Genomic DNA, 60,948 nt, shown 5'->3' with positions numbered 1-60,948 from the left:
CTAACAGCAATCCCAGTGATAGTGAAGTCAACAAATTTAATTTCAATGTGTTAATAATGATTTGTTGTAACATTAGGCATCGCTGCCGTATCACCGGATTTCTGTTAGCGCTAAACTGTTTCTGTGCGGTCAGTACAGGACGAAAGTGCTGTTTTTTGTTCACCAATTTTCGACAAAGTCTCATTGGTTGCTATTGTCATAAAGGACGTTGAACAATACATTTTCTATGTTCTTGAAAGCGGTCGGCGTCTCCGGAAAGCGAAGGATCAAAACAGAGAGGGGGGGGGGGGGGAGGTGGCAGAAACTCGTTATTGTTGTTCATGGACCTAAACATGACCTACGAATTTCAGATTCCACTAGTATAAATTTGGCAAAGCAGATATAGTCTCTTTTTGCACTTGGCATTTCTCCACTTCTGGCTTGCCCTAACTCCGACACACGCCTTTCCTAGATCATCAGAAGGTTGGTCATTCCCCCAGTCTGAAAACAAAGAAAAGAGAATAGAAAATCATGTACCAAAATTATGATCGTCAAACGCAATTAAATAATTTGTGCTTATTTCACAGCGTTTGCTGGTCTGGCCTAATTAGCAAACCTTTGAATTGATATGCTAATTATTGGCAAGAAATAATACAGTTATCGTTGAATGAACTTAATTTGGAGCTGCCGAGTTTTCGATATATTGCTATCTATCAAGATCGCAGTTTCAAAAAAATGAATCTTTCGACCAAAACCCAACTATGAAACAGAGGCAAATGAATCATAATCATATATATATATTGTGTGAAAGAAATGGATGAAGAGAGCAATGGTAGGCGTGGCTAAAATCAAGGTTCCCCAGAGCTATCTGCCATTTGGAAAAATTGGTGGTGCCGAATAAAAAATGTCTCTGCCGGGAATCGAACCCGGGCCCCCAGCTTTGAACGCCGGTGCCTTAACCACTAGACCACAGAGACGGGTTAGTGGCTAGGGCGACCCCGATCCGATTGACCGACGGATAGGCAGATTTTCGAATTTAGAGGAATAAAAGCTATAATGGAAGCCGCTTGCTACTTGTCAAATAGTATCGTCTAATATCCAAGAACCACAAAACGATGAAACCGGCTACCTTTAGGCTGAAAAGGGCTCTAAAAATAGGTAATTTAGGTTATATCCTCTTTTAGCTCTACAAAATAATGGTTTAAGAGTACTAATATTAGGAAAACTAATTGCCTGCCCTGAAAAACATATGAATAGACGCGAAAACCAGAGAAAAAGACTACAAAATAAAGAAGTTGTGGGCAAATGATTTTGGGCGGTTTGGGCGCCCATTTTGGATTTGGCCGGGCACACCTTTTTCTTGGACCCAAGCAAAAATATTGTCATTTCGTGTTGAGATAAGGTAAAAGGAACACAAAAAAAACTGTTGCTACAGTAAAACCAAACATCACCCCTTTATAGCCCACTCCTATTCATATATACATTTATATATACATGTATATATATATATATATATATATATATATATATATATATATATATATATATATATATATATATATATATTATATATATATATATATATTGCGATGCCAAGTGTACGTTTACACAATGCTCTTGGGATGAGATTATGTTACATATGGACATGAGGCTCAACTCAAAAGAATATATTCAACTTGATAATAAATCATTTATGCACACTAATTTGTGATTACAAATCGAACTAGAATGTCGTATCATCTTATATTTTTCAGACTGCCTCAGACGAAGTCTAAGGCTAAGAATATGGTTTCCCCGCGTCATCCTTTGAGTTGACACTCATCTCAACATCATTACATAACATTTACCACTAGTATAATCAATTGGAGTATATATTCATGACGGGCTCTATACAGCTCTCTCTCGAGAACGATGTCCAAGTATGAACAGAAAGAAAATGCATAATTATTACACTCTTAACAATTTGTCCTTTCCTCCATTTTCATACTTACTGCGGTAAGAGACATTGTGGTTGCGGGTGGTTTCACATACAAATCCCGGCATGTCTTCCGTGCGATTGCTGCATTTTATCCAGTACCATCTCCCTCGCACGGAAGGGAAAACACAATTCCGGAGAAACTTTTGCTCTGTATCACTCTCTGGTACCAATAGAGAGGGTCGATGCGACGCCCCTACCACTGTTGGCATGGTTTGGAGATCCAGGCTATCACAGTAAGACACCGAGTCCGTCCAGTTGCGTATCGTGTCATTCTCAACTTTGTAGCACTTTCCAATTACCAGGCTCCCAATCCAGCCATCTGGGCAGTTTGCTGTAATATGAAAAGGTATCAAAAGACCAGGGCTCCGTAGCACAAAGATTAGCGATCAATCGCTAAATGAACTTTTTTTTTTGGGGGGGGCAAAATCCCGAAGGGGGCACAATATTTTTGACAGCGTGAGATACCGAAGCGATCGAGCGGGAGAGGGCGTGGGACCCCCCCCCCCCCCCGGTAAGGACTTTGTGTAAAAATGGAGTTTAAAAGTTACGTTTCTAAGAGAATTCAAAAATAAATTTCTTGAGAATTAAACATAGAATTCACTACGAAAGACTATACTCAGAGTTTATGAGAACCTATGAAATCTACGCGCAAAACGATCGCTTAATTCGGAATGTGGTTTTCGTGTCTGATCAATTAAATTACGTAATACGCTTATATTGACTCAAAATACCAGAAATAACATTTTTCATGCAACATCCTTTCAGAAATATTTATTTATGTACATTTACATACACGGACGACGCGAGAGAGCACAATTATCATTAGTTTCAAGGAGTGTATTAAGCAGAAGAAGCGTAACAACAGAAACAAAATACATAATGAATGTCTTTTTAAATTCAAAATGTCATGCTGTTCTGACGTGGCAGACGACGATAAGCGCTTAAATACCCATTCTATTTAAATCATTTCTGACCTCAGCATTGGAGAGAGTCCCTGATTATCAAAAAATAGGCAAAATGTTTCATATATAATTATTGTCTAACAATTTAAACTTTTCTGAAAATTTAAAACATTACTCGATTTATGTGTTTCCTTTGGCATGTTTTGTATGGCTGGGAAGCACTTTTGGATGACCCCTTCAAAATCTTTTTTCTTTACATACTTTCTGGGGAAAATGTGACCATAACTAGGAAATGATGAATATCAAATTCCTGGAAATATTCATTTGTAAATAATCATGAACTAACAAACTACGGCAGTTCATAATGTACATTATGTAACATTATTTAGAAGAAAACAATTACATTCCAACAGCGGATGTGGTTGACGGTACACCATGTGTAGTTTTCGAAAAAAAAAGTGAATAGAGGAAGAAGTGAAATTGATAGGAGGAAGTAGACAGTTGATAGTCGAGTAATTTTTTGTTCAAATGAGCGTAGTCCTGATAAAGACAGTAAACCAGAAAAGGTTGAAGAAAACGCTTGATTAGTTGATAGATGAGTACTCCTGCTCTGCACTCCATTCGCCGAATCAAGCTAGCATCTTCTCATTTATCCAATAAGCAACTACTCAATCCTCTATAACTCTTAAACTTTTCGGTTTTACAGGTATTTTCAGATTCCATATATGTTGCTCGAGTAACTAGCGTTCACGCGCGTTGGTGATATCGGGGGGGGGGGGGGTCATGAAAGGACTTGTCGGACGTTTTATCCGAAAAGTCCCATTTCATCCGACAGTTACCATAGTAACAGTACCTCTCAGCCAATCAACATCTGAGAAAGATGTCAGATCTGACAACTTGTCGGATGAAAATGTTGATGAAACACTCCCCAGGTCCGGGGAGCGTTTCATGAAAGGACTTGTAGGACGTTTTATCCGACAGTTACTATGGTAACAATGCCTGGTAACAATGCTTCTCAACCAATCAGAACACAGGAAAGTTGTCAGATCTTACAACTTGTCGGACGAAAATATTGATGAAACACCACCCCGGTCTGAGCGTTTCTGGGCGACCGCGCGTTTGTTAGCCGACACAGCCAGCATGCAAATTTGCCATTCGGTTTTAGTCTGAAATGTATTCATTATACTAATATGCCTCCATTCCACAGAACGGAGACCATTGAAAGACCACTGAAAGACTTAAAATTGGTGAGGTCTTACAGCGGTCTTCAAGATCAATTAAATTTGTCGTCTCTGTGGAATGGCTCAGAAAGACCCCTCAAAGAACTCTGAAAGACTGTTGGATATTTCTTGTCGTACTGGTCTTAGACTAGTCCTCTTGAGATCTTTCAATGGTCTTTCAGAGATCTTTTATGCAATAAGTGATCTTTCAGAATTATTTCCATGGACTCTGCCTGGTCTTTCAATGGTCTTTCAATGATCTTTCAATGATCTCTCATGAGTCTTACAGTGATCTCCGCAAAAATCTTGAGAGACTGCTGAAAGATCAATGAAAGACTATGAAGACCTTTGAAAGTTCATCGAAAGACCGCTGAAAGACTGCTGAAAGACCACTGAAAGACAGTTTTCCTGTAAGACCGTTGTAAGACTGTTTTGAATCGTTTCAAAAAGTTTTGGAGCCCATGAAGACCACGAAGACCACTGAAAGATTGGTCAGGACTCGTGTAAGACCTCAAAGACCATTAATTGTAGGTTCATTGAGAGACCTCTGAAAGATCAACCAAAATTCATGGTCTTTCAGCGGTCTTGTTCTCTGTGGAATGGGGGTTTATCACACTGTAATAAGATGGAAAAGGGGCTTATCAAAGGTATGTTTCACAGAGGGACATGTTCGTCAAAAGACGCAAGGCTTACTATGATGTGTAATTGCCCCGTCAGGGGCGAATTTTTTTTCATTTTTGACAAAAGAAATGACAATTCTTAGGCAGAAAAGTGCCTTCATCGTTTACTTTTGTCCTTAAATAATATAATTTTTCTACTTTTAGGGGGGCACATGGGTGGGGGGGGGGCCAAATCTCGTTTTGCCCCCCAAAATTTTCTTTTGGGGGCAAGTGCCCCCCCGCTTCCGGCGCCCTTGGAACTGACCAATTAATATCAACGTTACACGTGCATTAGGTTTAAAATTCTGACCAGGGACCAATCAGAGCGGTTTTTTCATATTTGCAATTCATCGCAATCCTTTGTGTCACGGAGCCATGAAGAAATGAGTGAGGAGCAACAAATATTCAAATCAGAAGCTGATAAACAAAGTAACCGCTGACTTATGACTTATGTGTTAGCACGATCATACGAGATGTATGTCGTATTAGCTTTCATATCAGCTGGCAAGGCTCTATTTTTGGTCCACTACTATTCGTTATGCTGAGTTGCTGACGACTCCAATATTTCTTTTTTCCCTTAACCCCAAGAAGACGGGGGCTGATTCCCCCCCCCCCCCCCCCCGACATTTTTCGTGATAAATCCGCCGCGCGAAATTTTTTTACCGCGTCGCTCACTGACTTCTTACATCTAAGTCTCGCGCAACTTTTGGGACCAAAATTGCGACCCCCGGTAGGTAGTCTTGAAATTACATGCATGCAGACACAAAATTGCTCAAAGAACGTAAATTTGTGTACAAATCCAATGCAAATAGCGTTTTTTAGCCAAAATTCATAAATGTATCATTATTTTTCCTTTACTGATTGAAATCAATTAATTTCATCTTATTTATGGTTAAACTAAAGTCCCCGAAAAATTCCATTGAAAAACAATAAAAAAACAGTAAGTAAAAAAACAGAGAAATACATAAGAAATTTACAAAACAATAAAATGCACAAAAGATCGATATGATTTGGAATTTTGTTTTTGATACATTTGATCAGATTCATATAAAGTGTCCGTGTACCAAAAAACAAAAAATAGCATTTTAGGGGCATTATTTAGTTTATTAGAGCAAAAGTTTGATTTAACGCATAAACTAGCATAATTAATTAGCAATGACATCTTTCGCAGAATTTGATCTTGTAGTCTTGTAGATTATTCCATGGGTAACGCGTGTGCCAAGTTTCGTCGCGATCGCGCGATCGATGGCCGAGATCATAAGGGGAGTCTTTTTAGGCATCGAAATAGCCAAGTCTATTTAGGGTTCAGGATCCACACCATGTATTTGCTGCCACCATTAATCATGAACTGGAAAAGGTTCCCAATAAAAAATTATATTTTGAAGATTTATTGATTGATATGGTTGCAATCTCGGAAAAAAAATCGTGTCTGCTTTAGATACAAATGAACAACCAGATATTTTATTTGATACCATGTTCACTAAAAATGTCAATAAGAAGGTCCGCCGAACAATTTCACCCACCAAGAGCTAGAACCATCCTTCTGAATGAAAAAAGTGCGCAATCATTTTAGTTTCAGTAATGGGTTAAAGAAAATTCTTATCCAAAAAACTCCATCGTCTCTACCTAAGCCGCTTCCTCGTCTCCCCTCACCCCCCCCCCCTTTCTCTCTCTCTGTTATCTCCACTATTTTCCTCTCCTCTCACCTTCTCTCTTTCATATAAATGTGCAGTTTTCTATTGTTGTTGTTTGTTCTGGTTTTCTTGTTTTGTTTTCTGTATCGGTTTTGTTTGTTTCTTGATTCTGTCTTGTCTTGCAACATGTCTTGTGCTCAGTATTGTGTACACTGTCTTTTTTATTCGTTCTGTCTTTTTTACTACTCTATACTGGATTTCTGTATGCACTTTCTGAATCTTAATTATGTTCAATATTTTGTACATGTATATACGAAGGATATGATAAATTGTCATAATTGCATTTTTTTGTAAACTAGGGGTGTCACACATTGTCACGACTGTTTTAATTTTTCGAACAATATTTATGAATAAATGCTTAAAAATCGACCCATTACCATTTTTATTATTCTATTGAACCTTGTTGATTACAATTCTGATTTCATGTATATGTAAATCAATTATTCACGATCGTATTAATTTTTCGCACAATGTTTTTGCCTAAATGCTTTAAAACTTGATCCATTAGCATTTTAATTAGTCTATTGGACCTTGTTAATTATAATTTGAATTTAATATTTTAATACTATTTCCAGTTAGTTCCTTATTTTCATTTATGTTATTTATATTTGGCTTAATGTGTACTTTGTTACTTGCTTGACTTTGTAATAAAAATAAAGAATAAATTCAACCAGTCAATCAATTGATAATGTTCCCTCATTACTTCCATGATTTCTGCTGAACATAAGTTGTAATCAGAGTGATCACATGACCGCCACTAGCCAATGGCGACATTTTCTTTTGCCATTTGCAGGTAAGCTATATTATAGGATTAGATTTGTTTTGTTTTATCAGGTGAATGACGAGATACATGTATGTAATATGTTACCCGTCATTGTTGCGTTGAATATTTTATTTAATTTATTACTGGGGGGTGAGCTGATACTATTAATAAAAAAACTTGCGAAACTGTTAATTCATTTTAAAATTTTGGCGCTTAAAGTGGAGATTGACAGAGGTATTTAACATTTTACACGCTGATGTTGTAATCTTGCACATCCGTAAAATTAAATCCAACAATTATAATAATTATTTTCCTCCCTTCCTTCAAAGTTGATAAGCTGATAAAAGCCAATAGTTCTTGGGTAACATCTATACAATAATCATATAATTTTGGCTCCGAAGAAGATTCTGCTAGGATCGAAAGCTTAGGCCCCTTTTGACTCTCTAATATAAGTATCAATGGTGCAATGTGGAAATGTTCAATTAAAGAAAATAACAAGAAAACAACTGTCATTATTATCCCCAAAAAATTAATTCAACGTGAAAATGTTTAAAGAAAAAAAAACTTAGTAATGTGAACCAACCATTTGCGCTCAGCAAAGAACAATCTGTCTCGTCGTCCAGTTCGACTGCCACGTCGGATTCTGACAGCGAAAGCTCAGACGAATAGCTGGTCCCAAAGGGTTCGCTGTTACTTGTCCTAACTGGCGTAGCTGAAGTATTCGTCCCGATAAGGGTGGATATTGCAGATAGGGTTTGCCTTGGAGTGCTTGCTATTGTTTCCGGCTGAATGGCTGGAGTCACCACAGATGTCGTTCTTTTCCTCATCTCGTCCTCGCATCGTTTTCCAATGTACCCAGCCCGACAGTGACAATGATATCCCGTCATAGACTCCTCGCACCAGCCGTTCTCACAAGGACTACTCAAGCAGGCTGTCAATCGGGAAAGTGCAAACATCAGCATGATTAGTATAATGAAAACAATTATAATTCTATAGCAAATCGAATTCAATTGATTATCTATATTTATTTTAGTTTTTAGACATGTAATAAAATATAGTCTCACTTGCCCCAGGGGCCTAAGTACGATCTTTAAAGAGATGTACTGGTTTGTTTACAAACAAAAGGAAAATAAAGAAAAAATGGGGTCCGGTAGGAAAGAATTGCTTGTATGCTCGTTGCAGCCGATCAGGGAAGCCGTGCTAAAGCCGGGGTAATGGTATGCAGCGCTAGTTAGAAACATTTGTAGTAAGCGCTATATAAATGTTGCATATTATTATTATTATCAATATCCATGGGGGTGCTACGTAGGGCCTACGGTGTAACAACATCCCTAGCACCCCAATACAGGGGTTTGTTTATTTGTTTCATTAAATCATAAAAGACACAATATAATATACAAGGTGACTTACAAAACAACAACAATAAATGAATATGATAGGGTTAGATAGCCCATTTCAGAGCCATGGCTTGTCCCCTGTATTAAAAACGCCATCCATCGTCCTCCAACTAGTGCATTATAGATGAACTCGCTTTAGAATTGGGAACAATAGCCAAACAGCCCTCCTTGATAGAAATTCAGAGGGCCTTTCGATTGATGATACTGCATCTCGAGTAAATCACAGGAAAGACAAGTACAATAGCCTTGCATGCCGCCAACCATTAATGTGATTAATTAATTAGGGAAGCTAGGTTTTGCTTTGAATCAAATCGTCATTTGCCCACATTTACCTCAATAAGGGAGAGCGTATAGTACAACAACCTAGAATTCTTAAAGGAAAAGTCCACCTCAACAAAACGTGGATTTGAATAAAAAGAGAAAAATCCAACAAGCATAACACTGAAAATTTCATCAAAATCGGATTTTCAATAAAAAGGTATGATATTTTAAACTTTTACTTAATTTCGCAAATCGTGATCAGTATGCAAATGAGGAAACTGATGATGTCATCCACTCACTATTTCTTTTGTATTTTATTATATGGAACATGAAATATTCTCATTTACTTTTCGTTGTCAAGCAAAAAAAATTAATTCTTCCCTGAACATGTGGAATTAGCATTGTGTAATATCATATAGTTTAGTCAAGTTGGTCCTCATTGTCAAATCTGTAAAAAATGAAATATTGTATAATTCAAACAATAAAAAACAAAAGAAATAGTGAGGGACATCATCGACTGTCCAATTTGCATGTCACTAGTTGTGCATATCACTGTTTTGTGAAGAGTAAGCGAAAAATGATAATGTAATAACTTTCTTATTTTGTATCCGATTTTAATGAAATATTCAGCGTTATGCTAGTTCGATTTTTGTCTATTTATTCAAATTGACATTTTTCTGGGGTGGATTTGATCTTTTTAAGTCAGTACTGACAGTCGACGGCAGAAAAATGCTCATGAACGACCCCCCCCCCCTCCCCTCCCTGGTTGAGTCCTGGTGTTTGTTAAAAAAAACAAGCCTGGCTGCAGGGATGCATGAAACGTACAACATATATTTTCAATATCATTTATCACCCCCCCCCCGACATTTTTTACGATAAATCTGTAACGCAAAAAAAGTTTTATGACTTTATTTTCTTTTCAGATCAAATATGCGACTCGGGGATACACGTTTCCGAAATAACGAAAAAAAATCTAAGTGCATGCAGACCTAAAGTTGTTCAAAAATGTGATAACGTGTACAAATACTATACAAATAGTACCTTAGCCCCCCCCCCCCCCCACCAAAAACAAAATCAATTTATTTCATCTTGTTCATGGTCATAATAAGGTTCCGAAGATTTCAATGAAAAAACAAAACATTTGGAAAACAAAGAAATATGTTAAGAAATTTTAAAACAAAAAATACATAACAAAATTATTTTGATATTGATTTTTTTGTTAAATACATTTAATCACAATAATGAGAAAGTTATGAGCATTTGAATATTGCGATCACTTATGCTATGGAGATTAATCCATTGGCAATGCGACAGAGATGTGTGATGTCACATGTGAACAACATTCCCTGTCATGGACTATAAAATAACCCCAATTTTTTTTGTTTTCTTATGGTGATACAAATTCTTTATCCAAAATTTATTCTTTGAAAATTTGGATTACATGCCCTCCTATAGACACAATACATGATCTACTAATAGATGTGATAAAAGAGTTTAAGTGAAATGTTTAGAAAAGTAATGGGAAAGTTGATCACATGTGAGATCACACATCTTTGTCTCATCGCCCTCTAGAGGATCAACATTATGATAATGATCTAAACTTCAAAATCAAATGTTCATAACTTTTTTATAATTTACTCATTTTTTCTCAATTTTTCGTTGCTCTTGTTTCTTTTGTTTTATGTTACTTTTCACACACGTTATCTTGTTTCAAAGGTTTCCTTTTCCTTTAAAGGTAAATGCTAGTTTTGGTAACGATATCAAAATGAGTTCGTAAAGAATCCAATGAAATGACTACCAAAGTGTCTGTTTGTATGAATAAGATGTATGTGCCAAAGAATTGTGGAAGAAATTGTGTAATTGCTGAGAAATCAGCAAATAAGCACACGATTCGGGAAGAGCGTCGGGCCCGACATTCAAAGCAATAATTATACACCGTCCCACGTGCGCTTATCTGTGTTGGGGATCTTCAGTCTGAACATTTTTCAGCGTAGATTTCAAGATTTCACAAAGTTCAGTTTATGTAACTGTACCAGATCTAGATCCTCGATAATATACTGACAATTAAGCCTCGTTTACAGACTTTCTCGTGAAATTAGTATTTACTGCAAATACTGGAATTTCTCTTTAAGCTGCTTGGGGGTGGGTCTTTAATCACCTATATCTACATCGCTGAGCGAAACGCGCTATTGAAATGGATGTTTCAATCCTGATTGAATCACTCACCTGGAAACTGACAAACTCGACGTCCTGTTCGTATTCCCAGTTTGCTCTTTCCCCTGCATTCTGCATCCTCGGCTCTGGAAGCTGGGATCAACTTGGGGATGGTCTGGACCATGCGACCGTTCTTGTATTGTTTCTCCGTGCATTGATCAAACATCGGAAGTGTGTAGTTGAGATCGTATCCATCCGTGCAACAGACAGTTCCCTGGGAACATTCTTCAATTGATTGCGAAGACGTTGTAGACCCTGGAGCATAAATGGTTCAGGATTAAATAAGTACTTTGTTTAAGCTATTTCGTAAATGCAATTTCGCGGACAAGATTGTGATGATATTAGCCGTTAACCTATAGTGGGGTCTCTTGGCGTGATTATTCTTGAGATACCTGCTATTTGGGCTGCTATCTCATTCAAAGACCAAGTCCACCCCAGAAAAATGCTGATTTGAATAAATAGAGAAAATCAAACTAGCATAATGCTGAAAAATTCATCAAAATCGGATGTAAAATAAGAAAGTTATGACATTTTAAAGTTTCGCTTGTTTTAAACAAAACAGTGATATGCACAACTTGGCCGCATACATTCGTAATTCCGAAGCTTCGTAATTCCGAAGGTTCGGTTATTCCGAAGGTTCGTATTTCGAAGGTTCGTATTTCCGAAGGTTCGTAATTCCGAAGGTTCGTCAATCCGAAAACGAAATAAGGTTCGTAATTCCGAAGGTTCGTTAATCCGAAAACAAAATAAGGTTCGTAATTCCGAAGGTTCGTTAATCCGAAAACAAAATAAGGTTCGTAATTCCGAAGGTTCGTTAATCCGAAAACGAAATAAGGTTCGTAATTCCGAAGGTTCGTTAATCCGAAAACGAAATAAGGTTCGTTAATCCGAAAACGAAATAAGGTTCGTTAATCCGAAAATTAAATAAGGTTCGTATTTCCGAAAATAAAAAATAATTCATTTTGGTAACAAAAACGATGTTGTCATTACAAGATTACACGATATTATGCAATGATAGTAATAACGATCGATGATACATGCGTGTGTTGGGGCCAAAGCATGTATTTCATTAAGAATGGCGCCCTGATCAAGCATAGGCTAATTTCGATTTTATCTGAGCAATTGCTGCCTATAAGCAAATGGTTTAATTAAAGATGCAGGGGATCAAGTGTGTTGGAAGCGTGCGAGCAACCTCTAGATAATAGGATTTGTATTGGAGGGGATGTCATTTTAAATAACAGCTTCTGCTGGTAATAAAAATAAAAATAATACTAATAATGATCCTTGTGAAATGTTGAAAGCGCGAATCGCAAGATGAAACTAGTAGACATTTCATGTAACAAGACGTGAAGTGAGCATTCGGAGCATTTTTTGTAATCGTGAGAAAGATGTGTATCTTTCTAAAGAATTAATGCGAGGGCGAGCTGTAATTTGTTTATATACTGACCTGGGGCCCGTTGCATGAAACTTTTTACCTGAGAAAACTCAGGTTGTTTTTACAGGAGTTTTTGCCCTGTACTAAAGTCATTGGCGGAAATCAGACTAACCTTAGTTTTCAGTTTTTACCAGAGTTTTCTCAGGTAAAAAGTTTTATGCAACAGGCTTCAGAAAGTAATCTTTTAAGGACTGCATTTAGTGACTCATGAATAGAATATATATCTCACGAACTAAATAATGAGAGCGCGAACCGCAAGCTTAAAATTTGTGATATTCCAACCTGAACATTGGACATTTCATACTTCTTTTTTGTAACCAGGAATAGAATGAGTTCCTCAATAAACAATACTTGATGCGAGCGAGAAACGTGAGCCAAATTTTTCCGATTTTCCAACCTGAAAACTGGACATTCTAAGCATTCTTGTAAAAAAAAATAATAATAGCTGGGAGAATAGTTTTCAGAACTGAAGTGGCTTCCCTGGGTAAATGATATCTATATCAATATTATCGTTCTAGGCCCACATGAAATTTCCAAAAGTTTGAGCACGTGATTCGCTCGCAACATCTCACAAGGATGCCCTTTTAACAGTATTGACCAAAAAGGTGAATTTTACATCTTCAGATTTGACTTTTTCCCCCAAACCGCTTGCTCTCTACGCTCGCAGAAATGAAACGTAAATATATAACTTTAGTGATCACTTAAAAAATTGTGCTTAATTTAGTTACTACAAAACACACAACCTCTTTACACAGATGATAATCTAATGGTGAAAATATCCGTTTGCACCAAATTGCCCCTATTGGCCCCTTTTTTTTGCTTTGCCCCCCCCCCCCAAAAAAAAATACGTTCCGCCGCCATTGGCTAAAACACGCATCGTCTTCATGGCTAACTGCAAAAAGTTCTTAAAATGTCCCCTTTAGATCAGGTCAGAGCTTATATATTTAAAAATTCTCTTCGCGCTTCTTGCTAGCAGTTATTGTCTAATTTTAGTTACATAGGCATCTCGCTTTGAAGATCACAAACATATTGCCCATCATATTAACAAAAATATATAGCTCGCGCTCGCATTATTTAAAAAGGGTTTATCATGTTATTACATATTTACTTTATTTTATAAGGATAAAGCTAATTATTGACTGTTAGGACTACCCTTTCAAAGAAACAAACAAATATCAACTTTAAACTGCCGATCAAGGAAAATATGGCTTAAAAAAATTGCCCCCCCCCCCTCTATTTGACGAAAGTTGGATCCACCGGGAGGGAGGCAGGGGCATCAAAAATGGAATAAAAAACAGGGGAATTAATATTTTCCAAAATGGGAAAGTTCCTTTTTCAAAAATAAATATGCCGTTTTTCATGATTTTTTCGAAATAAAATACTCTTTTTAAAGTATACAAGTTAAGTTAAGTTTTCAGGCTGGAATATTGAAAAATTTCAGCTTGCGCTTCGCACTCTCATTCGATTGGTGAAATATTCATCCTAAAGAGGTCACTAAATGCTTTCTGTAACAGGTTCCTTTTCTGGTCAGTATGTTTAAGCTCGCGTTTTGCGCTCGTGTTAATTCTTTAGTTAGATGCACATCTTTTTTAATGACAGCAGAAATCTGCTCGGATTTTTAAAAACTAATTTTCATTTTTTATTGAAATAACCTAAGGTTTAGCTTGTGATTCACGCTCGCAACACCTCGCAATAATGCCATTTTAAGAATAATTGACCACAAAAAAACGTTATACAACTTCATCTTTGAATTTGTTTGACCAAGCCGCTCGCTCATTATACTCTCTCCCGAAAAATAAAGCCTAAATATACATTTTGCCATAATAAGAAGTCACTTCAAAAAAGTTTTTCTCTTCTTAATCACTATCAAACACACATGACTTCAACCAGATGAAGTGCCCATTTCGTTCGTTCGGCCGCCCTTGCCTTCCCATCCTCATATGATAATTGAACGGCAACAGTGTCCCCCGCCCCCTCCCTTGCCTCTGCCTCTGCTTTCCCGTTTTCATTTTTCGGATTAACGAACCTTATTTTGTTTTCGGATTAACGAACCTTATTTCGTTTTCGGATTAACGAACCTTCGGAAAAACGAACCTTATTTCGTTTTCGGATTAACGAACCTTCGGAAAAACGAACCTTATTTCGTTTTCGGATCAACGAACCTTCGGAATAACGAACCTTTTTTCGTTTTCGGATTAACGAACCTTCGGAACAACGAACCTTATTTCGTTTTCGGATTAACGAACCTTCGGAACAACGAACCTTATTTCGTTTTCGGATTATCGAACCTTCGGAATAACGAATCGTCGGAATTACGCCACAAATGTTCGGATTAACGAACCCTTTTTCGTTTTCGGATTAACGAACATCGAGGTATAGGCAATTTACGTGTTTCGGAATAACGAACCTTCGGAATAAAGAACCTTCGGAATTACGAAGCTTCGGAATTACGAAGTGTAACCCATCCTGGCTGGTAAGCGAATGAGGAGACGATGACGTCATCCACTCACTATTCCTTTTTTTAATTATATGATCTTCTCATTGTCAAGTGATGAAATATTTAATTCCCCCCTGAACATGTGGAATTAGCAGTGCTTAATGCTATATGTTTCAGTCAAGTTTGTCCTTATTGTCCAATCAATGAAATATTACTCACCTAGTTGTGCATATCATAAGAAAGTTATGACATTTTAAAGTTTCGCTTGTTTTAAACAAAACAGTGATATGCACAACTAGGTGAGTAATATTTCATATTTTACATCCGATTTTGATGAAATTTCCAGTGCTATGCTTGTTGGATTTTTCTCTTTTTATTCAAATCGCCTTTTTGGGGGTGGGCTTGTCCTTTAAAGAATAACAACAGTGCCATTCATGTTTGATCAAATGATAGCCAGTGCATTACAATATGGACCTTCTACTCTGACGAGTAGGTCATGCATGGTTAAAAGCGGACATGAATGCAATAGGTGGATAACTGGGCGAGGAGCCTTGGCCTTCAAATCCGCTTTTGTTCAGCTTTTTCGAACGGGTGAAAATGCTACCCCGTAAGTGGAGTATGGATTCAAGAAAAGAGGAAGTTTTTCTCAAATGCCTTTCATGGCAAAAGACAACCAAAAAGTCTTGGTCGAAAATGGGTAAATCAAATTAGCAGTTAAGTCGTTGACTCTGGACAACGATATATTTGACATTTTTGTCAGCTCCACAATTTAGGGAAGGATGTTGTTTTGGTTCTAAGTACCAATTTTCGACAAAGTCTTCCCAGATGTTCTCTGTCAATGACGCTCTTTTTCTATTCACTTAGTTCTTGAACAATCCATACGTCGTGAAGCAAAAATTGCATAAGAACAAATGAGGAGGAAGACTTCAGGTTGGTCTATTTCCTGGATCAGCAGATGGCATCTTTTTACACGGTTTTCCCCTCTACAACTCCTCATGTTTTGGATAGTAAGCAAACCCGTTTTTTGGTAAATAAAGAGGCTTCAATAGGAGGAAGTTATAATTTGTAAACAAATTTTCGGCATTACCCCTATGTATTAAGATCGCATGCTCGATCTTTAATGAAAATCATAAGTCAGAAAAAATTGGAACCAGTGGGATTCGAACCTGCCATCTACTGCTTTCCGGGCAGCGACTTAACAACCAGGCTATTCTGGTTCACGGCTAAATCACGATGAACTGGAATTCAAATACCCTCGATCCTCTTCTTTCTGACTTATTAATATGCATAATATGCAAATGCAGTCCGCCGTGGACAATAGATAGTAAATAAAGAGGCTTTAATAGGAGTAAGTTATAATTTGTAAACAAATTTTCGGCATTACTCCTATGTATTAAGATCGCATGCTCGATCTTTAATGAAAATCATAAGTCAGAAAAAATTGGAACTACTGGTTCTGTTGTCACTGTTGCTGTCACCAGTGCTACAAAATTTTCCGTGAAAATCATAGCAATTAGATTCAAAACGCAAACATTTCTCCCCTCCTAACATATTAATACATCAGACACGCTTACACACACTATTGCGCCCACGCGCACCCGACCGCACACGCACACACAAAACCTCACACGCAGAATCACTAAACTGATATGTAAAGCAACCTATTGTCATTTCTTATCAATATTAATATATTACCTTGTTTTTAAATCAAAGTCGATAGCTGAAATATAATACAGAAACCATTTTCCTTACAGGCTTAATCAGTTTGAATTACATATCAGCCCATTTTCAAATTTGCAAATTTGGTTTCGCATATTCGACATGTTGGAAGCAATTAAGATCGACATGACTACTAAAATCGAGGGTAAACTGCACATGAGAAAATTTATTTACCGTATATCAGCAGAAGGACCAGGACTGTAAGCAAACCATCAAGCCCCTGTTAGAGTTTAAAGAAAGAGAAATGGAATCGACATGAAGGCAAACATTTCAACTTAAAAAATCACTTCATAATGAAAATGAATTGCGTTGTGGGATTTAGGGATATTGGTGCTTAAAAGAATGAAAAATAATCCTGTGTAAACATGTCCAAGAGGATAATAATAATAATAGTAATGATGATAATAATAATAATGGTGGCTATTATAGCGCACAGGTCCACCTTACGGTGCTCATGGCGCTTCAAGAAAAATAAACACAACACACAAACAACAATAGAAAACGAGAAAGAATAGCTGAAATATAATGTAATGAACATACATGTGGTATTGATTTCTATTAATAGCGTGCAAATAATACTTGGTGACAATTGGTGGTGGTAATGTCTATATGAAAAATGATAAACAATATGCGTCATAATATTCCTTTAAAGCAATTTACAGATTTTTATCCCGTTCGTCGGATTTTGGCATGCCCAAATCGAGTATGCCAAATCTCCTTGGAGAGTAGGCCCTATCCCAAGAATATGCATTAGAATATTGAACACTGCACAGCCAATTTAGCCAAGAAATCCGAATCTACTCGTTAATATGGACAAAATATACAATATTGTAAATTAAGTATCGAGAAATAATCCTTCAACCCGGAGACATATATCTGAAGAGATGGTTTAAATATGATAATTGCCATATCATTATGAAGGGTTTTTTTTAAGTGGAACTTAGAGCACAAAACATTATTTATAAGTGTAAACATTTTCAATGCAGAAAATGCATTTATTATACAATCAATAATTATCAAACAATAATGTCTTGATAATGTAACGTAACCATATATAACCGTGGAGCGTTGTGGCCCAGTGGATTAGTCTTCGGACTTTCAAACAGAGGGTCGTGGGTTCGAATCCCAGCCGTGGCGTAATTTCATTCAGCAAGAAACTGATCCTCAATGCGCTGCACTCAACCCAGGAGAGGTAAATGGGTACCGGTAGGAAATAATTCCTTAAAAAGCTGTGTACGCTATGAACGCCTAGCTTAGCCGAAAAATATAGGAGCGCATTGAGCACCTAACAAGGTGGATATGAGCGCATTATAAATACCCTATATTATTATTATATTCATGACAACAAATTGAAAAACATAACTCCGTTGGTGGGAAGTAGGCCTATACTCTTTCAACTTACCATTTTTTTTAGGTTGATCCGTACCTGAAGGTAGTCCTCTGACAAGTGGCAATTTTCAACCGTTTGATGATAGATGAGTATAACTTGATATGATACAACCTGCGGCTTAGTATGACGGGCCGTTCATGCCATAAGCCGTCATTCATTAACTCACTCGAGCATGCTGAGTGAGTGAATGATTTGTACGTATTTTACCATCACTAACTCGGGAGTAGTCAACAAATGTAGACCCACATCTGCAGTGTGTACTTCAGCTGATTCAACAAGTCTGCATAGCAGACTAGGTCTACTGAGGCTGCAGTGCTCGCTTCGCTCGCCCTTTCAGGCTGGTTTGCTTCGCAAACCAGCAGATCCCACCTCACGAGCCACTCAGAGTCTGCATAGTAGACTAACTCGGGAGAGTGAATGATTGAAGAGTTTTATCCAATCAGAGAGCTAGAATCGTTATCGAGACCCCCTTACTGAAGTGGTTGTACATCCATTCGAGTGGTTGAACATCCATTCGAGTGGATATGTACAACTACTCGAGTGAATGTACAACCACTCGAGTGAATGTACAACAACCTCAAAGAGGGGGTCTCGATAACGATTCTAGCTCTCCAATTGAATAAAACTCTTCAATCATTCACTCTCCCGACTGAGTGATGGTAAAATACTATACGCACATATCATTCACTCACTCGAGTTGAGTGAATGAATGACGGCTTATGGCATGAACGGCCTGTCATAGCGACGAGCCCCGCGTCACTCGTTCATTCCATTAATTTCATTAGTCGCAAAAAGTCCACCGTGAATTCACGGAACACAAGGGGAAAAAATCAGTCCAATTGTTCAAGCTTTTATCGGCGGCTTCCAATATCTGTGGGCATAGCAACATGGTGATTCAGTTCGCTTTTCGTCTCTCAGGCACAGGTGATGCCAAACAAATTATAAATATAATTTTTAAAAAGTTTAATAAGGAAATGAATGTATTGCTTTCAGCAAAAAAAGCGACTTTGACATATTATAACAGATAATTCAAGTTACCCTGTCTTTGCTATTTTTCACAAACACGATAAAGTTGATCATAATTGTTAATACAATATCATTTATAATTACATTCGCACAGTTCTGAAACATTGTAGTAATGATTAAAAACAATGGTACCTAACGAAAGATAAATAAAAAAGATTAATGCTTCGCCACAACCTTGATTTCAAAGCGGGTTTTTTTTTCTTTCCAAATCATAAACTGGTACCTAAAGAAAGATAAATAAAAAAAAGAGATAAATGCTTCGCCACAACCTTGCATGATTTCAAAGCGGGTTTATTTTTTCTTTCCAAATCATGAACTGTTTTGTCGGTTTAGAAATTATCAAAGGATGTGGCTCAGGTTTGACTTCATTCAACTTTTCGGTGAGGTATATGTACACCATCGTTCGATTTACACAGAGAAGCTCGTGTTAACACATCCCGGAGTAATTTCGATTCCACAAGTTATTTCATATTTATTAATTTATTTATGGATGGGATGGAATCCCATGAAATATGAAGATCAATCAACATTTCATGGGTTTCCATCCTTATCATCGAGAACAATGAAGTATCGATATCATCATCAGACAATTTGTGGAATTGATCATTTGTTTAATTGACCGTGGCAAAAAAAGGATTAAAAACGTCGTGCATGGAGAACATAATTATAATTTAATGAGATCATTAAAAAACACCGGCCTTGTAAAAAAAAGCCATTTTATTTTTCTTCCGAACAAGGCATATCTCGCTCGATCTCTCAATAAAATGTAATAACTCTTATTAACCAAGGATAACCACTTCATCTACTAGCTCATTTCCAAGTGGGTCTTTCATTATGTGTTATCATTACTCTTTTCCATTCTCAAAGGTCAATAGCGGGACAAATGGCAGAAGGTCCCATTTTTCAGGTCTTTGGTATGACTCGATTGGGATCGAACCCACGACCGTCCGTTATGAGGCGGTCGTCCTATACCACTAAGCCTCCGTGCGCGATTTTTGTTTTCTCTCTCGCATGTTTTCTCTCTCTCTCTCTCGTTTTTAAGTTGTGAACACATACACACCCACCCTTAGTCCAGATGGAAGTTCCCTTTCCCAAAGCTAACATAGAGGGCACATGTCTCCCAATCTCGAATCCAGCGCCAATCCACTCGAGGGAAGATGAGTTAGTTGGCACTGGATTAGAGTTTGGGAGACATGTGCCCCCAGTCTATGTCTATGTCTATAATCTAGATCAAGAAAACAGGGAATATTGCCAGCCGTACAGAAAGTGGCATATATGGTTAAAGAATATACAGATACGGAATGTCAAATAGCGTTTAAAAAGGGAAAGCTGGGGGTGCACACTTAAGAAAATGGGAACAAATCAATTCATACCTTTCTTGGTACTATTGATGTATTGGTTGCTTAATTCTAGTTTCTGTTTTGTTTCAGTTTATTTGTTCAAATACAGATAGTTGTGAACGTGTGTAGATGGATTTGTGAGTTTTGTGCGGGGAGAAGGGGGAGGGGTGTGGGTGGTGGTGAGTTTTGAAGTGAGTTTGTGTGAGTGTCTGGGGAGAGAGAGGAGGGGGGGGGGTATGGGGTAAGGTTATGAGTGTGTAGGGACGCTTATTAGGCTCATAACCTTCCTCTAATTAACCTTTAAAATCCTTTATCCTTATTTTTTCTTGTACAATTATGTGCAAAAGATCACTTCTATTCTGTTCAGGGAAAAAAGTCATATTTTACAAAGTCTGTTTTTTTTTACTTTGTCGATTGATAAGTATTTCCCTCCCTGCTTTCACATTGTTATGGAAGAGAAATATTATTTAGCAGTTAGTTAACTTCATTGCAATGATTTTATAAATTTGTTATCTCTTTGACATTGATTTATTTATGTTTCGTAAACATGTACAGAATCTTTATTTATATAAATTGTGATTGTAAACTTATTGATTTAAAAGAGGAAGAAAAGAAAATACTATTCCTAAAAAAAAGTGTCAATCAACTCGAGGAGGGAACATCGCGATTCAGTTCGCTTTTCGTCTCCCAGGCACAGGTGACGCCAAACAAATGATATATATATATAAGCAAAAGCTTAATAAGGAAATTAATGTATAAGGTCCAATGCTTTGCCACAACCTTGATTTCAAAGCGGTTCTTTTTCCTTCCCAAATCCTACACTGTTTCGTCGGTGTAGAAATTATCAAAGGACATGAAGGATATGGCTCAGGTTTGACTTCAGGTATTGAGTGCAATACTTTAGCAAACCATCGTTCGACTTACACAGAGAATCGCGTGTTAACACCATATCCCGGAGTGATTTCGATACAAAAATTTACTTCATATTTATTAATTTATTTTTTTATAGGATGAAAGATCAATCAACTTTTAATGGATTTCCATCCTTATATTCGAGAACAATGAAATTCGGATAGCATCAGACAATTTGGGGAATTGCTCGTTTCTTTAATTGAACCTGGCAAAAAAAGATTAATGACGTCGTGCATTGAGAACCTAATTATAATTTGATGGGATCATAAAAAGCACTGGCATCATTGTATTATACTTCCGAACAAGGCTTATATGTCGCTCGATCCCTCTATAAAATAATAACTCTCATTAAGGTTAACTACTTCATCTACTTGCTCATTTCCAAGCGAGTCTGCGTTGTGTTACAATCTTTTCCATTCTCAAAAGTCGCGAGCGGGACAAATGGCAGAAGGTCACATTTTTCAGGTCTTTGGTATGACTCGACTGGGGATCGAACCCACGACCGTCCGTTGATAAGGCGGCCGCTCTATACCACTAAAGCGTCCATCCCCGATTTTTTTTCTTCTGTTTCTGGCATGCTTTCTCTCTTTACCTCTCGTTTTTAAGTCGTACACACATACACACCCACCCCTAGTCCAGATTGGACCTTGGACATGGAAGTTCCTTTTCCCAAAGCTAATATAGAGGGCACAAGTCTCCCAATCTCGTCTCCAATCCAGTGCCAATCCACTCGAAGAAAGATGAGTCAATTGGCACTGGATTAGAGTTTGGGAGACATGTGCCCTCAGTCTACGTCAAGGAAAGGGAATTTTTATATACCAAGGTCTAATCTGGACTATTCCACCCCCAGATAAACCCTTTCTCCTAACCCCATATCTTTATATTCATTTCCGTTTTTTTATATCCGTCTGTGTGTCTCTCTCTATCTCCATCTCTTTTTGTCTCAATCTAACAACCTGACACACAACCACACACCTAACCTCCTTTCTTTCTCTCTGTCCATGTCCCGGACTCCCTTACTCAATGAATACCTATTATCCCCTCTCTTTCTCCCCCTCCCCTTCTCTATGTTTGCTTCTCTCCATCTCAGTCTCTCCACTAACACGCACCGATCGAATCCGCTCTCTCTCCCCCTCTCACACACTAGTCTCCTTTTCACTTTACTATTTCTCACTCACAGGTACTCTTACCAAAATCCTCCTGCAAGCATAGTCACAAACACACACACATCCCGACACGTACCCTGAACAATCTCGGATGCATTTATCATTCAGCGCCAAAGTGGGGACGCATATTAATGGTATATACACGCACAAAGAAATAATAATTTAATCCACCAAACTGGATCACTTTCGGACTTACATTCGCACGGCTCGCTAACCGGGGACATTTCCTACCGTCCTACAGTACACACACCCTGAGATTAGTTGGCCAAACGCCAACCTTTTCTTTTACAAACCATGAGTTTACAACATTAAATGGTTTGAAATGAGAAAAGGAATCGATAGGCATGGTTGTCTGGAATGGGGACGTCTCCGGATGTATTACAATCCCTGTTGTAGTACGTCCACGGTTGGTAGGTAGAAAACCTCTACAGAAATAGTCAATACAGACTCATGTCCTTTCATACCACTCCCTCACCCCCGCCCCTCTCTCCCTCTCTCGTGTCTTGATGTCTTTCATATCCCCTCCATACTGCTCCTCTATATTCCCCACTCACAAAGATCTCTTAAACAACTGTTGTATGGAGTTAACATCAATTCGAATTTGTCTTTAACTCAGATTTCACTCACATTTGTTGACAAAACAAATGGATTATATTTACACTTGTTGGTCGTGGAACATTGTTATTTTCTCATTGAATGAAATAAAATCCTTATATATCACTTTAATAACACTCTTGACAATCGGGACACTTCACCAAGCCAATTGTCTTTACTGGTTTTCATGACATTATTATAAGTAGCGTCACTTTTGTCACGGTGCACAATGAATTCTAAAACTCAGTTAATGTATTGAAAATGTCCGTCAAATGGCAATGAACAGCTGGATGGCCTTTGCCGAACATTGGCGAAACCAAACAGCAGTTTCGTTTGACAGTGTTTTACATTTCGGAGCAATATGGGAAGTATGTCGTTACCTTTGTCCAGAATCCAAGACTAAACTGCTTTTTCAAAATTTCTTGGATTTTCATTGTCAAGAATTGCCTATGTCGATAAAGTTTGTATGTTCTGCGTTTCGCAAGCGAAAACTCTCTTGTAACATTACACGAAAAAAATAAAGTCTCGCCTATAAAACCGATTTAAAACCGACTAATGGTTCGTCTAAAGTCAATTTTGCTGGTGCAACGTGGCAAAAGTTGTGAATAGTCTTAGACAATATTATCTGTCTAATATACATCTTCGTTAATAATTGATCCAAATTCTTCTTGTCAATGGAAAGCGAACGATTACATAATTTGTCGTAAAGGAATTAAAGAAAATTCTTTTTAAGAAAATGGTAGGTAACTTCAGATATGATCAATTCATAAAAGTATATCATCTTGCTCTGATACTTGGGCATTTCCCTTGTTAAATTTAAGCCTCGGAAATTAATACAAGGTGTCACTGGTTTCCAATATTTTTAGGCTTATCTGAAAAAAAAAAAAAAATTGTCGATCAGTTGAAATCAAATCAAGAGGTATGACAATCACTTTCTGAATTTTTTTTTCATAATCCTGCCATAATTTAAATCCTCCTTTAGACATTTTCAAATAGTAAGTAATAGGTGTACTACCTTCTGTATGTGCAACAACGCAACATGATCTGTAACTCGACCCTTCGATCAATGTAAAATATATGTGTCCATGATAACCTGACTGATCAGGTGACTAGTGATTAGGCATGGGTGGGAAATCACTTGGGAACGGTAGGTTCCTAGCTACACCATCTACTGGTTCAAACCTATTCATGTTATTTGGAATCATCATTCCAGATGGAGCATATCTCCCTGTTCGATCGTCAACCAGTGGCTGGAAACCAGGAGTATTGAAATTGCGGTAATCACGCGATTGTTCTGGCGTCGAGAAATGCATCATGTTTCCGTAATGAACTGGGGCTGTATGGCCAGGTGAATCAGTGTAGACGCCGAAGCCGGTCGCAGTCGACGAGTTGTTCCAAGAGGTAGGCAGTGGTAGGTGTGGAGGAACCACGGGGTTGGGGAATGTCGTCTGGGGGTAACTGAATGAACCGACTGGGATAGAGACACTCTGGTGCCCATACTCAGGTGTAGGTCGTTGATTTTGGTAGGGGATATTGTATGACCTCTCTGGTTGGCCACCGTTGGTGTCGCTGTAGTAGTTGTGCCCTGGGATGTTTTGGTGCAGGGGAACGTGGTTGCTAGTTGGCGCGGTTGCTTCCGTGTTCTGGGTGTAGGCCGGCGGATACGACTGCGAAGGATTGCCACCTACTTGGTGTCTGGAATCTTCGGAGGACATTCCCGATGCATCCCTGGTTGATTCGGTATGATTTAAACAACTGCCATGACTGTTTAGTTGTTTGTTCTTCAGTAGGTCTGGATCAAGATCTGTCACGTAGAACAAATAATGAGACTGTCATTGACAAGCTGGACATTTGACTATTATAGTTTAACTCAAACTACGGTACGAATTGTCCATGTGAAAGCTGCGACGATTCTAAAGACAAATTGCAATCATCATTACAATGATGATTCAAGATTCACGTGTGAAAAGGCCCCAAATTCGTCTGTGACAACGGGTATGTAAACAAGGTTTACAGGCACAGACGTTTGTATCCGCATTGTGCATAATAAAGAGTATAAAAATAGTGAGAGTTTGGAGTCTAGTCGTCACTCTACGCATGGTATAGATGATGAAAATGTCAGATTTGAGTCTATACTTGCAGGCCAATGTTAGCACTTGCATCAATATGGCTCTCACATTAGGTATTGTTTAAAGAAAGGTTACAATCGAAGTACAAGATGCAATGGAGACTATAATTCAAATTTGCAATTGTACATCTTGTGCGTGAGATCAAAGATCAGTTTTACAATAATTAGGCTTAATATCCGGAAAAATGTTAATCCGTGACAAAAATCGCTGTAGATTTCTATATCATCAATCGAACGTTAAATATGTTGGAGATCCATGCTGTCTAAAGTTGTAATAACAAAGAGTCATGATGATGAGTCATCATCCTCATCATCAAAACTTACCCATCACCTATTGTTATCATTGTCGCCATTATCATCGACATCATTATAATCAGCAGCAGCTGCAGCAGGACATATCATTCCAATCATTCTATTTGAATCATTACTGTCATCGTCATCATGATACTACCAACACCAGCATTATCACCACCATCGTCGTCGTCACCATAATCTCCATTATCATCAATAACACGACAACCACGTTATCATCATCGTCATCATCATCATCATCATCACCACCATTGCCATCGAGATCATCATCACATCTATCACTATCATAATACCACCAACATCATCAGCATCAACATCACCATGATCTCCTTCGTCATAACACCACTACGATCATCATGTAATCTCGATGATCGCAAACGTAAAATATAAACGGTGGACCAGATGGTACATTTGTGACATGCTACCTAAAACCAACAAGTCGCCAGGGAAGTAGTAATTTTCTCTTCAAAAACTAATAATGTCAAATTTAGCTATTCTGAAAGGTGATTCGTCTTCTTCGTGTTGACGGATTTTCAAGTTGTACAGTGGAATTAAATAAAACAACTAAATACAGGAGTTTCTTTGAAACGGTTCTTCTGCTGACTACTTGGAAGTTTCGTCGAGATTGTACAGTGAGCTTACAGTATCTCATGTTTGTGTAAACCCAAAACTTAAAAATATTTTTTTAAGCTCTCGCGAAATTTCTTCTGCATTCATTCAAGTAGCTGTGAGGGCTATTATTGATCAATTATTTATAAATCAAATTAAGGGCCTGGTCACACCGCCCGAGCGTTGTTGGAGCGGTCGTGGAGCGGAAGTGAGAGAGGGTCGAATTTCGCTCACAAAATTGGGGGAAAGATCAAAAACAAAAATTGACAACAACAAAAAAACAATCGAAATCGAAAATGGTGAACGGTAGAGAGCGGAGATGGGTTTTTTTCTCTCCGCTCCACGACCGCTCCAACAACGCTCGGGGGTGTGACCAGGCCTTAACGCTAAGGATATGTGTTTCAGATATAATAAGAATCGAATAAAACAATTACTTATTGTTGGTATGCATGGTATGGTGGCTGGTTACATTTACGTTATGTTAATGATAATAACTTACCATCTTGTGTATTAGCACAAGTGCTTGCTCGTCTTTTCTTTGCCTTATTGGGTTGGGCGGATCCGGCTTTCCGATTCGATGTCCTCACCATTGCCTTCGTTTTGATGATGGCTAAGTTATCATAAAAAAGAAAGGATGAAATATACCGCTAACATAATAAAAACATTAGTTATCATATTTAATGTATTCGTAGGTGTAAAAAATGAGGATAAAAATGTTGAATTTCGGGGAGGCAGCATAAAAACTATTCGACTTGTGGAACCTACTTTTTTATGATTGAAACCTGGTCAACCACAGCTGTTTCAAAATAACATGGCCGGGGAAGGAGAAACAGGCTTATTGAGCCCAGCCCCACCCCCAAGAAATAAATAAATAAGATACGGCCTAATGATAATAATGATAACAAAAATAAATCAATAAACAAAATAAAATGAAATAAAAAAATAGTTTAAATTAGTTAAAATGAATTATAACATTCATGAATTGAAGGGGAAAACCTTTTTTGTTTACAGGTGTATTAATGTGCCTTAACTCGACCTTCAACCAAGTAACTTTTATATTTTGCAAGTTCTTGTTAATATTTTTTCATAAAACTTTCCAGTCTAAGAGAATTTACCAAAAGTAAGTCCTTATTGATAAATTTACCTGTTTTCTTCATGTGTTGCTGAACGTTTCTCTGGTATCCAATATGAACCGCCTTTTCGTGTTGCGTCTCAATGGTCAGAAGGGCATACTCTTGGAGCATCAAATTCAGCAAATGGAACTTGCCTGCATACAGGTCGAAGTATTATGAAATTAAAGTCATATCAAGATCGAATTGCTAATTGCATGGACCTACTATTCTAGGTCCGTGGTTATTGTAATCAGCACTTCAATTAAGCGTCTTGGTGTAGCGGTTCAAACTATTGCCTTTTAAACAGAGGGTCGTGTGTTCGAATCCCACGACGGACTAGCATCCTTTGGCAAGGAGTCAATAAGATAACGACAAGTGCGTCGTGAAGTAATACATTTTTTTTAATAAACCAAAAGTTCGACAATTTCTTTGTTTAAATACAAATCAACACTCGGGAACAATCGAGCCTCCTGCCCCAGCCGTACTACGCGCACCTGCTAGCACTTTTTTCGTAAACTAGCGAGCGAGGAAATCTATTTTGGAATCTTTGAATCAGACTACAAATTTTGGATATGCAACTTCTCAGAGTCTTGTCTTTTTTTTTAATTAAAAAAATAGAATTATGAAAATTGTTCAAGGCGAGACGGAACCTGATTTTTTTATTGCCTCACACCAATTGCTGTTCAATTTTCGAATACGTTTCGCGTGTTCATGTAGTTTGACGAAATAAACCATATCGCTATTCCCATATACTATTACTAAGTTATCATTAAAAAGGCGCCACCCGCGGACAGGCGGGAACGCCAATGTACTGACCGAAACTCTTCAGAGCTCTCATTGTGAACTCGGCCATAAGTTTGCCCGTGATGAAAGACCAATTCATGAGGAACTCCGAAGCTTGGCTGTTGAACTGGGAGGGATCGATGTCCGAATCGTCATGCGTCTGATACAAGAAAAACAAGGCTATGGTCGGTTTTATTATAAGTTTTTTTTTACCATGTGTTGAATTTAACTTTATGGTAATTACCTTGTAATAGTGCTCAGTAAAGTTGCGACATACATGGAAATTTTCTCATAGTTGTAAGTCTTTGTGAAACGGTTCCAATGGCGTGAGGGTATAATTATTAGGATCCCAAAATAGCGTACATGTGGAAATGCGTGAATAGGGTATGTTTTCCAATTGAAAAAAAAATGCGTTTAGGCATTTTATAGGCCGATTTTTGATTGGCTTGCACACCCCCCCCCCCCGGAACACAGAGGTATGGCAAGCCAACAGTACAATAATTTGATGAACACTGTTTATCGATAAATATTGTTTTCGATAGAAAAAATATGTTATTAGCGCAATCAACAATGTGTTTCACATGAAAATCGTGATAGTGCTTTTCACTCGATACGCATTGTTTTTTGACCGATTTTCATCGACCTGCCGAACATTTGACCTGCCATACGCGGGAACACAACAATATAGTTGACGCCCCGGGATTATGTCGTCTTTCATAAACATAAATCAATGAAAGTATACTGTACATTATACAAATGCAAGAAATTTTGTGTCACCTTCAGAAGCCTGTCATCAATAACGCAGTCGATCCATTCAATAAACGATTCTAGGGGAGCTTGCTTCTTCATCAACGCTTCAAATTCAGCAAGCACTGAAAATAAATGTTAAATGATGACAGATAATAAATTTAATCAAATGGTGGTGTCTACTCCTCTAAACAATGTGCCAGCTCCCATTTCAACGGTTTCAGCCTGCATACATGCATTATTATTTTTGACTGAGCATGGACCTAGGCCCATGAACCGAGGGAGCTGGTTTACTTTGAAGAGTCTTTGGTACCTCATCATTGTTATTAATTCTGAAAATAAATATGAAACGCATACTGCAATCACAGTGCCGTTAAAACTATTATCCCAGTTGTGAGTCAGTCGCTCTAAGCATCTTACACCATTGTTGCATTAATAGCGGTAGTTAATAATCCATTAGTTAACTAACACCCTATAGCGCAACATTTAAACTCCAATGTGTATTTAACACCATGAAGAGGTTTGCGATCAACTCACAACACGGACTGGTATTGTTGTTAACACAATAGTTTCACAGCGTGGCATTAGCCAGAAGTGTGGACTAAGATCCTTGTTTATTCTGAACTCAAACCCCTGCAAATAGACACTACGCACATGACGCTATAATTTCATAGCGCCCTCCCAGAGGTGATATAGGAATACAATGTACGCATGAAATATCATAACACAGCGCGATAACAGATGTACAGTTTTTATCTTCGAGAAACTGAAGTCGTGTAGAATTTAAATGAGCATTTTAGGTAACACTTCGACACTTTCCACAACGTAGAGAATCTATTGTCAAAAGCCCCTCATAACAAAGGTTCCTTTGTCGATAATTGGTGACCCGAAGCAGCAGTGTCGTCCTGTACTGACCTCACAGAAACGTCGTTAGAGCTATCAATGCGCTAACAGAGGCCCTGTTACAACCGGTAATGTGGCAGCGATGCCCAATGTTACAGCAATGCATTACTTACACTTTGAAATAGATGTTATGACTTATGACTTCACAATCTGAAAGATGTGACTAGGCTTACCGTTAGCGTCCTAGGCTGATCAAACCACATATTTGCAATTTTTTATCCGGTCCGAATCTTAAGACGATGTGCTGTCCCGATCCACCAACTTTCGACAATAACCTCTAATCAGCCCGTTGTGATTTGACGGGCATTTTGATAGATTATCAACGTTGTAAAAAGCGTCTGCGAAGTGATGCTAAAATACGCTGTCAGTCACATTGGCGAAAATTACCCCAGCCCTGAGATGCGTTTCGCCAACATTTTCGTCAGATCCGACACTTTCTTGATGTTCATAGGCTAAGAAGCAGTGTTACCATGGCAAATGGAACATGTCGGGTAATAAAAACGTCCGACATCTCCTTTAATGAAACGCGTCCCTTTTCTTAACCTTTTCCTCTCCTCTCTCCTCTTTCATCCTAATCTTTCACTCCCCCTTTTCTTCATTGGTAACACCTTGAAGCAATTATATTATGTCTTTTGGCATTTTTATGATACATTTCTTTTTCATCTGTACGAATCTGTATTGTATTTGAATATTCATTTATAATGTTTACTTTATATTTTGTTATGTTTCTATTTGTACATGTAAGCAGTCACACATTTCAGTCTTTGTGATTGTATTTTAATTGTTTTATAGCAATAAATACCAATATACTAATGACAAAACATTGACCGGTGTGATATTTTTTTAGCTGGTCTGACTGTGGTATACGAACTTACTCTCCTTAGATGAAGCCTTCAGTTCTTCTGTCAACCCTGCATGATAGAATGATGTTATCGACGTGATCTCTTTTAGATCTCCCAGCATCTCCGTGATCGACTCGTGGCTTAGTAGAACAGATCGAGCAGTCTAAAAAAAGGAGAAGATTTTTTGTTTAAAATCGCACATCCACCGCCTCTCTCTGATTCTACATGTAGGGGAAGGCGGGGTAAGTTGAGCATAGGGGCAAGTTGAGCCACCAGCCCCAGACCAATAATGAATGAGTCAGACATTGTGGTGGTGTCATGTATTGATGACCCATAGCATAACCCCTAACCCCACCATATTGTTTTCAACTTTGAAACAAAAAGTAGTTTTTTAGAGGGAAAAATATGAATTTCATCCAAAAAAGTAAAAAAGAGTGTGAAATAGATAAGTGCTTTATAAACACACACGTCTTTAAATATAATAAAGACATGATAACAACAGTATGGATCTTCATTCTTGTCATAGTCTTTTATATGATGGATGCATAATAAATGTGTGGATACAAAATTATCGCACTGAGTTCGGACTGGGGTAAGTTGAGCCAAACAGCATGGGGCAAGTTGAGCCATGGTAATTCCTATGGTAATGTATCTTAAAAAACAAACAAACCATAAAAATCGATTGAAATGCTGGCTGAAAGGAGTAAATTTACATGGCTGCTCTTTTCCTTTTAAAGGATGTTAGTATTTATAGAGAATTAGCAAATGAAAAGACTTTAAACAAAAAATTGACATGCTGGTTCTCCCTTCATACATTTTGTACATAAGTTTTTGTGACTCAACTTACCCCCAGAAGGTGGCTCAAACTTACCCCATATATGGGGCAAGTTGAGCCATTTGACATCGTTTTTTTCAAAGGTCACGATGACTTTCAGTGTGGGGATAGAAAGTTATATATAGGTGGAAAATATTTCAGAAGAGTTAAATTTCAAGGCAAGGTACTTATTTCGACAAGATTATTAATCATATCAATTCTAACATGCAAAAAAGCAAAAACTGTCACAACTTACCCCGCCTTCCCCTACTGTGTCTCTTGTCACTGTATATCTATACGCGACAACTATCAGCATTTCCCCACACCCCGTGCTAGTCTGCATAGACCCTGACTAAAACTTTGATCAACAAGTGTGTCTCCACGCAAAGACTAACACATACGAGAGGGCCGTCAGTACACAAGGCATGAGTAGGCTGCAATTCAGACCCTTTACTCGAGTGAAGGGTTTGCACAGCAGACTAACTCCGTGCAGTCTCCACATTTCTTTTTTTTGTTACTAACCATTCATTTCACCTCATCTTAACTGTGTTGTTTTTCTTTCGTCCTCATTCTTTTGCTCTGTTTATTTTTACTTGCATATTCATAACCCTTTCTATTTATTTCCAGTCAACTACTCCAAATTCGAATTCTAAAGCCATCAACATGAAGGCATTACTCAAATAACTTCAATGAAAAATGAAATCCGCTAAGATGTTTAATAAGAGTCAGAGCAGTTCAAAATGAAGCACAATATGCCTAGACCGTGATCTGATAACCATAAGAAATAAATTTGTCAAATATTTTACATCTAAAATACAATTCCGTTGTTTCAAATCGTGCCATGCGAAAAAAATACGACTTTAGGTCTACCATTTAAATTTGTTATCCATCATAATTGTCATTTTGTGATGCATTACACTGCAAAATTACTCCATGGCTATTTCAATTGTCATACTCCATGACTCTACAAAGATATTTCAATTGTCATAAGGTATACACGCATAGCTGAATCAATAGTGGAAATTCATTACAGTAAACCGTTTGGTTATTTTTTTCGGAGGGGGGGGGGTTAGAGCGGGATGGGTTGCGTGGTTACCTGTGCAAGATGAATGAATGACATCTGACGTCGGAGGCTCTGAACAAACGTTCGAACAACTGTCATGAAAGAAAATACATACACACTCATTTCAATCAAACTCAAGTTTACCATGGAGTGGTTACCGCAGCACAAAGACTAAACTATGGTAAACCTATTTTGATGATCACAATCATGACAATGGAAAACATGATTATTGATTGGTTCAGTATTGAGCCTTTTACTTATTTACAGTAATTGGAAGGTTACCACAATACGGGACCGTGTCGTTCAGTCAGCATCTTTTTACGTTTCTTTGTTGACTTGAATATTATTCGGGATTGTGTTTTTGTTTGTTTTTTGGTAAAGGTTATAAATTTAGTGCTTTATGGTTTTACTTTATAAATTGTCAGTCATCAAAATGTAATATTTCTCAGACTGCCTTGTCATTTTCCTTTTCTTGGCTTCTTCTGAAATCTGGTATTACGACGTTTCGTGACTATTTTATTTTTTTACTATGATGATCATGCGGGGTTACTTTTTTGTGTGCTTAAACTTTAAACATGATGAAAATGAAACGAATTTCGAATAAATCGTCGGTCATCAAAACGATTTTTTATAAGACTTATACCTTTCATTTTCTTTTTTCTGACTTCTCCTGGGATCTGGTCTAGGGACATCTCAAGCCAGACTGGAAGTTTTCTTGCAAATAATCTGATCTCATTTTGAAGGCTGCAGGGTTATAAACCAAATGAAACAAACACAAACATTCCATTATTATGAAGCGCTGTGGATTAGTAGCAGGAATTTCAGGGGATCATAGGTTCGAATCCCAGTAGTGGCGTAATCACCTACAGCAAGAAATTGATTGTGCTGCATTACCCCCGGTGGTGGGGCACAGGGAAAACAAGGACAAATTTTATTTCGTAAAGGACACCATCTAAAACATTAAAAAAAAACGATTTATCTACCCCACTCACATGACTCATGAAACTTGATGCATGTAGGATTATTCTTACAAGTTTTTCGTTCATTAGTAGTAACATAATTATAAAATGAGAATATTTTATTTCTTACCAATAGTGCTGTTTCTTCATAGGAATTTGTAAAAGTATTGCAAAGTATACATTCGTGAGGGGGCAATTTCTTGAGTAAAAAAGGACACTTGTCGGTGCTTCAAAAAATGGGGGGGACGCAGTCGCTGCATTACCTTGATAAGATAAATTGGGAACATGTAGTTACGCTATTTAAGGCTTAAGCCACGTTTTTTTTCAAGCCCCTTAATCCAGGATTGATTTTTCCCTTAGTTACTTAGTGATCAATATTATTAAAGGCGGTGATCTCCACCTTTTTAATTTCTTCATTTTTTTAGTTATTACATAAGCCTGTACAATATTACGCACTCAATTACTTTCATAATTTCAAGGGGGGTCCACACTTTGCAAGCATTGCTATTAGTCGACATGCCATCCCCCCCCCCCCCTCCTCATTTTCATATGCTCTATTTTACACAGATTTTTCTTTAAAATGTAAATCCTTGAATTTGTATCTGATTTATATCACTTTTTATTCTTTTTAAATGGAAATCAAATAACAAATTGAGTTAAATTCGAGTTTAATAGTGCCACAAGGGGTAATTTTGCCGGAAGAAATATCCTGAAATTAATTCATACTAAAACAACAAAAACAATCTTGTAGAAAGTAATTTAATCGACTAACCTCTCGGGAATATCTTGGATGACCGTTGGGATCAGAACATCGTTGAGAACCTTAGATGGGTAAGAAATCATTCAGGTGACTTGGAAAAGATTTTATTGGAATGCTCGAATATACTGCCAAATACCACTAAGTATTTTCATTACATTTCATTTGAAATAAACATTTATTTTCCTCCAGTTACAAAATTTCTTCATTTCTGTTAACAAGAATTCATATAAAATCAATTTCCATAAAGAATATAAATATATACAACTTATGTGTACAGAAGGCGTAGGTTCCTAGAAGCACATGCTTGTGGCGGGATACGCCTGTGGACATCTACAATACACAAAATACAATACAAAGATGCAATACAAAGATAATTTAATGAATATTAAGAAAATTTGCAGTAGACAATAATGCATTATTGAGCAAAGAAAGACGAGGTGCAAGTGAGAAGTATAAACGGTTATGTTACCAGGGCACTGGGGTGCTGATGTAAATTTAAAGGTCAAGTCCACCTCAGAAAAATGTTGATTTGAGTCAATCGAGAAAAATCAGACAAGTAAAATGCTGAAGATTTCGTCAAAATCGGATGTAAAATAAGAAAGTTATGACATTTCAAAGTTTCGCTTATTTTTAACAAAATAGTTATATGAACGAGCCAGTTACATCCAAATGAGAGAGTTGATGATGTCACTCACTCACTATTTCTTTTGTTTTTTATTGTTTGAATTATACAATATTTCAATTTTTACGAATTTGAGGATTAGGACCTCCTTGCCTGAAGCACAAAATGTTAAAATAATGGAATTCCACGTGTTCAGGGAGGAATGAAACTTCATTTCACATGACAATGACGAGAAATCAAAATATTTCATATTTCAAACAATAAAAAACAAAAGAAATAGTGAGTGAATGACATCATCGACTCTCTCATTTGGATGTAGCTGGCTCGTTCATATAACTGTTTTTGTGAAATAAAGCGAAATTTTGAAATGTCATAACTTTCTTATTTTACATCCGATTTTGATGAAATTTTCAGTGTTATGCTTGTTGAATTTTTCTCTTTTTATTCAAATCAAGTTTTTGTTGGGGTGGACTTGTCCTTTAACAAGCAAAAAATGTGGGTTTGGTCCAAAGAAACTTGACAAGAAAAAAATAGCTCTATCCAAAAAATGTATGCCATGTATTTTTTCCAGTTTGTCACACCTACCAGAATTCCAGGGATGCCATCACCAATAGATAATAATAGACACCTTTCTCACTACACTGAGAGCGTTTCCATAGCTACAGGACCGCTTAACCCTAAATAGACTGGGCTATTTCGACACCTAAGAAGACGGGGGGGGCTGATTCAGCCCCCCCCCCCCCCTTATGATCTCGGCCGTCGATCGCACTATCGCGACAAACATTGGCACACGCGTTACCAATGGCATTATCTACAAAACTATAAAATAAAATTCCAAAAAATCTCATGTCTCATTAATTATGCTAATTTATGCATACAATCATAAGTTTGCTTTAATTAATAAAATAATGCCCCTGAAATGCTAATTTTTGTTTCACATACTATAGATAGGCATCTTATCAAATTGATTTTAAAAAAAATTCAAAATCACATTTATTTTCTTATGTATTCTATTGTTTTCTAAACTTCTTATGTATTTCTTTGTTTTTAGACTGTGTTTTTTATTGTTTTTCCAATGGAAATTGTCGGGGACTTTATTTTGACCATAAAAAAGATAAAATTAATTGATTCTAAGCAGTAAAAGGAAAAATAATGATACATTTATGAATTTTGGCTAAGAACACTATTTGCATTGGATTTGTACACAAATTCACGTTTTTGAGTAATTTTGGGTCTGCATGCACTTACGAAATGTTGCGTAATTTTGGAACCGCGTACCCGGGGGTCACAATTTTGGTCTCAAAAGTTGCGCGAGACTTGAAAGTAAAAAGTCAGCGAGCGACGCGGTCAAAAAATTTCAAGCGGCGGATTTATCGCGAAAAATGTCGGGGGGGGCTGAATCAGCCCCCCCCCAGTCTTTTTAGGGCTAACGTGAAGTGATTTTGAAACCCACTTTCTTGTGATCAAGTGGTAACACTTGCAATGCGAACTTCCAAACTGGTTTCCTGAATCGGTTTCCAGTAAACTAGTTTTAGAAAGCGTAACGAGAACGGCCTCATACACGCAGCTGCCCTAGGGAAATCTTTGGAGTGCTGGAGCACCCCCAAACACCCCCGTTTTACAGGGCCATGTATGTCACGGATATTGAGCGAGGTATATAGGCCTCTCAGAAAATCTGATTGGTTGCAAGTGAAGCGTTTGATTACAAGTGGACCCCGATTTGCTTCCAAGGCTGGAAGTTTATCTCAAGCTGCAATGCTAATAGGTCTTAGAAAAAGGAGGGGCTGTGGTGTAGTGGTTCTGACTTTCGCCTTGTAAACAGAGGGTCGTGTGTTCGAATCCCACCTCGGCCTGGCGTCCTTTGGCAAGGCGTTAATCCACACAATGGGTACCCGGTAGGACGTGAAAGTCATTGTAGCTTGTCCAGTACTGTGTGCGCCTCACAGACAACTGTCTGAAATACTCCCCAGGGAGTGGAGGATGTGCACACATTGTTTGCGGGAATGACTGATTGAATCCGATGACCGGGGTAATAGTATATCTGTAAAGCGCTTAGAGGGCAAACTATTCTAAAGATATATGCCCTTTTTACACAGGATTTTTCTTAACCCCGTACTATCGCTAACCCCGTACTATCCTTAACCCCGTACTATTTTTTTTCCTTTTCACACATGCCAAATTGTTATTGCTAACCCCGGATAAGGAATGCTTGCTTTTTACACACGAAACTCGCTAACCCCGGACTAGTGGTTTTTGTCGATCATTCGTAGTACAAGCCTCACTCGTACACTTTTTACACACGCTACAATTTCCTTAACCCCGTACTATAGGTGGGGCCAAATTGCCATTTAGCCCCACCTATAGTACGGGGTTAAGCTTAGCCCACTTTCGTTTTACACATGCGATCTTAACCCCGTACTATTGCTCTTAGCACCGCAATTGGTGGGATAACCCTGCTTTTTTGCAGGGCCAAATAATCCCGTACTATAGGTGGGGTTAGCCCACTTTGCAAAAACGCTGTGTAAAACGAAAGTGGGCTAAGCTTAACCCCGTACTATAGGTGGGGCTAAATTGCCATTTAGCCCCACCAATAGTACGGGGTTAAGGAAATTTTAGCCTGTCTAAAAAGGGTACAAGTTCTGATGTATTAAGCGCTATATAAAAAGCGGATTATTATCATTATTTGTCTATTATTATTGTTATTATTATCATTATTAAAAATGTGTTCTGTTTAGATTCGTGATTCAGATTCGTTTTTGATAGTGTGGTTTTATATACGGAAAGCCAACGCAGCCATAATTCGTTCCAGTACTGCACATCCTCAATCCGAGGTAGTGAACATGAGGCGTAGGCCTCCTGGCATGACTGGATACGAATTATGACTGAGTTGACTTTCCATAGAGTTGGCAGAACGTCATCCGCTTTATTCTCGAATTTGATAAAGTAGACAATTCTCGAAGCTAAAGAGTCACATACCTTGTACAGAATGGAATCGCAAAGTACTACGACGTCAATGATGACGTCATAATTCAGCAGACAGGACAGATGAGGGGGTAGGCCTTGCCAGAAATGAAGAAGAAAATTCTGAACCTGAAATTGAAAACAGAATCATTGAAAAAAATATGACAACAAAGAAAATGACCCGTTCCGAATGGTTTAAAAACCGAATACACTGTCCTCATCTCTTGACACGAGTAGTGTAAAATTGTGAAAAGAGAAAATAGGTGAATACAGGAAATCATCATCTCCGTTGAAATAAATCATTATGATTCAAACTTGACTTTTGGAAGTGTTATATCGTTCACATTTCGTTTTAGTTCCAACTTGATTTTTCAAACGCATCACTTTCACACTACTAGTACTTCAATTTCTTTACCAGCTAAAATACCCGGTATTTCCATTATGTAACTAAATTTCTTATGAACTCGATAAATTATTCGTTTATTGATCGCATTTTTTGAGAAGTATCTGTTAACATTCAAGAATATCTATGTTACAAGCTAGCTACACACAGTCACAACAGACTAAAAAAACCTGAAGTGTTCAGAAGCTCACTAAATATTACTTCATGAGGAAGTTTAGCGTTTTGATAATGTTTATGAAATTTTGAACATTCGTATTGATAAGATTATACAATTTAACTTATTATTTTGTTTCTGACCTCATCAAAATTATTTGACACGATGACATCTAGCAGTCGTTGGGAGTGAGTTCGATACATCAGTATGAATATCTCAACCTGAAAAAAGGTGATAAAAGTGATAAACTCAGCGTCTTTACGATTCCACAACGAATAAACACTTTAGAACTATTCAATGAAGCATTGATAGACATTGATTTGCTAAGGATTGGGGGCCTTGGGGTACAATGCCCCGTGACTAACAAGACTTTAACTAACCCTATTTCATTCTTTCTTTCCTTCATCCATTAATTCATCCATTCACTCATTCATTCATTCTTTCCTTCTTACTTATTTCAATATTTCATCCATCCATTCATTCATTCAATCATTCATTCGATCGTTCGTTCGTTCTTTCATTCATTCCAACCCCTTGACGAGATGGTAGCCAAACGAATAAGACATATAAATCCCCCTTAAAAAAATTATTAGGGGCCCCTTGCAAAAAGAGTTGCAACTGATCATTAATCAGAAATTATTACGTGTTCCCAGAGCAACAGAAAAAAAAGGTTTGCACCAAAAAGTACAGTTTCACCATAGAGCTATTATGGTTTCACGTTCGCCACTAGTGTTTTAACGGCATTTTTAACATAACAAATTTTAATTGTGCCTCTTAATGGGGGCACGGGCAGGCTATGCCCCCTCCCCCCCCCCCCCTCCTTTGGATCCGCCAGTGCGTGTTACCTTTTCACAAGGGACCTCTGGCGGGAGAACGAGGTTGTGAGCATCGGGGTACTCCGGAAGAAGAGTACCCGTCTTGGAGCTTAGAGAGAACTTCTTGTTGGATCCCTATAAAACAAAGAAAATCATATTATAACATAAATTCATTAGTATTATAACAGAACTGTTTTCTTTAGTGTGATGGAAGCTCACCTTTTTCATATAGACCTATGTATACATTATTTCACTCTACACCTTGGAAATGGAAAAACAAACTTCACCATGGGGATTGTTTGTGCGGGGAAGCACCTGTAGAACATGCGATGCAAAAAAAATGAATAGATAAAAAAATAAGTGTCTGTGAAAAAGTATTTCTTGGTTTGTTTTCTTTCTCAATGTTAGAAAAAAAAGAGAAGAATCATCAGAAAAAAGGAAGAGTAGTACAAGAATAAGACGAAAAAAGAAAAAAAAAGACGACGACAACGACGAGGAAGGAGGAGAAGAAAAAGAAAATGATGAAGAAGAATATGATATGAAGAAAAAGAAGAAAAGGAGATGAAGAAAAAGAAGAAAAGGAGATGAAGAAAAAGATGAAAAGGAGATGAATTAATTAAAAGGAAGAGATGAAGAATACAAAGAAGATGGGAAATAATGATGTGAAGAAAGGGTTTGAGAATGAAAAACAGATTTGGGGAAGAGAAGAAGAGGAAAGAATAGAAAGATGAAGAGAAAAGAATAGGAGAAAGAAAAAAAATGAAGGAAAGTAAGGGAAATATGATAACAAGGCGACTAAAAAAGAAAAAGATGAGGGACGTGGAAGGATGAAGGGGTGCTGAAAAAGGAATTTAAAATGTGAGAAAAGAAGAGGAAGAAAAACAACAATAAGAAAAGGAGGATGAGGAGAGGGGTTTTTTCTTACCTCCATCTTAGGCTTCTTCTCTGAAAATCTGGAATAAATTAAACAAGAAAATTATTCAAAACATAATAGTTTGATATCCTTGTAGCAGTAGCAGATTCCTACTTTAACTGCAGATGAGGTAGATTACATTCTTATCATTGATATGAATTTTTTGGTGAAAAAATATTGTCCTTTTTATAAAGGAAAAATGTGCAGAGGAAATGTTCATTCATTATGTAGTCCTGACAACATGATACGATGCATCGATGTAATGTTGGTTTCCTTTACACAACCAGTAACCATGGTTACTCATAATGTACATGTATGCTGCCTTCAACAATTAATACCATGGCAACAATGCTATCATTGGCCATGTTAGCCAATCAAAATTTATGTGGGAATTTCAAACAGCGGAAGATGCTATATTTTCTGACATGTCAATGTAACGGGGACAAGAATGTTGGCTTGTTCGAAGATGCACTTCCAAATGTTGCAGGTAGCCTTACGTGGTTACGTGCTTCATTCCCTCTCATTAGAGATATCTCAAAGTGCTTTCATTTCGGAATGTAATAAATTCATGGTATCGAAAAGTTACCATCGACTGTTAATTCGTGTACCTTTCCTTTTCAGAACGATTTACCTTGTTAGACCAGGACCAGAATACACTGAATGATAGTAGATGGAACTTCTCTTGATGCCAATCCCGTAATAGTGGTATCTGAAATGGAAATCATACAACAGTGATGTGCGTGGATGTATGTACATACCAAAGTGACTACAAGAAACCAGAGACAAGACAATGAAGGAAAAAATAAAATAAAAGGCATGGACGGAATGATTGAGCTCGGAATTCGGCAATTGTCCCTGATTCTATTTAACCGTGTGTTCGAGGTTTGGTTCCGTTAGGAGAAACTACGTCAGGCATGCGCGTAACTGCATTAGCCGAATGTTCTTTACAGATGGGTAGACAATAGATTCTTCCCCGGGGAACAGAGTACAAAAGAAAAATATGCGTTGTAATTTTGTAATTGCACGTTCCGATTATTTCAATAATGTTTTTTTTTTTCATAACACTTTTCTTCCTTCAGGCTTTCTCAGCAGGTGATTTCTTTAACTCTTCACATGACGAAGATTCAATCATGTCAGTGACAATCAAAATTCATAACAATAAAATGTATTACAATCACGTAATTGCAACTAGAAAAGACTGTCGGGTTCATAACAATGGTAAGCTTATAGAAAGAACAATATACCAGGGCATGAAAGAAAATAGGAATTAGATAAACCTGCAACTTCATGTAAACAAGATATTTCATCAGTTCATGGCGCAGTCAAATTTCCCCTACGGCGGCCGTACGGCGAGTCGAAAACAGCCGTTTCGTTCATTTATATTCAAACTACCTTTAGGTAACTGCTACAAAAATGTGAAAACGGCTATTGGAAATAAACTAAATATTTCTTACTTTGATTGGCCTCTCGTACCAAGACGCCTGGTTGTCAACTTGGGAAACTTCTGCCGAATAATCTATGGAACACACAAGTGAGAAAACCAAAGATTTTGAAAATACATATACCATAAACGCCTAAAAATGGAACTAATAATGTCAAATCATATGCATGCCTTTCAACCAGTGCTGCACTCCTTAATTCACCTTTATCTGTGAATTCATGCTAATCAAGTTGGTATAAAAAACGTTTGCTGTATAATATTCAATAAATATTCTGAATTAATTTAGAAATCGAATTTCAGAGGGAAATTAAAGCGCGTTGACTATCGATAGGGTCCGATTAGAGCTCTCACGGCATTTCAAAATTGACCATGAAAATGTTAACGACGTTGAGTGAAAGTGTATCACTCAAAAAAGAAACCATTTCGCCTTTCACTCACTCGTGCCAAAAGGGATCAATTATTACTTTTCCACAGAATTTGGTCAATACGTCTAACATTGACCAGTATTTTTGCTTAAAATCTTGTATTGAAAAGTCACGATATTGAGGGGAGCTTACGTGTTACATGTTTTGTTATTCATAAATGCAGAATTGGCATGATTAGCTCAAAGAAATCTTTATATTATGAATGTATTTTTTTCAGAATCAATAATTTATTTACATATCAGGATAATAAAAATAATTATAACCATCATCATCACCACTTTCACCATCATCAACATCATCTTCATCATCGTCGTCATCCTTCTTGTCAAGTCATATCCTCGCTCATCATCAACGTCATAATTATTAAAATCATCATCATCACAATCATTACCATCATCATCATCATGACCATCGTCATTATCATCAATATCATCACCAACATCATCATAATCATCATCACAATCATCATCATCATCACCTTCACCATCATCACCTTCACCATCATCATCATCACAGCAGCAGCAGAAGCAGCATCTTCATCGTTAAATAACGAAATGTCGTACCTTTCCGAACGTCGCAGCACTAGATGGAGAAAAGTCGTGTTTCTTGCAGAAATCCAGGTAATGTGTATAAAGAACACACCGAGGTACACAGATGCCGTCTGACCGCTCGTAATTATCCGATAACCTAAAAAAAATGTTAATGAATTAAATCAATTTCAACAAAAGAGCCTACAGTTATACACCATCATAATAATAGTGGGGTATGGTGTGTCATCCCGTAGGACTAGCGTGCCAAAATTGATTTTTTGGTTGTTTTGGCTTCAATAGGGTCCCCTTAGACCAAAAACGATGGGGGTCAAATTTTCAGACCCCTCCTTCCCTTTGTGGGGGGTCCTTTTTGGCGCCATATTCGTCTGTACAAAGCCCAATAGGATAATCCATTGTTTTCAACCTTATTTCTCACTTTTCTTCGCCAATTTTATTTTTAAGTTGTCTGAGGTGTACAAAAAGGAATATTTGATGATGTTGTGAAGTCAATATTTTTTCACTTTTGCCATACGGGGGCGGATTTTGCGAAAAATGCCCCCAAATTGTAAAATATTACCCCAAAAATGTAATTTTCCCACTTTTTGGCACTAGAATTAGGACAAAAAGATTACAAAATGAAGTGCATATGTCTTGTTGTACAGTCCAATAACAGAGGAATACATCACACGTAATTTATATGATTATTATTAATAAATTAATGTAAAAGTCACCCCCATTTCAGGATTTTATGCAGTGAAAACCTAACTACAACACTAGAGGGCGCCATAATTCATCATGATGATATTAGTGTGGTACGGTACATCATGACACACTTCCTGCAGGATTTTTGTGCCAAAATTGTTTTTTTTTTTTGGATTCACTTGGGTCCAATCTATCACGAAATGATAGGGGTCCAATTTTCCCCACCCTCACCCACTGCCTGAGGGGGGGGGGTTCACCTATATCGAGACCCACTAAAATCAGGAGTATTAGTAATTTGCGCCCGGTTAAACAATGGATTATTTTATGGAATTTTATCATCTCTAGACAGCTAAAATGCCTATATCTGAAGGCTTCAAGTTGGACGAGCATCCTACCAACCATATCCCCTACCCCCCCCCCCCCAACTGACTGGCATACAACTTTCACTATTCGGCCACTCGTTCCGGAGTACAATAACGATTAAAGTACTTCTATTCGGATTGTCAATTATGTACTTCTCGGCTAATTTCCAATTACTGATAGCCAGAAAAAACACATAAAATATAATTTTAGCCCCCCCCCCCCCACAAACACGCACATATGCACATATTCATTATTGAAATAACATGTGATGTTTAGAGAACTTCCGAACTTACATTGTTTTTCAACAGTTGTTAGTACTAATTGACCTCAGGAATAATATACTAAAAATCTACCAAAATCTGCATCAGGGAAAGTGGTTATTTTCAAGATAGTATCCAAGATGGCCACCATTCACTTAAAATTAATGAATACGACTCTCTCATTATCCACCCTAGAATCCTAATTAGTTTCATACTCCATGGTCTAGGAGTTAAAATAATTTGTTGACATAGGGTAGAGTGAATATAAGGACCCCAGGATACCTGGAAAATATAAGATGGCATCAAAAAAGCCTGCCATGTGCTAAAACTCCGCAATTTGGTTTTGATTCAATGATTTTAAGGGTGAAGTTGTAAATTCATAAAAAGTTACAAGAACAGTGAGTGGTCTGGTGGGTCCAAAAATCCATGATGGCTTCAAAAAATTTATTCTGAAATGGCTGCTAAAATTAAAGCAGACATAGCTGATTTCATATCGTCCATGGAAATGTGATTTCGATGTTTAATTTTAAACCACTGGTTTGGGTTAAGTAATATATAAGGATAAGTTACAAGGACAGTCAGTGGTCTGGTATGTCCAAAAATCAAAGATGAATTCCAAAAAATGATATTAAAATGTGAGAATTATTTTGGTGCCTACACTTATGGGATAAGTTATCATATTGATTCATGAGTTTGTAATAGCACCCACTTGATGAATTTTTTTAATCTACCATGGATTTTAGACGAAATGGAAAACTAAATATCCTTGTTATTTGTTGAATGTATTATCTAACCCTTTATACCACCATGTAGACAACCAAATTATTCCTCACATATTAATATTGTGTAAACTCTGATCATTATTGAGTTTTAGGAATCATTTTAGATGCCATTTTGAAAACTTTCTTGGATTTTTAGGCAAAATGGACAAGTGCATATCTTTGTAACTAATCGAAAGTATTATTATAATCATGAAACCATTGAGTGGACACCAAAATCCTATGTCCTTGGTGAATTTTAAATGAACGATGACCATTTTTAAGTAACAGCATTCACTTTAGACTCAGATTTCTTCACGACATCTTGGATTTTCCGACATAGACCAATGACTGTCCTTGTTATTATATGGTAATATTAATAATCTAGGTATATTTACCCAGGGAAGCCACTTCAGTTCTAAAAACTGTTCTCCCAGCGGGCCTTGCCATTATTACCCCTGCCTTAGATGGGCTGCCTAGGCGCTTTAGCATTCAAGGAATTCCTTCGCGCATTCAGGGAATTTCTACCGGGTACCCATTTACCTCACCTGGGTTGAGTGCATCACAATGTTGATAAATTTCTTGCAGAATGAAACTATGCCATGGCTGGGATTCGAACCCACGACCCTTTCAAAGTCAAAAGACCAATCCACTGGGCCACAACACTCGAACGGTTGTAACTAATTTTCTGACTTTAAAAATCATGTTCTTGATGGATATTACATGTCCACTTGTAAATAACAGTGGCTATTTCAGACTCTATTGTTTAACATACTCGACCAACGACTCTCCTTGTAACTTATTCTAATGTATTATTAGACTCACTTTTCCATGGTAGTCACACACATTCATATTCCCGGATATTGAACAAACTATATCGGTTTTTCAAGCAGCAACAGCAATTTCAAACTCCATTTTTGGAAGCCATCTTGGATTTTTTAACATACCGGACCACCGACTGTCCCGGTATGTTGAATCCAAGTTGGCCTCCAAAAGTTAAATGAATAAAGAATGGAAACGGTATTCTTGTCCCAATTATGATCGTTGAAACCATGGTCTAGACACCGATTTCATCTATCTCAGGTATATAAAAATGTGCTATGTCCATTTAAAGTATCAACAACCATTTTAAACTCCATTTTTGGAAGCCATCTTGGATTTCTGGGTCCTTGTAACTTTTCCCGATATACTTCTTCACCCTTAAAAATCTTTGAATAGAAACCAAATTAAGGTCACTTAAGTAACAAAAAAAAAATCCAGGATTTTTTTTATTTTAGCCCAAGGCAGCCATTTTGTCCCCCCCCCCCCGTGGAGGGGGGGGGGCGAGAATCAAAACAAATTAGATGTCCATACTATGAATCGGCATTGGAAATAATTGCTCTTGAAATGTGTCAGCTTTCAAATTTATTGATAAAATTACAGTGCCTAGAATTTGATTTTTTTAGGGAAGTGCTTATCATAAGTTATGGCGCCCTCTAGTGTTGTAGTAAGGTTTTCACTGCATAAAATCCTGAAATGGGGATGATTTTTACATCAATTGACCAAAAATAATGATATACATTACATGTGATATATTCCTCTGTTGTTGGATTGTATAACAAGACATATTCATTTCATTTTGTAATCCTTTTGTCCTAATTTTAGAGCCCAAAAAGGGAAAAATAATATTTTGGGGGCAATATTTTACAATTTTGGGGCATTTTTCGTAAAGTCCGCCCCGTATGGTAAAAGTTAAAAAACACTGACATCACAACATCATCAAATATTCATTCTCATACACCTCAGACAACTTTAATAATTTAATGGCAAAGAAAAGTGAGAAATAAGGTCGAAAACAATGGATTATCCTATTGGGCTTTGTACAGGCCAATATGGCGCCAAAAAGGACCCCCCACAAAGGGAAGGAGGGGTCTGAAAATTTGACCCCCATCGTTTTTGGTCTAAGGGGACCCTATTGAAGCCAAAACAACCAAAAAATCAATTTTGGCACGCTAGTCCTACGGGAGCTCTGTCAGTGACATACCGTACCACACTATAAGGCTCAATACGTTGATGCCTTTGACTATTGACAATGTTAACGGCCTTGTTTGTTTTGCCTTAATATTATGGTCATTGTCAACCTTGACATCGATCGTCATCATCGTCGTCGCTGTCGTCATCACACAGCAACAATCGTCATCATTGATGCTTTTTAAATATATTGTGAATGCCATTTCAAATATTGTCATTCCATAGCATCATCCTCACTACGATTCTCATCATCAGCATCACCAAAATCATCATCATCATCATTATCATCACCATCATCATCACCATCATCATCATCATCACCATCATCACCATCATCATCATCAACATCACCATCATCATCATCACCATCATCATCAACATCATCATCACCATCATCATTATCACCATCATCATCACCATCATCATCATCGTGCACCATCATCATCACTATCATCACCATCATCAGCATCACCATCATCATCATCATCATGCACCCATCATCATCATCGTCGTCATCCTTGTCATATCCTCTCCTATCATCAACATCATAACAAAAAATCATCGTTATCATCATCACCTTCATTAACTTCAGCAGCAGCGTCATCACCATCATCATCAAAGTCACCATTCAGAGTGGTATCATTTTCATCACCGTCATCAACGTGACTATTCTTCTCATTATCATCGTCTTCAACATTGTCATCATCATTATCATCATCACCACTATCATCATCTCCGTCATTGCCATCACCATCTTCATCGCCATCGCCAACTTTCAGCAACTTCGTGCCAATCATGTATTCATCCCCACCACCCATCTTCATATCAAACAACAGCGATTTCGTTGTGTGCCTATCTGCTTTCCAATTAAATCCCAAAACAAATGAAAGACCATACCAATTCAACGTTTCTACAAGTTGAACATGTTTTGTGCTATCCAACGCCTCTCCCGGCTCATCCGTCGCCGAGCATTCGGCGTGGTTTTCACTCCCCTCTCCGTTGTCTTCCAGCTGTGTTGATTTTTCCAGCCCTTCAGGAGTATTCGAATCAGACATTTTTGCTCGTCCTGGAAATGAAGAACAATTCCATATGAAACATTTGGATCTGTGCATGAATGTGCTATCAACAACTTGGTAAACAAAATTTTGAAATCCCATTATCCCTGGTATTTTAGTGAAATGAATTCAATTCTAAAGTGATCTCTCGATGCACTAGCGTACCTACGGGGGGGAGGGGCAGGGGGGCAGTGTGCCCCCTGACGAGTCACAACCCATGCAAGGGGCGTATCTCTGACCCTCTGGCGAGCTTGAAAACCTTTAATTTTTTTTGCTAGTCAACTTTTTTCATGGTACAAAATCCTATATTTGTGTTTGAAGACGTTTTTTTTTGCTTGTCAATTTTTTAAGCGGACAAATTTGACCCCCCCCCTGTGGAAAATCCTAGGTACGCCACCGTCTCGATGCATAATAGAATGGTCCAAGATTTGACTGCACTTGACTTTCCATCTCTCGATTTCTCCAGTCTCTCTCTCTCTCATTAACCTGCACGCCGTTATCCCTCGATCCCCCTCTCTTAATTTCTTTCTACCCATCTCTCATTTTCTTGTTCATCGTCTCTCTCTCTCTCTCTCTCTATAGGGACAATGCAAGAAAATATTTGCTATCAATCGCAAATATTATGTTGCAATTTTACAATTGATAGATCAATTTTAGCTCTAGCAAATCAGCTTACACTCCTTTTTTAAGGAGCAGCTAAGCAATCAATCATGAATTTGCAATTAATTACACAACATAATTATGAATGACCTAGAGAGCCCACAAAACAAAAAAGACTTGTAATTGATCGCAAGTTTCATGCAACACAAGTCTCTATGTACAACTATCTATCTATCTCTCTATCTATCTATCTATCTAGCTATATATGCTTACTTTGCCAATATCTCGTCGTCCCAAAGATTCTATGATGTTCTATTCCCACAGACCGAGTCTCTTGAAGTATAAGGTCGAAGTTTTATCCCGTATTTCCTCGTTGGAATTCGTCTGCTGTTCCAATTTTTAAAGCATTAAATTACAACTTTTCCTTTGTTTCTGTAGATGTTCGTGCAAGGCCAGGTGTGAAGTATGTATAATGAGAGCTGAATTCCCGATGGACAACTTGCATTATCCCAAAGTCACTGTGTGGTCTCGGAGAGATGCAACGTCAAAATTCATTAGAGCATTAATATCAATATTTGATGAGGGTGATTAAAGGTTGTACAAAGGGTGAAAGTTTGGGAAAGCAATGGCTTAGAGGCTGACCAAATCAAACTGGACGATTACGTCACCATGTGTGTTTTGCAGCTCGGCGCGGAGACATGTACACAGTATCACAGAATAAGTGGCATTAAGCATTGCTTAAAATGAAAAAAAAAATGATATAGCCTCATTGCACTTTCAATCATTGTCATTTATTCGGGGCGGTAAGATTTTAATTTTTTTTCAGAATTAATAATAATAATAGGCATTTATATAGCGCCATCTATCTAGAAATAATCTATTCCGAGGCGCATTGTTTATTATCATTATTACCCCCTGGCTTTAGCTCGAGCTGCCTTTCATCGCTCAGTGCATGCATGCATTCAAGGAATTAATCCTGTCTGGTACCCAATCACCTCAACTATATTGGTTTTTACACACACAACACCCTGAAATGAGTATTTAAAAAAAGGCCTACTTGGTTTTTGCTGTTTCAGGAGCCTTATGCGGATAACGGGTTAAGATCTTATAAAAAACGGGTAAAATGGTATATTTCTGCAATTTGAAACGAATATTGCATTTATCGATGAAACGCACGATACTAAAAAGGGGCATGAGTCCTATTCTAAAAAGTATTGGGTAAAAGTGCTTCATGAGGGTAATTAGTCCAACCAACACTGAGCATTTCTTTGGGGCATTTTTATTTATCCAGTGTGATGAAAATGTTTTCCCATTCTAAAGCAATTGCTGCTTATTTTTTTTTTAATTACTGGACAATAAGCTCCCTGCGTGGGTAAAATACTGCCCCAATTGGTTGCACACACATCGTGGTGGTAAAAAATTTTACCCAATATTTTATTACGGTGTCCTATAAGATTCTAAAGGTCGATAAAAGTTGGTATCAAACATATCGAATTTTTGCAAATCTTTCCACCAGCGTCAATGCCGCCCATTAATCAAGGGCCAGAGTGAAAAGTTCGACGTAATTCCCTTTTAGGGTCTTTTGAAATTTGTTGACATACCTTGTAGTCATTGACCATTCACGTTTTACAGTAAATGTTCCTACGCAAATAGGCGCTAATCCAATCATTTTGACCAATAAACTAATATTGACAAGGCTCCTGTAACACAAAAGTTGGCGATTAATCGTACGATTGATTTTCAGGATTAATTGAACGTTGTAGTCAATGCGAGCGAACGATCGTAGAAGGATGTTCGCCGATCATTGTTCAGTTTTGTATTACGGGCCCAAGAGCTATAAATCTATGAAGCCCAGTCGACATTAGTTAAAGGAGAGTGAAAACTTTGGAACACGATAGCTTGTGTGAAAACAGAAAAATCAAAGAAACCGATCAACGAAAGTTTGAGAAAAATTTGACAAATAATGAGAAATTTATGAGCATTTAAATATTGCGATCACTAATGCTATGGAGATCCTCAAATTGGCAATGCGACAGAGATGTGTGATGTCACTTGTAAACAACTCTCCCCATTACTTAAGTATATATTTCACCTAAATTGCCCCTTTTATCACATCTATCAGTAGATCATGTGCACTTTCTATTGGAGGGCATGTAATACAGATTTTTAAAGAATACATCATGGATAAAGTTTGTTTAACGCTAATTGGTGTTGCTTAAATGTCACTGTGTTAGCCCAACACCAAGTCAGTGTTGTTTCAACACCTCTCTGGTGTGGACCGATATAGATACCAGGCTGGTGTTAAATTAACACCGGATTTTTTTGCAGTGTAATTGTTATTTCTTTACACCCCCTCACACAGACGCACACACCCAACTACGCACTCACACTTTCGTAGAATCCGTCCACTTCTAAAAACCGTTCCGCGTCACCTGCCATATACAGAGTTCGGACACGTTTACATTTACTTTATCAGTATAGTCGTCAAGCGAACGAAGTCTACACTGGGAAGGAATGACAAAATGTTTTGGTGGAGGGGGGGGGGTATTGTATGGTGGCCCTGAAAGGACATCGCATATAGACCAAATCGCGAATATTCACGACGAAATTCACGATGTCGTGAATTTCGTCGCCAATTTCGTCGTGAATATTCGCGATTTGGTCTATATGCGATGTCCCTTCAGGGCCACCATAGAATTGGAAGCCACTACACCTCTGAAAATATTACAACTATTGTAATGTTTGAATAGGTAGTTTTATTTTGAGGATTATATTGTTCCACCGAAGTTCCCTGATTTTCAAGACCAATTTACTTTTTTACCTGCAAAATCTTTGACAAGGTTATTTAAGGGTGTCAGGGGTTCACTGCGAGAATATTTAAAAGGTTTTCAAAGTTTTCTAGAAAAAGATGTTTAACTATTCTCAAAAACATTTAAAACTCCCCATGCAAGGAACAGATCATTGTATATTCAGGATTACTTTCAGGATTGTAGGTAATAGCCTTCCATTGCTCTACATACCATGTATACCATGTAAGAAAGAAAAACTTGACACCTCACGAATCACAAATTTAAGTAGAAAATTGTGTCATGAATACGCAATTAGTATATATGGTCTGAAAGAGCATATCGTCCCTAATTTGATATTATATTTGTGTGGTATGTTAATGCTTGGATGATCAGACAGTATTATTTTACAGTGAAGTAAATTTTGATTTGCGCCAAAGAAAGGCGTCACTGCGATAAATGAATCTAGATGTCAATGACGTCATAATCCTACAAGGGATACAGTAAAATCCATTTAAAAAAAGGGGGAGAGAAGGGTGAAATATGATATTATTTTCTGAATACTAGTTTACTGAATACAGAATTGGATTTCGTTATAAAAATGTCAAAATTTTGGCTTGCTTGTAACTTCTTCTAAATTTAGATGATACGACATATCTAGCCCCCTCAAAATTTTTGCCCATTACGCCACTGTAGATCCTTTTTTTTTTTTTTTTTAAAGATAGTGCCCTTTTTGAAAGAAAAAGTGTCCTTTTTTCCTGTGCCTTCCCCTTTCAACTTCTCTCTGCCGCCCCTGCGAGTATATAATGCAACATATCATCATCTCATTTGATCGAATTATTGATAAAAGACATCAACGTTTGTAGACAAACGCATCAGAAAAAAGTACGCCCACTTAAAAAAATCAAAAACACATGAATCGTTTCGTAAATGTTCAGTAATGGTGCCGTCTTTATTAATTTAATGATCTTGCTTAGTCATGACATAATTACAACATCTTATCATCGCTTACAATCGTATATTGTGCAGATATACATTTTTGCTGAATATATCGGATTATTTTATCATTGTTATTGTTATTATTACTATTCGAATTCAACTTCAATAATCTTACAAATTCAATTGCACACATGCCAAATGGCTGAAAATTTAGCATGGTTACAATAATTTTTGAGATGAGAATTATCAGTTATTATTATTATTTACGACATGGCTATCAGAACACTATTCAAATACGTGTATCATTCTGGGACCCTTTGTTCTTTAATGTGCTCACTCAAGCATGACTTGCATGACTGATAGCCAATTAGTGTATAGAGAACGGTCCTGCCAAATAATTTTCTTTGATAAAAGCTGTGAAAATATTTTAAAGGGGGAAACATTATTTTCTTGAGTTAAGATGACTATTTTCTTAAGTTAAGGTGATTTCTTAGGGAAACGCAGGACGTCACTTTATGATTGATGGGTATAATTATAAGCAATCACGTGACTGCATTCTGGCCGATCGTAGCCCTAAAATAAGATTATTAATTAATTTAGTTAGTTGGTTTGCATATTTAAAAAGAACTTATAGCCCGAGACAGCATTTGTTAATTTTCATCAAGGCCCTTTTTGAAAGATGATTAGTACTTGGATATAATATGAAGAAATGTACATCATGCAGTATATACATCTCCGAAGAACATATATGTATCCAAATATATAATCCTTATCCAGAGTGCAGATGTAACGAACTTTTTCAAGAATGAATTCATTGACAGTGTATTGTACAGCAGGGTCAGTATATAGTTAAGTGAGCACACGCAATGGTTAAAACATCAAAATAACACCAATCAAAAACAAAATAATATTTCCTATAATCGAAATAGAAAGTGTATCATCTTCTAGACTACAATAGGTAAGCTGAAAGGCATTGATTTATACACAAATGATGAATATTCATGAGTGCAATGGACATAATACTTAATGAGGTAAAAGATGAAATTGTCCATTCAACGAGACGTAGTCTAGTTGAATGACTCATTTCAGCTTTCACCGAATAAAGGGCTTTTTTTCATTGCACGAAAAGAACAGTCATTATTTGTTTTATATGACACCTAAAAATAGTAATTTGGCATTTATAAATTTTGATGCAAAAGTGTCTGTCAGTCTGTTGGTTGTCGCGTTTTTACAAACACGCGCACTGTAAATGCGAGTGTGTTTTTATGTTTCCTGCCGGTGGTGGTGCTCGCGTGCAATGGGCAAATGGATCCGAAATTGCTCCATGTTGAATGGGTCAAAAATTGCAGCGGCAATGACGTAATTTAAAGGTCAAGTCCACCCAAGAAAAAGGTTGATTTGATTAGGTTGAAAAAAAGATCAAATTAACATATTGCTGAAAATGTTAGCAAATTTGTATATAAAATAATAAAGTTCTGACATTTTAGAGTTTCGCTTATTTTTCACACAACAGTGATATGCACAACTCAGTGTAATGCAAACGAGACAGTCGATGATGTCCCTCACTCACTATTTCTGTTGACTTTTATTGTTTGAATTATACAATATTTCATTTTTTCACAGATTTGACAAGAAGGACCAATTTGACAGAGCCATATAGTATTGAACAAGGCCAATTCCACATGTTGAGGGAGGAATAAATTAATCATTGTTTCACTCGACATTGAATAGAAAATCAGAATATTTCATATAATAAAATACAAAAGAAATAGTGAGTGGATGACGTCATCAGTCTCCTCATTTGCATATCGACCAAGATGTGCATATAAGTGTTTTGTGAAATTAAGTGAAGTTTTAAAATGATTTTGATTTTGAAAAATGTGTTTTTCTTGTTGGATTTTTCTTTTTTTATCCAAACCAACTTTTTGTGTTGGAATGGACTTGTCCTTTAATTATGGGCTGAATGGTCGACATCAAACAACCAACAAATGGCAAGGATATATCTAGGTGTCATATACTTTCCAACAAAACATGTCTGCAGTTGTGCCTTCGACCCAAGAGTTGTAAGTTTTGAAAGTTGATCATAATTATTTACAGTACATTGCAGCATCATTATCATGTCACGTCATATATGCAGTCAGCTGCTACATCATGTGAATTAAATGAATAGGAATATATACATTATAGATTTCATTTTTACAAGCACTTTGTATTCTACTTGTAGGGAAACCCTAGGCTGAACATAACTTATTAACAAGCAGAGTTAAACCAAATGCGCTAAGCGCAGAAAATTCCATTAAAAATATGATTGAAGTAACAAAGCTATAACATGTTAACGTTTGGCAATATCTATGAAAGAAATCTTGTAGTAATTATTCATTAGGTGGGCTTTTGATGCCGTGACCCATAACAATTTCATATTTTGCGTGTGTGTATGACATACGATTTTGTATGGATTATATTGTCATTTTTTCAAGCAATCTGCTAATAATGACAATCCTCCTGCAAACTGTAAATGTTAAGTTGTCTTTGTTTGGCGTAGATCATATTTGTTTGGCGTAGATCATATTTGTTTAGAATGATTTTTTTTTATTTTTTTTCTTTATGATTCATACCAAAATCAGTTACTGATATATTATGTTTGTTACGTAATGAAAATTGTATTGTATACGAATGTTCTGAATGCAGAAGAAAAATAAATCAAATCAAATATTGTAGATGATTTTTGTATGGGTTATATTGTAAATTGATATCTTGTGAATATGGAAGAAAATAATTGTTTATTTGAATTTAATTGAATACCACTTTTGCAATAAAACAAATTTCAGTACTAATGATCTTGAATATAAGAACAATAGTCAATCATACTTTCACATTCTTTGAAGAGGAAATTTGAATGAATATGATTTAATGCAATGAATATACTAATAGAACATGTGCAGATATGACATCATCAGCCCACTCATTGCATATTCATGAGACATATTTCACTGAAATATTGCAAAACTTTGAAATCTCACATCTTTGTTAATCCATGTCCAATTTTGATTCATGTTCCAATGTCTTGCTTGTATAATTTCATTTTATTATCTGTTTAAATCATGTTGTGTTCAGCCTAGAGTACACCCTTAATTGCAGACGTATGATAAATAGTCAATATATTTTGATCAATGACATACATTTGCTCAAAACCACACACTTTAAAACGAAATGTTAGAATGGTTAAAACATCGAATATGATGTATTCTTTACAAATTAATTCATCCTCTACCCTTTAAAGAACATGAAAATGTTTAATATTCCAGGCTCTCACTATGTGCCATTATGAGAATCTTGCGTTGAAATTATGCGAATAAAGTGTAATTCCCGCAAATCAACTACAATTGGCGTGTAATCAAAGATCCACGCTTGATTTGCGGACTAACTTCGTATTTCTGGCAACTCCCTATATACCTGTGAATGTAATAATCTTTGCATATGCGATTTTTAAGCTCTATCGATATCTATTTTCCAAACATCGATTACACGGACTTCTAACAAAGGCACTTAAATATCTACCAAATATCATTCCAAACCAATTTTGCAATTGTTTAATAAATTGCACATCAAGAAGTATTATACAATAAATACTTGTCTTGTTTCTTCATTCCTCGGAAATCTAAAGCACCTTTTTTTGCAAAAAATGGTAAGACTGACAATTAATATCAATATTTTTACATATTTTTACATATTTCTTGCTTCACAAAGTACTAGCCAAACATTCATATCTAATAGTGATGATCTGAAAATAAGGAAACATGGACTAACATCCAATAAGTTTAGTGGAAGGCGAATTAATTTTTCATTTCCTACGAGATCTTGGTACATTTTCTGTCCGTACCTTTATAGACAACCCATTTTGAAAAGATTTGAAGTCAGACTGGTGGGTGTTTCATGAAAGATGTTAACACTGACTAAATTGTCAGTTCTGATTATTTTCGTGAAATCCTTGCTTTTGATTGGCTGAGAAGCATTGGCCTCTGACTGTTACTATGGTAACTGTCGGAGAAAGACAACTTGTTAGCGATGACAACTTTCATCAAACAGTCCCCCCAGGAAGTCTCATATTTATGTTTTTGTTCCAAAAGCTCGTCTCGATTAAAAAATGCAAAGAAAAATTCTGCCGATCTTGGAAATTTGAGCACAGATCTTGGAAATTTGAGCACAGAACCTTGTCACTGTAGGTCCAAGGATTAATCCTCTGCACCAAGATGACAGGTTGCTCGAATCATTTCAGATGACTTTATGGCTCTATATGGTTCGTGCTTATGGATGTTCATGAGGGTAGTTTTTATCGTTTATCCCTTCTCCGAGACCGGGCGAAAAATGTCTGTATATACTGCCATAAGGTGCCATACCAAAGTGTGATATTTATATTTTTACTCAACATTAATACGAGGGTTACATAGATATTTACATATATAGATGAATTGATTTAAATGAAATATACGCCCGCCAGATAGATGACAAAAATTGTTATTACAGGCATGGCAATATGCCTGCCAAGATATAAATAAAATATTTATAATCCAGTAGATCTACTCGGAGCACTGACATTCATTGACGATTTTGTTCAATTGTTCTTTCCTTTATTTCATCATATTTCGAAGCAAGGTACTTTTTAACATGCGTGACATAGCAGGCTGCAAAGATTGCATAGACCAAGTGACTAGAATAGCACACCAATAAACCTTTTATCAACGTATTTGTTGCGTTTCTATTTTAATGCATTAGCATGCTGGTATCAGTGTACATGGTCATGCTCATTGGCGGATCGGGGGGGGGGGGCACAGCCGGCCCTTGAGAAGCAAAATTAAACTTAAAATTTGCCGTTGAAACAGAAAGTGAAGACTTTTTTTTCTTGCTTGTTAATTTGTTTCTGGAGACGAAATCTCCTTCATTTTTTGTTGAAAACCTTTTTTTTTGCTTGTCAATTTTTTTTCTCGGAAAACTGTGCACCCCCCCCCCTTTGGAAAATCCTGGATCCGCCCCTGGTCATGCCCGTCGCTAATGGATGTGTTGTTGCTTTCCAGTGGATCTTATTGAAAAGCACAAACATGCGCAGTATCAAGAAATCAAAGACCGTACTTATCTCAATGAATTTTAAACCCCGTGCCATTTGAATTCAAATGACCTTCTGATCATGCGGAGAGTGGACCTATAACATGATAACAGTGCTTTCCAATACACAAACAGGCCACTAAACTTTAAACCAAACATGTGTACTGATCTGAAAAGAATTATTTCCGCTCTATCATCCAACATTTGTTTATAAATCATTTTAAACTCCCTCGGGTATTTGATTTTTTTTTACAGAACAATAGAACTAAATTGTCGCATGTAACATATCCCCATTTTTACTTTCAACATCTTCAATAACAACGTTGACTACATAGTTCGTGCCAAGAAAAACAAGTATGCACATTGAAAAATGCACCATTCTTATAGAACAGGGGTCCGTTGCAGAAAGAGTTGCGTTTAAACGCAAGTAAAAAAAAATCAATCGCAAGTCCCAAATGCGTGCTTTTGATTGGTTGAAAATCAAGTTGCGCATGATTTTTAGAGTTGCGTTTAATTGCAACTCTTTCTGCAACGGGCCCCAAGTAAATGCCAGGGCCCCGTCTACGAGTTGCGATTGATCCGGTCAACCTAAAATATGGAAAGCCAGTAATACCAATACTAATATTTAAAGGCATGTTTCTTCAAGATGTTTTCTAGATATGATGTACTCACATACATTCAACGTTGTGTAAGAAATTCAGTGTACCCCCGCCCCTTTGTTTACAATAGGACATCCGGACATACATGTATATATTTTGAATATGATATGGAGCGTGGAGCGTTGTGGCCCAGTGGATTAGTCTTCGGACTTTGAAACAGAGGGTCGTGGGTTCGAATCCCAGCCACTGGCGTAATTTCCTTCGGCAAGACATTTATCCACATTGTGCTGCACTCGACCCAGGTGAGGTGAATGGCTACCCGGTAGGATTTATTCCATGAATGCTTTAGCGCCTATATCGCCGCTCAGCTACAGCCGGGGTAATAACAATATACCAAGTATATTTCAGAGCCTTGAGCACATAATCAATGTGGATTTGTCGCTTTAGAAATACTCTATATTATTATTATTATTATCTCATCTTTCTTTATGGAGTTTAAGTGTGTGCGACAATCGATGCATAAGAGAGTATTTTAATGATGTTTTTAACTTATGTTCCGTACAGATGTTGTGAAAGAAAAAAATAAATGAATCATGAACCTTGAACAAATGCATTCAAGGAATTAATCATGCCGGGTACCCATACACATCACCTGGGTTGAGTGCAGCATAATGTGGATCATTTTTATGCTGAAGGAAATTATGTCATGGCTAGGATTCGAACCCAAAACCCACGATTTTTCATGATGTGCTGTCCAAGTCTACCAATTTTCTAACAATCGATGCGTTGTTAGAGAGTTTCCCTGTTTGCGAAAACTAGCTATTGTGCAAATTTCCTGTTGCAAAATGAAATTGTTGGATTTCCATAGTATTTGAGGTTTAATCCCATCAATCGCAACTCTTTGTAAGACGAGACCTGGAAGTGTTTAAAAAAACAACCTCGAATATGTCTATAAACTTTATACAAGGACTGAATAAGACAAATACGACCATCTCATTTTTTTAGATTTCACACGAATATATACAAAATCAATGATATTTATAAAAGAAAACAAAACATCAAGAATTTAAACACACAAACCTGTTTTGAACAGACAAAGGAAAAAAAAACCTTCATAAATGGCAAGCTTTTCTGAGTACAAATTAAGGCCAGCACTGTTGCACACAGAGGCACTCTCAACACACAGGATTAATAACAAACATGCATTTCTTTTCCCATAGCAACACAGAATTGCTATGACTGCGTATAAACATTATTTTATACAAACAGTAATACATTAATACAATTTTGTTTTCCCTAAGTACAAAGAAAAATAAAGCTCAAGAAAGCTTAATTCTTTTGTTCTTGGCACAACAGCATATTTCTGAAAGTAATGAAAGTTATTGATATTTACAACCAGAGATGAATAACGACAACTTCATGAATCAATGATAAGCTTTACGCCTATAATACTTCCATGCCGACATGCTTTGTTTCCCCCTTCTTTTCTCTTTCAACACAAATTCCTTGAATATAGTGAATGAATACATACTTCTGAAACCATGAAAACATTTGATGTACTAAAACGAAAACATTATTACAGTAAAGGTCACGCAGGAGTAGAAGTATTAGTAATAATAGTAACAATAAAAATGGCAATAATAATAATTATCATTATTATTACTATTATCATACCAATGATAAAAGCTACCGAAGTGATACTTAAACACAATTTTACGCAGCATGGTATAGAAAAGTAATCTATTCCAAAATTATAATTACATGTACCAAATACCACTCCCTGGGGAAGATTCTTGCCATACACTTTCTGTTTAGAATCATATACAAGTTCACTCGCGCATAATGTCGCATGGGCCGTGGAATGTTTTTTTTTCTCAAAGAGGGCGGGGTTGGCTGACCATGCAAAACCCAAATGGTAAAGTCATTTTCCAATTCTGTGTCCGTTTGTGCGCTTACGCCCACGCATTTTATCAACTTCAATAATGAAAACAAGCGCATTTGCCTTTTCACATCTCTATCCATCATCTGTATTCATGTACTTACAACACATTTGCATCAGTAAATAAGCCTTCCCTCCACAGCCATATCGCAACATCGTCTAATTTGGTCCAGAAGTGGAGAGTGGCTATCCCATGACTCGAGTGTTGTTGTGACGATTAAATTATAGCCAAACTCTTCGTATGACATGTATGAGGGAATGTGAGTAAAGCCCGTTTCGTATTTTGTTAGGCTTAGACCTAAACTACTCAAGAATTAATTCATTATGTTCGTGCAAAATGTACTGATTTATCTAAAGAGCAACGGTGATATCGTAGCCCTGAGGGGTACAACTTTCCGGGCGCCCCATTTCCTCTCATGTCTTGCGGCACAAAAGGGTGCATTAACTTCTTGGGAAACTGGAGAGCGAGCATAGCACTACTAATCATGGCCATACGCAGATTTTTTTACGGGGGGAGGCATGTAAACTTTTTAAAGCAATTCCATCATGCAAGAAAGATTGGTTATATAGTTTGTTGGTAGTACACACACGGACCACGGACTATACCGTACAATGAGATGAAGTTCAAGACTCTTGGTCTATATAATTTTTTTCTGTGTCGACATCGGCGTACAATGCTTCAATGAAAAAGTTAGGCTGTCTCTGGTATTACAATATCGTTACTTAAAGTGAAGTTTTAGACTCTAGCGCCAGTCACTGATGGCACTGTCCTTCGCGACGGTGGCACGAAAAAAAATACGACTTTTAAAAGCAGGACAATTGCTTCCCGGATAAATGCTTTTCAATTTTGAATCTGTGGGAGACATCGAAAAGTAAATATAATCAACCAATCGCCAGGCAGTATCTTTTCCCCCTTCCCTCCTGAGCCTTTTTCCTGGCAACAGCCTTTTAAATGTTGGCTATGAAATTGGCGAAACAAGGATCATATTCCGTGGATCTTTGGTATACATTGCTAAACATGGTGGATCTGAAATGAAAATGCACTGGCCTCCTCCCCAATAATAATGATAATAATAATAATAATAATTTTTGTCGGGCATTCATCTAAACTCTGAATATTGCTAATTCTGCCCAGATTTTCAATGGAAAATTACGTAAAAACTATTAATCTATAAAAGCCCCGTGAGGAGTATTAATGGAGTCGTCCCTGCAGAATCTATGTTGAATTAACCAGGGGAGGCGTCAGTGGGTTTTGACAAGAGGCAAGCCGATCTAAATGATCATATCATAATTAATTACATCAATTCCATTCAATGTTAATAGGGATGATTATTTAAAAATAATTTACACACCCACACCTCATTTTTCCTTTTATTCTTTTTTCCCTCCCTTCCCTCCTCTTTCCCCCACTGCTTGCAGAATAAAACGTGGTCCAATGCATGAATACCTATGAAG

At 37.2% G+C, this 60,948-nt stretch overlaps 2 protein-coding genes across 2 annotated transcripts; both read right to left on the bottom strand.

Moving 5' to 3' along the window:
- Positions 1-291: 291 nt before the first annotated feature.
- On the bottom strand, positions 292-16,872 carry LOC121430494. The gene is made up of 5 exons (XM_041627777.1): positions 16,833-16,872; positions 11,080-11,322; positions 7,779-8,126; positions 1,971-2,288; positions 292-480 (listed from the first exon to the last, which is right to left on the bottom strand). Exons 2-5 carry the CDS (start codon positions 11,231-11,233, stop codon positions 347-349), a joined length of 954 nt encoding a protein of 317 aa, XP_041483711.1. The 5' UTR covers positions 11,234-11,322; positions 16,833-16,872; the 3' UTR covers positions 292-346.
- A 7,102-nt stretch (positions 16,873-23,974) lies between these two features.
- On the bottom strand, positions 23,975-48,653 carry LOC121431131 (DNA-binding protein RFX6-like). Its single transcript, XM_041628637.1, has 18 exons — positions 48,404-48,653; positions 47,373-47,541; positions 42,416-42,539; positions 41,441-41,502; positions 40,618-40,695; positions 39,999-40,026; positions 39,104-39,208; positions 38,402-38,479; positions 37,717-37,830; positions 34,131-34,180; positions 33,043-33,143; positions 32,433-32,491; positions 30,556-30,685; positions 28,808-28,902; positions 28,064-28,190; positions 27,280-27,402; positions 26,635-26,745; positions 23,975-24,890 (listed from the first exon to the last, which is right to left on the bottom strand). Exons 2-18 carry the CDS (start codon positions 47,528-47,530, stop codon positions 24,196-24,198), a joined length of 2,238 nt encoding a protein of 745 aa, XP_041484571.1. The 5' UTR covers positions 47,531-47,541; positions 48,404-48,653; the 3' UTR covers positions 23,975-24,195.
- Positions 48,654-60,948: the final 12,295 nt, after the last annotated feature.

Source organism: Lytechinus variegatus, chromosome 17, assembly GCF_018143015.1.
Source record: "Lytechinus variegatus isolate NC3 chromosome 17, Lvar_3.0, whole genome shotgun sequence".
NCBI lineage: Eukaryota > Metazoa > Echinodermata > Echinoidea > Temnopleuroida > Toxopneustidae > Lytechinus > Lytechinus variegatus.
Note: the sequence above shows the minus strand (reverse complement) of the source record. Positions and strands in the feature narration are given on the sequence as shown.

What these genes read in the sequence shown, in the direction of transcription:
- LOC121431131 (XM_041628637.1), bottom strand. Translation starts at nt 47,530, where the DNA reads ATGTCTGATTCGAATACTCCTGAAGGGCTGGAAAAATCAACACAGCTG. An exon ending in GTGCTGCGACGTTCGGAAAG is followed by an intron (nt 41,503 to 42,415) that starts GTACGACATTTC and finishes TGTGTTCCATAG; the next exon opens with ATTATTCGGCAGAAGTTTCC. An exon ending in CAGAAAAAAGAAAATGAAAG is followed by an intron (nt 32,492 to 33,042) that starts GTATAAGTCTTA and finishes CTTTCATGACAG; the next exon opens with TTGTTCGAACGTTTGTTCAG.
- LOC121430494 (XM_041627777.1), bottom strand. Translation starts at nt 11,233, where the DNA reads ATGTTTGATCAATGCACGGAGAAACAATACAAGAACGGTCGCATGGTC. An exon ending in TCGAGTTTGTCAGTTTCCAG is followed by an intron (nt 8,127 to 11,079) that starts GTGAGTGATTCA and finishes CCCGATTGACAG; the next exon opens with CCTGCTTGAGTAGTCCTTGT. An exon ending in CCACAATGTCTCTTACCGCA is followed by an intron (nt 481 to 1,970) that starts GTAAGTATGAAA and finishes CTTTGTTTTCAG; the next exon opens with ACTGGGGGAATGACCAACCT.